At 41.0% G+C, this 60,948-nt stretch overlaps 2 protein-coding genes and 1 pseudogene across 4 annotated transcripts; 2 read left to right on the top strand and 1 right to left on the bottom strand.

The window, feature by feature from the left end:
- Positions 1–12,962: 12,962 nt before the first annotated feature.
- Positions 12,963–26,325, top strand: LOC137825490 (BTB/POZ domain-containing protein At1g21780). The gene is made up of 4 exons (XM_068631159.2): positions 12,963–13,231; positions 13,362–13,510; positions 25,171–25,286; positions 25,547–26,325. Exons 1-4 carry the CDS (start codon positions 13,119–13,121, stop codon positions 26,144–26,146), a joined length of 978 nt encoding a protein of 325 aa, XP_068487260.1. The 5' UTR covers positions 12,963–13,118; the 3' UTR covers positions 26,147–26,325.
- Positions 21,896–22,944, bottom strand: LOC150025593 (uncharacterized; annotated as a pseudogene).
- Positions 26,326–31,313: 4,988 nt separating the features above from the next.
- LOC150025592 (uncharacterized) lies at positions 31,314–43,744 on the top strand. 3 transcript variants are annotated; one of them, XR_016515225.1, is made up of 3 exons: positions 31,314–31,626; positions 40,265–40,689; positions 41,341–43,744. XR_016515225.1 is itself a non-coding variant. In XM_090294648.1 (3 exons), the coding sequence occupies exons 2-3, from the start codon at positions 39,985–39,987 to the stop codon at positions 41,347–41,349; spliced, it is 714 nt and encodes a 237-aa protein (XP_090150774.1). In that variant the 5' UTR covers positions 31,315–31,626; positions 32,502–39,984; the 3' UTR covers positions 41,350–43,744. The 3 variants fall into 3 exon arrangements, 2 of the variants coding, with proteins under 2 accessions (XP_090150773.1, XP_090150774.1); XM_090294648.1 differs by having other exon boundaries at positions 31,315–31,626; positions 32,502–40,689; XM_090294647.1 differs by having other exon boundaries at positions 32,502–43,744.
- The last annotated feature ends 17,204 nt before the right edge of the window (positions 43,745–60,948 follow it).

Below are 60,948 nucleotides of genomic sequence, written 5' to 3'. Positions count from 1 at the left end.
AATATGAGAAAAACTAGAGAAAAAATATTTTAACTTTTCTTTTCTTTATTTGGGTGACCTCATTAAAAAACCCCCGGGAGGGAAAAAGAGTGTCTCCTTTACAAACTTCAACTGGAATAACATCAACTGAAATAAAACTTTAAATTTGCCGCATTCCAGCTACGTGGGATGGGGCTTCCTTCTAAAGTCTCTAGCTTATACGAACCGTTCCCTTTGACTTTGGTTATTCTGAACGGTCCGGTCCGCTTGGGAGACAACTTGTTTTCTAATTCGTAGGAGTGGGCCTTCCTTATGATCAGATCACCCATCTGGAATTGTCGCAGCTTCACTTTGGAGCTGTACTGACGCTCCACTCTTCTCTTCACGGCCTCGACCTTAATTTTTGCTTCTTCCCTAGCCTCGTCTATCAGGTCCAGGTTCACCCTCCTTTCTTCGTTGGATTCTTCCGCCACGAAACCCAGGAAACGAGGCGAGCTTTCGTGGATCTCTACTGGGATCATGGTGTCCGATCCATACACTAAGCTGAAGGGTGTCTCCATGGTGGAGGATTGAGGCGTGGTATGGTAAGCCCATACAATCCTTGGCACCTCTTCTGCCCATGCCCCTTTAGCCTTCTCTAATTTGCGCTTCAATCCTCTCAACAAAACTCTGTTTGCTGATTCGACCTGCCCTTTCGTCTGGGGGTGTTCGACAGACGCGAACACCTGCTTGATTCCTACTTCTGTACACAACTTTCCCAACTGTTGGCTCACGAACTAGGTGCCATTGTCTGAAATGAGACGCCTTGGCACCCCAAAACGACATATAATGTTTTTCCAAACAAAGTGTTGTACCTTGTGGGCGGTGATCTGTGCCACTGGCTCTGCCTCTATCCACTTGGTGAAATATTCGATGGCAACGATCAGATATTTCATCTGTCTTATTGCAAATGGAAACGAGCCTAGGATATCAATTCCCCAGGTGTGGAAAGGCCATGGGCTATATATGGATCTTAACTCCTCTGGCGGCGCCTTGTGCCAATCGGCATGCCTCTGGCACTGCTTGCAATGCTGGGCGTATTGTACACAATCTTCTCTTACTGTTGGCCAGAAGAAACCTGCACGTATCACCTTGGACGCCAAGGATCTTCCTCCCACGTGGTTCCCACAAATACCTTCGTGAAGTTCGGCCATTATCCTGGTGCACTCGTCGCCGCTTACGCACGTCAAGATAGGGTGCGTAAACCCATGCCTAAACAATATCCCATCCACTAAGGTGTACCTGGCGGCGTTCCTCTTAGTCTTCTTGCCCTCCTCTGGCTCTGCTGGGAGGATTCCATCCGCCAGGTATCGCCTTTAAGGGGTCATCCAAGTGTCACCTTCCTCCAAAGCGCATACTTGTACACTCCTTTCTTCACCTGGCGAGGCTACGTAAGTACTGATGCAAGGTGCCTTCACCGTCTCTTGACTCAACGAGTGATGACTCCTTGGTTTCCCTCTTGTTGTACTAACGTGAAGGACGTCTACCCTGTTGTCTGCAACGAACTTTCGCGACGTCTTGAGGGTCTCCTGTATTACGGTCCTCTGCTTTCCCCCCTTGCCTGAGCTGGCCAACTTGGCAAGCAGGTCAGCTTTGGCATTTTGTTCCCTGGGGACATGCACCAGCTCAAACGTAGCGAAGGCTCTTTTCAATACCTCGACGTACTTCAGATACGCAGCCATCTGTGGGTCCTTCGCTTGGTATCCCCCTCTTACTTGTCCTGTGACTAGTTGTGAGTCACTCTTTGCCAAGAGGCTCTGAGCACCCATTTCTTTGGCCAAAAGCATCCCGGCAATCAACGCCTCGTACTCCGCCTGGTTGTTGCTTGCCTTGAAGGCGAAGCGCAAAGCCTGTTCGATTAACACCCCCTTAGGTCCTTCCAGGATTATTCCAGCGCCGCTTCCTTGCTGGTCGGAAGATCCATCCACTGAGAGCCTCCACTGTGCCCCTGCTTCCACCTCTTGAGGGTCTCCTCCTGGTGAATGTTCTGCTACAAAGTCAGCATAGACCTGGCCTTTTATGCATCCCCGGGGCTCGTACTGGATGTCAAATTCTGACAATTCCACTGCCCAACGTACCATCCTCCCGGCCACGTCTGGCTTCTGGAGTACCTTCTGGATGGGAAGGTCCGTCATTACCACCACCATGAAACTGTGGAAATAGTGGCGAAGCCTTCGTGCTGAGAATACTACTGTCAGTGCTACCTCCTCTAGTGACTGGTATCTTGACTCTGGGCCTTGCATTGCCTTGCTTACGAAGTATATTGGTCTCTGTACTTGGTCTTGTTCCTGGACCAGTATAGAGCTAATAGCCCATTCTATTACTACAAAATATAGGCGGAGGGGGACGCCTATTTGTGGCTTGCAAAGCACAGGTGGCGTCGCCAGGTACTCCTTCAGTTTGAGGAACGCTGCTTCGCACTCGTTCGTCCACGCAAAACGACTATTCCTCTTGAGGCATTGGAAATAGTGGTGCCCCTTTTCCCCACCAGCTGATACGAATCTTGACAATGCTGCCATTCGCCTTGTTAGTTGTTGAACCTCCTTCACTGAAGTTGGGATCCTCATGGCGATGATGGCTGCACACTTGTCAGGATTCTCTTCTATTCCCCTTTCCGTGAGCATGAAACCCAGGAACTTTCCTGCCTCTACACCAAAGACGCACTTCTTTGGGTTCAACTTTAGGTGATACTTCGATATGGTAGCGAACAACTCTTCCAGATCAGCTGCGTGTCGGCCCCTCTCATCCGAGGTCACCACCATGTCGTCGACGTAGGCCTGCACATTCCTTCCTAGCATCGGTGCAAGGATTTTGTCCATCAATCTCTGGTAGGTGGCGCCTGCATTTTTCAAACCAAATGGCATTACCTTATAACAGTAGCTACATGTATCTGTCATAAACGTCGTTTTGCTTTCGTCCCTGGGATGCATTTTGATCTGATTATAACCTGAGAATGCATCCAAGAAACTCAGCATCTTGCAGCCCGAGGCACTGTCTACTAAGGTGTCAATGTTGGGGAGTGGGTATGAATCCTTTGGGCATGCCTTGTTCAGATCTGTGAAGTCTACGCACATCCTCCACTTCCCATTTGCCTTCTTGACGAGGACTACGTTGGCCAGCCACTCCGGGTATTGTATCTCCCTGATGTGCCCGGCGTTCAGCAGCTTCTGAGTCTCTTCCTTTATGACGAGGCATCGCTCCTCATTGAACTTCCTTCTTCTCTGCCGCACGGGGCGAGCCTTTGTGTCCATGGTAAGGCGATGGGATAAAAAATCCGGGTCGATACCCGGCATGTCTGCCGCGGTCCATGCAAATGCGTCTAAGTGCCGCGAGATCACCGTTGTTACCTTCCTTCATTCTTCCTAGCTCAAGTGGCGTCCTAATTTGAACGCCTTGCCTCCTATCTGACTTTCCACCGCGTGTTCCTCTGGCTGGGGCTGATCACGTTGCAGGCCTACCAGGCAAGACTCGTTTATGGGGTCCTCTTCCATGGGCGTCGCTTCCTCTGACTCTCCTTCCATAGGCAAGGCGCCGCAGCGTCTTCCCTTTGTGCATACGTCATCCACAGGCATCGCCTCTGTAGGTAAAGCGTCGTCGGGCGTGGACTCTACGGGCATCGCCTCTTCTATGGGTCCTAGCTCTGTTGCCGGGTCTGAAACGAGAGGTCGTTCAATTACCATTACCACGCCTCTCTTTGTTTTCAAACTATTCTCATAGCATTTTCGGGCTTCTTCATGGTCTGACTTGATGACTATCATCTTGCCGCTAAGGTTTGGCAACTTCATCTTCATGTGGCGAGTGGAAGGTACTGCCCTCAATCTATTTAGGGCGGGTCTGCCCAACAAAATGTTATAGGCCGAGTTGGCGTTAACCATTAGGTACCCGATACTTTCGGTACGTGACGCCGTTCCATCAGTGAACGTCGTTCTCAGCTCCAAGTACCCACGTACCTCCACTGAGTTATCTGCAAACCCGTACAAGCATCCGGTGTAGGGTCTCAAGAGGTCCGGGGACAACTGTAGCTTGTTGAAGGTTGCCCAGAACATGACATCTGCGGAACTGCCCTGGTCAACGAGAACCCTATGTACCTTTCTTCCTGCTGTAACTATTGAAATGACCACGGGGTCATTGTCGTGCGGGACGACATCCCGTAGGTCAGCCCTCGTGAATACAAGGTCTGATTCCCAAGAGTCGTTTGGAAATTCTTCTACCATTGAATTTACTGACCTTACATACTTTTTTCGTTGAGAGGCAGTGGGCCCTCCACCAAAAAATCCACCAGAAATGGTGTGAACCTCTCCATGGACTGGCATCTCGTGTGCCTGACCCTCCTCTTGTACTTGCGTGGCTGCCGTTGTAGGGGATCCTACGAGGTAATCCTTCAGGAAGCCACTCTTCACAAGTTCATCCAACTGATAGCCCAACGCCAAACAGTTGTTAATATGATGTCCAAATGCTTCGTGGAATTCGCACCATGATTCCTTGTGGGGCCCCAGAATTTTGTCAGACTTCGCTGGTGGCCTCAACCTGTCTGCTATGTTGGGCACAACAATGAGGTCTTTGAGCTCCACCACAAAGTTGTGCCTCAACGGTCTACTCCCCTCTCTCCTTCCTTCTGCTCGGGCCCTTGACGGGGCCCTCCTCGCCTCGTAGGTGCGCTTTCTGTCTGGGTTCCTTCTTTCTGTGGCAGCTTCGTGGATCCTAGCGGGTTGTGTGCGTATCTGTGCCCTTGGTCGTGCAGGTGCAGTAGGTATGCACTTTTCGTATGCCTCGCCCTCTGAGGCAATGTGCTCCAACGCTCGTCGCCTCACTTCAGCAAAGGTCTTTGGAAGCCTGCAGTTTAGCGACTTACCGAAAGACCCGGGTCACACTCCCTTCCTGAATGCGTATACAATCATGGGTTCATCGGTAGTACCCACCTTCACCACTTGTGCTCCAAAGCGGCTTATGTATTCCTTCAGGGTCTCACCTTGGAATTGTTTCACGTCGAAAAGATCGTACAAAACTGGGGCTGGGGCTTTGTTGGCCAAATACTGTTCTCTGAACAGCCACGAGAGCTGGGCGAAAGACGTGATGTGGCCCTCTGGAAGGCTGATGAACCAATCCATAGCCATTCCCGTCAGCGTGCTCATGAAAAGCTTGCACCTTGCGGCGTCAGAACCGCCTACCAGCAACATCTGCGTGTGGAACGCTGTGAGGTGTGCCTCAGGATCCTCCACCCCTGTGAAGGTCACCTTGGGCCCTGTAAACGTACTGGGTATCGTCGTCTCCAAGATTGCCTGCAAGAATGGTGTTGTGAATTCCCTAGGTGGGGATGCGGCTTCAGGTTCATCTCCGTCGCGCCACCCACGACGCAACTCCTCGTTGGTACGGTGGAGTTCATCGTTTCTTGCTTGAGAGGCTGCAAGATCTGCTCGCATGCGATCCTGCTCTACCTTCGAGGCTGCCATTGCATCCTGCAGCCCTTGCATCATGCCCATAAGTTGTTGCATGGTCATTTTTTCACTCCTAGCGCGTGCTGGTCTCGTGGTCATGGTTTTCTGGAAATTTTCTTAACTTGTCTAAGTATTAAGAACTGGAACTGAGAATCCTGTGTGGTGGGACTGATGTTTTAGATCGATCCCACGGTGGGAGCCAAATGTTCCGGCCGGTTGACCGGGACCATCTTTGTGCGTGGCTTGTCTTTGCGAGCTAGGGCACCTTCGTTTGCTCCGTCAAAGACAATTGAAAAGAGAAGTGAACAAAGGGGCGCCCTCGCGGCCGTTTGCACTCCGACGATCAAGTCAGCTAGCGAGAAACATAAAAAAAAAACTGCACTGAATGACTGAAACTGTGTAACTAGAACTGTGTTGCCCTAATTGCCTTATGCTCACAGTGAGTGTGCCGCGAAGACAACTAGGGTTTTTCTCTGTGTATCACTGTGTGTATTAGGTTAAAACTCGATCCCTTTTTCAAATGCCCCAAGGTCCCCTTTTATACACCTCTAATCTTTAAAGCGCGTTAAAGCGCATTGAAGGCGTATCCAAACATTCCTTGGAACATTCGAATCTTAACTGAATTAACGTGTACCTTGACAAACTTTCCCTGAAACTTTTAATGAGCACGTGGGTATTGCCACGTGCCCTTTTGACCTGATCGTTTATTCTGTGCAGAGGGTCCTACAGCGCCACCACCCAACTTAGGGTTTTTCAATCGTGTGAGCCCTCTTTTCTGCGAAGTGCATTTGTCACGTGGGTTGACTTTTTGGGTGCCAACTCATGCGCCCCAATCACTAGTCACTCGTCCTGGGAGTGTATCTACCTTTTTCTCGTATCATGCACGTGGTTCTCCCCTGGTCATGGCCCTCTCATGGGTCGTATATGTCCTAGGGCCTCCCAGCAGTGGCGTGGATACTTCACGAGTTAGGTTTACCCCCTACTGGTACTAGAATTTATGGCCTTGAAGCCACCTTTCTCTTCTCCTTGCTACTGTTCTGAACTGTCGAGGCCCGAAGCCTCCTTGCGATGTCTTAGCTTGGCAATGCTTTAACCTGGCGGTACCCTTGCTTGGCGATGCCTCTCTTGGGCGACGCCTTACTTAGGCGATGCCTCAGCGAGGCGATGACTCGAGCGGTCAACCTGCTGACCTTCTTCCATGGGTCCCCGGAGGGGTTCCACCATGCGTTGACTTTGACCCTTTGGTCAACGCCCGGGGACGGGACGGTACTATATATAATATGTTTTATTTTATTGAAAATATATTTAATATTTTTTAATATAAATATATTAAATATTTTTTAGTATTGTCTATATGAGATAAAATTAAAAAATAAAAAAATCAAATAGTTTTAATTATTTTTTATTATATATTGAGAGCATAAATGTAAGTTTATAGGAGTTTGTGTGACTTTTTCTTTTTTTCATTGATATTTCTTTTCAACAATGCAAGACACACAAAATCACTCATCTTTCTCTTTTTGCACCTCTCCTCCCTCGTGCTTTTGTTGAAACAAATACGGGGTGCACCCTCACATCTGTTTACGTGAATAGTGCACCCTCTAATCCAAACACACTTTTAAAGATCTTTCTCGCTACATCACCCTATAGCCAATGCACTCTTTAACATAATAACTAACTAGTACTTATAAATTAAATCTTTCACTACGAACAAATGAATTGTGAATGTCCTTATTTGAGGCCATTTAAGCTTTTGAACCAAAATAGAAATCTTAAGATGATCATGGGGAGTAACCATAAGACCCACATGCTTCACATGTTCACGTGTGAAAAGCATGTATGTACAAATGACATTTGATCCACTTTGTACGACACTAAGTCCATGGGAGAATTCAATTTGAATGTCCTTCCCTTTTCCTCTTCAACCGACTAAGAACTCCTATAAATAGGTACCTTTACCTTTTGTGAATTCATTTGTTAATGACTAGAGTTATAATGATAAATTGACATCTCACAGTTCTTAAGTCACCTTAGGAACTCATTCTTATTTTTGGCTACCAAAGCTTTTCTGAGTAAAGGTAGTAAACATGGTTTGTTATGCACAAAATAAAGTACTCATCAAACCCTTGTTGAAAAAGACTTATTATGAACTATGAAAGGATAGAAAACCCAACACTAGTTATACCCGTGCTTTTTGGTTTTAATAGTTATATACTTAATATTAAGGTTTAAACTGGTAAATTTGACTCCAAGGTTCATAAAGGAATATTTTTGGGATACTTTAATGGATCCAAGATTTATAGAGTTTACAATTCTTATACTTTGATTGTGGATGAAACCATAAATGTTAAATTTGGTGATTTTGCTCAGAGTGATAGGAAACTAGCAAGATCTTGAAGATGAATTTGCATATTTGAAGATCAAGACTTCAGACAAAGGTTGAGCATATGAAGCCAACACATTAGACAAAACCAGATCATTTAATGCAATGGATTATACCCTAAAGTAGACTTAAGTGAAAATGCATATGTTTTAGATCACACTCACCAAACCCAACATAAGGACTAAAAGTTCATATTGTCTCACCCCCAATGAACATATCCTTGGTGAGAAGAATAAAGGGGTATAAACCAACTATTCTTTTAGAAATGAAGCATCATTCACATTTGAATCCCAAGTGGAACCAAAGAACGTCAAAGAAGCTTTAGCAGATGAACATTAGATCCTTACCTAGGAAAAAAAGTTCAACTAGTTCACCAGAAACGACATCTTTACCTTAGTTCCTCCTTTTCCATATCAAAGTGTGATTGGGACATGATGAATCTTCCAAAACAAGTTAGATGAAGATGGTAATGTGGTAAGAAACAAAGCTAGATTGGTAGCACAAAGCTACTATCAATTAAGGTATCAACAAGAAGGTAGTTTGTCTTTAAGTAATAAGGCCTTTATTAGTCTTTGTTGCTTTTAAAAATATAGAGCCTTTTCATATAGATGTTAAAAGTTCTTTCTTAAATGGTTTTATTAAAGAAATCTTTGTAAAATAACCCCATGATTTTAAAGATCCATCAAAATTGAACTACATGTTTAAATTGAAAACTTTGTATGGTTTTAAACAAACTCGGAGAGGTTGGTATGACAAACTAAACAAACTTTCTTCTCAAAAATAGTTTTGTAAAAGGAAAGGTTGATAAAATCTTATTTCAAATAACGTAATAAGGACTTTCTTATTGTACAAAAAATTACATTGATTTTATCATTTTCAGTGCTATTAATGAAAACATGTGCAAACACTATTCTATGTTGATGTTGGGTGAGTTTGAAATGAGCATGATGGGGGAACTCAAATTCTTCATAGGGTTAAAAATTAAATAGCGGAAAATAACATTACTATCTCCTAGAAATACATTAAAGAAAAGAACAATCTAGGCGAACCTCTATTTTTTCTTTAAATCAAGGTATTGATCATAAATTTTACAAAGAAAGCTTCAAGAACAACTTTTAGCTCAATTTAGGCTCTCTCTCAGTAAGTAAAATTATTTTGTAAAGAATGATTTTGATTTTGTGCTTATTGATTTTGAAATGAGAGAGTTATATAATACAATTTGTCGGTTTTAATGGATTAAAACTACATTTTCATCTCTTAATTTCAGTTACTACTGAAATTAATTGATTAACTTTTATTTTAACAAATTAATATCCTAATCAAGACAAATAACCTAAAATAATTTTAGGTCTTCATGAATCTTCAAAATCTTAATGGAAATGGTTGTATTAATCAAATTTACGAACCATAACTCCAACAAAAGCTTGATAAGATTTTCTTCATTAGAAAATTTGTGAATACGATATTATTTTTGTTGTCACTAATATTATATTGTGTGAGGAGTTTGTATCAACTATGCATGGATAATTTGAGACATCATGATGGAAGAACTATCATACTTCTTAAGACTCCAAGTAAAGCAGCTAAAGCATGGGACATTTATAAATAAATTCAAATATTGTCTTGATTTATTGAAAAATTGGAGATGGAAAAACTATAAGGTTTTTTCTAAATCAATGTTGACAAATTGTTGTTTGGATAGTGATGAGAAAAGGGACAACATTTGATTTTACAAAGTACAAATTGATTGAATTGCTACTCAACTTGATTGTTAGTAGACTTAGCATCATGTTCAATGTTTATATGTGTTCTAGATATCAGTCCAGCCTAAATGGATCTCATTACATAATAACCAAAATAATCCTAAAGTATCTAAAAGGAACTATTAACAAGTTAATGGTATCCAAGTGATGCCCCCTTTAACTTTAATTAATTTTTCATTTTTTATAGGGTGCAAGTTAGACAAAAAAAAAGCACAAGGACAACCTTTCACATGTTAAGAAATAACAACCTTTCACATGTTAAGAAATAGTTTGATATCTTGGCATAAAAAGAAACAATCTTGTCTAACCTTATCCATAACAGAAGCTAAGAATATTGCTATTAAAAGTTATTTTACACAAATACTTTGACTCAACCAACAACTACTTAACTATGGATTGAAACTTGACAAAATACCTTTAAAATAAGATAATACTAGTGCCATAAAATTAATACTATAAAACAAAACACATTAAAATAAGACATAATATATTTATAATTGTGTTTGTTGATAAAATACAATAAACTAATATATATTCACTAAATCTCGGATAAGTTCAATAAATAAAAAAATGAGCTTGTTATTCTAGATATTGCATATGCCTAATTCTTCAACATATTAATTCATAATTTCGTAACTGTTTTAATCCAATTATATGTTTTTGGCAAACTCTTGGTATTAGATCATATTTGTAAGTATGATTAAGTGATATAGAAAAGGTTATCCTTGATTTGCGTTTAAATTCAATTTGGTATGTTCAATTGTTATCTTTGCAGTTTTTAATCTATTAAAATACAATTTAAGTCCACTAAAAACACTAAAGAAGACTTTATGAACATTTTTTTTTTCTATAAATCAAAATATAGAGCTATAATAGTTTTATAATAATTTGGTATGTTTATTATAATAATTACATAATATATAAAATAGTATTAAAAAATAATTTCATGATGATAAAAACTAAAATGAAACCTAAATTTATCGATTCATAACATTGGAAATACTAATAAAAATTAAAATAAAACATGTTATACTTAAAATTAAAATTTCAATGATATTTATCAATATTTATTAAGTTTATGAGAAATAAGAAATATTTAAATTAATTATATTTAAATTTTTTTTAATTAAAAATATTATTATATTATTATAATAAGTTTTCAAGTAAATAAAATTTACTTTTTCATGGTCAAAAGTAATCTTTTCATATTTTAAGTTAATTTTTTTAAAAGGTAGTAAAAAATTGTATTACAAAATATTTTGATTGCATCCATTTATGTTTATTTTATGTCTATTTTCCATTTTTTTTAAGGCAATTTTTTGATTTTTTTAATCAATTATCTAACTATTTCACGGGTTCACCATTAGCATGTTTTGGAAGCAGCACCATCTATTCCAGGCTGCTTCATTCTTGTTGTGTTTGTATTTTAAAAATGTCATTTTGAAAAAAAAATTAAAATATATAAAATTTATGGTGTAGTTTATATTCACATTGAATTTTTTTTTAAAAATTAGAAATTAATTTTTGGATTATGTAATCCCATTTTTTTTTTAATTTGAGATTAATTCTTGATTGCATAGTTTTTAATTTTTTTTTAATATGGATTAACTTCCACGTTATATAATCCATAAGCAAATTATATAATCCATAAGTTAATCTTAATCTAAATATATTATAAATTACATAATTTGAAAGCTGTTTCTAGATTTGAATTGAATGTAATTTAAAAAATATATAGGATTTGAAGGAGTGGATGTGTAAGAATGTGTGAAAGTGTGAAGAAAGTGAGGGTGTTTGGATTTGGGTATGGTAGGATGGATGTGTGAGGAAAGTTTATGCGAGTTTGTGAGTGATATTATGGTTATGAGGAAATTTTAATTTTTTTTAAAGATGTGAAATGTTACTTTACAGATTAACCCTTGCTTATTAAAAAAATTAATAATAAAATGAGTTGTTTTTGTTTAAAAATGAAAAACTTTCACACATTTCATAGATTTAAAAATGATAATTAAAAAAATATATGTTAAATGTAAATATGTATAATATAAAAACTATAATTAGAAAAAAAATATGTATTCAACAAATTAAATAAAAACAGAACTTCAAGTAATAAAATTGAAAAATAAATCAAATCTTATATAAATAAAAAGATATTATTTTTTAATATTAAAAACCCTCTAGAAATGAAAAATAAAAAATACCACAACAACAAAAATATAACGTAATTAACAATAAAAAAAAATTTCATAAAAAATTATAACTCATAAACATAAAAACTATATATAGAAATATATTAATATAAATATAACAAAAATAAAAAATAAAAACAGAATTTCAAATAATTTCTTTAAATATTAAACATATACTATAAAATTAAAAAATAAATCACATCTTATATAAATAAAAAATTACTATTTTTTAATATTAAAAAATCTCACAATAAAACAATCTAAAAAATACAATAGTAACAAAAATATAACTTAATTAACCATAGAAAAGGATTTCATAAAAAATTATAATAAAATATAAGGATAAAAACGTATTAGTAGTATAATCCGATATAGTTCAATAATTAATTATTATTATTTTGTTTTATTAAATATTTGTGTTAGTTAAATATATTTAATAACTAATATTTATAATAAAGTGTAGTTTTTATTAATAAATTATGTAAAAATACGTGAAAATATATTAATTATATTTTCAGTTTCTAATGAATAATTTATGTTAGAATAAAATTATTTTAAGTGATGGATTGTTTTTAGGGATTTTTTTTTGTATTAAATAAATTAAATATTTAGTATAAAAAAATGAAAAATGTTTAGTATAATCTTTTGGTGATGATCATGATCCAACCCAGGTAATATTTTCAATTTTAATTAGATATAGTATATTCTTTTCTTAAAAAAAAACTAAATCCAACCACATTTAATAAAATATCTGATTAGAACTTGAAAAATAGGTATCACCTGATCTACCTAATAACTAATATATAAATGAAAGATTTTATTTAACTATATTTTTTACACTGATTTATAATATTTTATAAAATAATAAACAAACTTAAAACTTTTTTAAAATTTATTATGATTTGTTTCTTCATTTTAAATATTATATATATATATATTAAACATTGTACAATAAATTTTTTAAAATACTAATATATTCAAATGAAGCATTCTGATACATTCAAATGAGCGTAAATTTGGAAATAAGGGATGCTGACATGACTTTCCCTCTACATTCCTTTATTTTGAGGGAAAAAGATATTTACTGTTCACATGTATATTTTCTCCTTCACTTCCTTACACATCCCTTGATCCAAACCATACATATCCACTTACATTCTTCCTCTTGAACAGTACATTTATAGAAGCAAACAGGTTAGGAAAAAATAAACTAAACCCAGTGATTAGTCTTAACAATCAATCACGCGCTGTCAAACGCTACAAACCTCTCTCGGTTCTCCAGTCTTCTTCCTTCTAGGCGCTTTCCCAACACCCATAGCCTCTCAACAACATGGCCGATTCCAAGGTGGAAACCATTTCCCGATTAGCCCAATGGAGAATCGACAACTTCGGACCCTGCTCCTACAAAAAATCCGACCCTTTCAAGCTCGGAATTTGGAACTGGTACAAACATCACATCACACACCTCTATACTACTACTACTTTGATTAGTGCCTTGTGTTGTGAGTGATTGTGCCTGAATTGTTATCGTCTATGCATGTATGGTGTTTGATTATTTGTCTATTATTCCCAGGTACATTTCCATAGAACGGAATAGGTACCTCTACATACACATCTTTCCTGAGCCTTCTCGGCTTTCTAAGGAACAGCCACCTGTTGCTCGCTTCATACTACGAGTCTCCAACAACTCGGGCCCTACCCGCAAATTTTACATCTCCCCTGGTCTGTATCACACTGCTATTCCCTTGTTCCCTTTCTTCTTTTATAGCCAAGGTTCTGGATTGGGGTTTTGGTTTTCTGTTATTATATCTTAATGTTTAGACCAACATGGTGTGCGATATGGTTGTCAAATAACAAATTTATGTGGCTAGTGGTTCAATCGATTTTCAAAGTGTCTATGAAATAACATCAGTTGGGAGAAGGTAGTTTCTTAGATGAGTTTTTCATACCTGGAGGAATCATTCTCTGATATGAAAGATTACTATTTGACTGTCGGCTGAAGATACCCTTGGTACCCCAAATATCTTAATATTCAGATACTGAGTGGTTCAATATATTTCCATGTCGGTGTGTTTGGAATAACGTATGTTGGGAGAAGGCAGCTTCTTAAATGGGTTTTCGGACCGAGAGAATTAGTCACTGATACGTGGCTCTTGGCTGAAGATATTTTGGGCGCCAAACAAAATCTTCATATTGAAATAGGGAGACTTTATTAATCATGCGAAAATATTTGATCCCATGTCATGTGAGTATCCACGTGTGTTTGTATGGTTTGTGAGTGAAAGAGACGGAAGTTAGGGATGTTGAATGCAAGGAGATATAACGGAATATTTGAAGGAGATTATACTTGTAGACTAAGATTTTAGATTCTGCTTCTCGTTACTCAATTGTTATTATTGTTGGCTATTATAAAAAACCCGAGTCCTTGGTTAAGTAAGTTGAGACTCCCAAGATAAAAGATGTAATGTTAAACTCTAGGAAAGAGTTTAACATTGAGTTGAAACCATGTGCATATGAAACAACGTAATTAATAGAATAAATAGAGAAGATTTGATATCCTCAAATAAAAAAGATATGATGTAAAAAATAAATAAAAATGTTCCTAATAATACATATATGATCTAGATATTCTTTATTATAGTATTTGGTCAACTTGCTATAGATATAATCGATCATCGATGCTTTTGAAGACTTGGTGAATATGTCAACCATCTGTTCATTAGAGTTAACAAATCCAATGGTGATGTCTCCAAACTCTAGTTTTTCTCTTATGAAATGACAATCGAGCTCAATATGTTTGGTCTTGGAGACAATGTGTAATGTTGCATTGTTGGCATATACAAGGGGCATTTTTGAACTTTCTTCAAATTTAAGCTCTTTGAGGAGTTGTGCTAGCTATATGAGCTCACTGTGACTAATGTCATTGTGCTATATTCTACTTCTCCACTTGATCAGGCCACAATATTTTGTTTATGTTAGAATAGGTCGTCTTAGATAGACTATAATGTGCAATATTATAAACTGCAATGTGCTTTGTGTTGTACCTAGTTTCTAGATGACTTTTCTTATTCTTTTCCTTACAATCATTGTATCTGAAATTCCAATGTCATTATAAATATGAGAACCTAAGAGAGGGTAAACAAGCTCTCTAATTTATTCTCTATTCTTTGGCATTCATTTCAAGTTGGTACTCAACTATGGGCTCGACTACAATGATACTTTCTCTTTGGTGTCCAAAATGACTATTGTCAAACTTTTTGTTACCATGACAACCATTCATCATTGACCTCTTCATCAATTAGATATTAAGAGTGCTTTTTTTGCATGACAATCTAGAGGAAGTGGTCTACATGGAGCAAGCTCCTAGGTTTGCATAGGACAAGGTCTATTTTATGAAGGTAAAGAGAATACCCAAATCTCTGGATACTGTGATGCTGATTGGGCAGGTTCTCCTATGGATAAACACTTTACTAAAAGATATTGTGTTTTCATTGAAGGAAATATCATCTCTTGGAAAAGCAAGAAACAAAATGTATTTGTTCGATCAACTGTTGAAGTTTAGTATAATAGGGCAATGATATCTCTGACTTGTGCGCTTGTATAGGTAAAACAGTTCCTCCAAGAATTAGATTTTTATGAGGTTAAGTAAATGAAAATGTATTGTAATAACTAAGTTGCTCTCCTCATTGCTTCCAACCTAGTCTTCTATGTGAGGACTAAACACATAGATATTGATTGTCATTTTATTCGAGAAAAGTTGTCCAAAGAAATTTGCAATGAGTTTGTTGGATTCAACTATCAACGTCCAAATGTGTTAACAAAATCCTTGAGAGGACCTTGAATTGAATTCATTTTATTCTTTTCTCTTTCCTCACATTTATTGTATCTAAACTTCCAATGTCATTAAAAATATGAGAACCTAAGAGAGGGTAATCAAGCTCTCTAATTTATTCTCTATTCTTTGTATTCATTTCAAGTGTTTCTTATTTTTTCACGATATTAAATTACCTCCAACAAGAACATAGTACCTTGAAGTGGAATGTCTATCACTTGATGTGCCTACCTAGTTAGTGTTAGAATAGCCAAATTTTAGTATTTTGCTTATCTTCATTAATGAAACCTTTTTCAGGAGCCTTCTTACTATACTTTAGGATCCATACGACTACATTCTAATGGTATTGAGCACGAGAGCTTAAAAGTTGACTTCCTACACTAATTGCAAAGGTGCTGTCGTGACGAGACATAATAAAGTGATTTAGCGTACCAACTAATCTTTTGAATCTCCCAGGACCAAAATACAATTTTCCTTGGTTAGACACAAGTTTGAGACTTGGATCCATTGGTATGTTCCTAGGCTTAACATTTATAATCAAGTGACTAATCTCATTGTGTTGTATTATGCTTCTCCACTTAATCATGTCCCGACATTTTGTTTCTTACTTTTTCACGATATTAAATTATCTCCAACATGAACACAACCCTGAAGTGGCATGTCTATTACTTGATGACCCTACCTAGTTAGTGTCAGAATAACCAACAATTTGAGTATTTCCCTTATCTTCATTAATGAGACCTTTTCCAAGAGTCTTCGTAATATACTTTAGGATTTGTACGATTGCATTCCAATGGTCTTGAGAATAAAAATTTAAAAGTTGTCTTACTATGCTTATTGTTAAGGCGATGTCAAGACGAGTCATAGTGAAGTAATTTAGCTTACCAAATAATCTTTTGTATCTCCCAAGATCAAATTATTGTTTTCCTTGGCCAGATACAAGTTTCACACTTGGGTCCATTGGTGTCTCTATGCTTAGCATTTATCATCCCTGTTTCTTCTACAATGTTGAGAGCATATTTCACACACACACACACCTTGAATAAGGGTTTGGAATTAAGCTTTTGCACTTGAACGAGATATTCTATCTTATTTTTTACTCTTTCGGTGACCAAATTTTCTCCCTGAAACATACAATACGCAGAGGTAGATTTTTTTGTGAGTAATGGAACCTGCATAATTTGCATCAGTATATATCTATAGAGTCAAAGTGTCTTTTTTTTTTCTTTTCTGAGTAGTAGTTCCTTTTTTGGGCTTGATTTCAAGTACTATTTTTTTTTCAACAACTTGTGTATGTCTTTCTCTTAGATAATGCATAAATTGACTAACCACACTATCTGCGTAAGCAATGTTTGGTCTCATATGTGATAAATAAATGAGTTTTCCTAGCAATCTCTTACTATAGAAGAGCTCTTTTCACTTCCAATTTTATGATTTTGTTCAATAGGAACTTATGAGGATCTACATCCCATATAACCGGTTTCTTTGAAGAGATCAAGAACATATATTTTTTTTGAGACGAAAATCATTTTGTTTTAATAAGTAACTTTACTAGGAAATACTTAATTTTCCTTGATCTTTCATCTCAAACTGGGCTGCAAATTTTCCTTTAAAGCCAATATCTCTGTTTCATCATCTCTTGCAATAATTATATCATTTACATAGAGCAACAATAGTGTAAATTTACCTATATTGGAGTGTTTTATGAATAAAGTATGATGTCCTTTGGCTTTGCTTATATCCTTAGGAAACCATTGCTTTTGTAAATCTCCCAAACCATGCTCTTGAAGATTGTTCAAGTCCATATAAGGCTTTCTTTAAGAGTTAAATCTTATTCCTTCCATTATGAGCTTTAAATCTGGGTAGAATCTCCATATACACTTATTCTAAATCTCCATGAAGAAAATCATTCTTCATATCTAGCATATGCAAGTTCCATCCAAAATGAGTTGCTAGAGCAAGAACAAGTCAAACTACATTCATCTTTGTTAGAGGAGAAAACGCTTCCTCATAGTCAATTCCATATGTTTGAGTGTACCCCTTTGTAACCAATCTAGCTTTATACCTGTCAACAAACCCATTTGCCTTATGTTTTATTGTAAATATCCATATGTACCTTACAATCTCCCATGTTGAGTTTCTTTTTAATGCATCCATATCTTCTCTCATTGCTTGAGTCCAATGTTTGCTTCTCATGGCTTCTTGGACTAAGGTAGGAATTTTCATCACATCAATGGCAATTCGATGTCAGATTGTTAGTGCATACATAATGATAAATAGGATATTTAACACAATCTTTTTCCCTTTCTTAATGCAATGGGTAAATTCTCAATAACACTTACCTCTTCACTATTACCTTTAGGGTTCCTCATCTTCGAGTCAGACAACTCTTCTTGTTCAGGAGTCAAAGTGGGGTTGCCTTTGATATTTTTTCCAAAGAATTTGTCTTCTTCATCTTTAATATCACTTGGTCCCACTTGTAGTGACTTCATCACTTAATTCTTGAACATCCTGCAAAGACATATATGGTAATGACCAAGAGAGATACTCCGCTTCAAGTGCTTCCTTCCCTTGAAGTGAATGGATTGACAAAAAATTATTTTGTTTCAAGAAAAGTGACATCCATTGTGATAAAGACACGATGACTCTGAGGGTGATAACATTTGTATCCCTTTTTGTTTGAAGGATAACTAATAAAGATACATTTAAGAGCTCTAGGATCTAATTTACTGCGATTAGGATTATGAGAGTGAACAGAAACAACACAACCAAAGGCTCGACACGGTAAACTTGAAACTAAGGGAGAAAAGTGAACAAAACAAATAGAGACTCAATAGATTGATGCCATTTAAGACACGAGTCCATAACCTGTTGATGAGATATGTGGCAATGAACACAACATCTCTCCGTTATGTTTTTGGAACAAACATATAGAAAAAAAATGCCCTAGCTACTTTTAAGGAGATGACGATTTTTCCTTTTTGCAACTCCATTTTGTCGTGGAGTCTTAAAACATATGTTTGATGTTCAATGTCGTTGTTGAAATCAAAGAGTCTAAGTTTCTTTAAATTGTGTTAGGACATAAAATAAGGACAGTACATGGAAGGTGTATTATAGGAGGAAAGTTAAGAATAAAGGATAAGGGGGTTGGTTAGTTAGTTGGTTATGGTTGGTCTTTAAATAAAGACCAATCCGGTAAGGGAAGGGGGTATGATTTTTGTATGTCAGATTTGGTGACAGGATAAGACCTGTGTGAAAGGAATCATTGTTTCCTTTGTCAATGTTCTGGTTGTTTTGTACCGTGTTGGAATAATAAAACAGAGAGCTATTCATTCTTCTTGTGTGTTCTTGGAGTGAATCTCGGTATTTCTTTTTGGGATCCTATCAATTTACAATATATAGCACAACCTAGATCAATTCTCAAAGGACACATATATTGTATTCAATCTTTAGTATTTTTTCGTGAAAATTAAAGTTGGGGGTTTAAGGATTTAGAACCGTGAAACATAAATTCAAAATGCGAATAGTAATCAAAAGTGAAAATCAAGAAGATGAGAACAAATCAATCCACATATTCAAGAACCAAACAATCCTCTTCCATACTTATCTTAAAGATTTAGATCCAAGTTTGAACAATTAATCAACTAAATTGGTCATACGAATTAAATCAAAGTATCATTCAATTTAATCTCTATCTAATTATCAAATAAAGATCCAATCGATTCCTAATTTGATTATAAAATCAGAAACAAAATTTTTAATCACAGAGAAAAGCTGAGATTGGAGAAGAGCAAACTTGGAAATAATGTGGTTATTATAAAAGAAGGGTGTTTTGGTGGAGTACTTAAATATCTTAGTTCTCTTTGAAAATTAGTTTTTAACAAGTATTGGAGATCTTGAGGTTGAATTAGGCCTAAATTCATTTTGTATTGGACCACTTACAAATATCTAATCCCATGCTCAAGTTGTCTAGTCTCTGATGTGAGGGGATATGTTGGAGATTTTACATCGACTAGAGACTAAATTATAACTTATAAGTGTTAAGAAAAGAGAATGACTTGATTAAACCAAGAGGGAGGTGAATTGGTTTTAAAATATTTTTCTAAAAATCACACTTTCTTGAAATTCTATTTCAAAACCGTTTTAACACTTAAATTAAGAATGCAATTATTAAAGAAACAAGACTGATTCAAGAATATGTTGCAACACAAGAGGTTTCTATTATTTAATTTTCTTTTAAAATAATTTCAATAAAAAACCATAATGCAATTAACTTTGTGAATCAAGATTGATACAAGATTAATACAAGATAGTTACAAGATTGATAGCTGCACAATTAAAGAAGTTAAAGCAAGTGCAAGAAAACACAAGAAGATTTATACTGGTTCACATCCACCGATCCTACATCCAGTCTCAACTATTCAACCTTAGAATCGTTAGTTCCACTGTTAAATCAAGTTTGTATAAAGCAATCCGCTATTACAAACTCAACAAAACAACAATTCACTCTTGAGCACACTCAAGAGGATATCAACCTCTATTAATTTTTGCCCACAAAGAGGATATATGCCTATTAACTCTTGACCAATATCAAGAGGATCCCAACCTTTATCAACTCTTTATTTCCCAAAAGGATATATGGCTTATCAACTCTTGTTAACAACATCAAAACAAACACATGAAACGCTCCAGCAAGAACACAATTACAAAACACTACTAGAACAATCTAGCAAAAATAATAAGAAAGAGTTTACCCATCTTGTTCACAACAAAAGCATGTAGAAGATTCAACAACACAACCTTTGATAATCAAATCTTGAAAGCCCAAATTGAGTGAAAGAAACTCTTTGAAAAACTCAAATTATATTGTTTCAAATTATACATCAATCCTCTTAAAATCTATATAAAAACATTGAGCCAAGTGCTCTATTTATAAAGTTTTGGAATCACAAATTAAAACTGAATCCGACACTTTTAATTGATTTTTCTTTGAAAGACAGTTATAACAACTTCCATTTTAATCGATTAAAGTGTTAATCAATTAAATGACTAAAATAGGTTTTCACAACTCTAAGGATTAATCTGTTGAAAAGTAAGATAATGTGTTAAATCTTTTGGTTTGATCGGTTAAAAAGTGAGATAATATGTTAAATCACTTAACCAGGATTTTCCAACTTTTTGCTTTAATCAATCAAAAGAGAGATAATTGGTTACAATGTTCTTAAACCTTTTTCATATTTCAAAACCCAAATTAAGATGGCTGAATGCTTGACTTCTAAATACCTTTTTGTGAATGACTTAGATAACAATTACACAAAAGCTAAAACATTCTAAACACATCTACAACATCTTTATCTTCATTCTTCATCATCAAAACATCCTCTCTTTAGGGCTTGAGCCTCTTCAATTCTTCAAGACTAACAATAAGTGGATGAAAACATCGGTGTTATCGCTATCAGATAACGGAAAATATGAGGTATCTCAAAAATCTTTTATGAATTTATAACAGAAACCATAACGGGTTATGGCAGAAACATTGTGGTAAAAAAGGTACAATATATACATATAGATAATTTTAAAAAATATAATTGTAATAGGAAGATCCAATAACAATACCACCACTTAATGGTTCCTTTTTTTATTGGTTGCTTGTCTCCTTGTATAAATTATTGGTTCTCCAACATGTGAAGCTTCAGTAGCCCAATTAAGAGTGAGATCATCATAAAAAACCTACTCATTTCCCCTTCTTCATTATCATTATCATTATCATCATCTACTTGTCCCACTAACCACTCCTTGCACTCATCAATGTCATTCAATACAATAGGGTCCATTTTCCATTCCTAATTTTGTATCTTTGAGCAAATTGTTCGTTATATTTTATGTAAACCAAATCGGGAAACTTTATGTGCTCCAACCTATTCCTTTTTTTTAATGAATCTGCATTATGAATAAGTAAAATGTGAATTAATTTTTTCTACATTCTACAAAAAAAGATACTAATGAAATGAGTCTTGTCATGAACAATAATTATCACTTGCTCAAATACACTCAAATTGCGCTCACATCTCGATGAACTACATCTCAAACATAAAATCTTGATTGCTAGCTTTTGTAAGTTGGGAGTTGTGTGCCTATAATTCTTCCACCATCGAGATTTAAAAGCAAAGAAAGTAGGTCTCAAAGTAACCATTAACGCAATTTAGAAATTGTTTAAGTGTCTCACTTAGGGCTATGGTCTTCATAGTCTACTCCCACTCTGATAAAGAGGCAACTCAGTTAATTTTTTTTTTTTGCACTTCTTTACTTGGCACCAACGTCTTGAAGCAAGTATGTAATCATTTGGAAGCTCTTAAATCATATTCCATTTCCAGGTTGGAATAATAAAACTCTGGGGTCAAATAGTGACCAGTCGCATGCAAGGGGCGATGAAGTTGGCATGTTCATCTATTATCAATGATTGTAAATACATCCTTGTATTTACTTTCATTGTTATTGAATAACTTCATTATTGTTTCCTTTGCTTTCTCCATTGCTTCATATATATAGGCCATAATTGATTTTCTTTCCCCATCCAGCAGACAAAGTACTTGAACAAAATGAGTCATGACTTTGAGAGTAAATACGACATTCCAAAATGAAGGCATAAGAACAATTTTTGTAGCTTCCCTCCCCTTAGCTTCCTTAAACAACTTGTTCTTGCTCCATTCATCTGAAGTGAACATCTTTCTAAAATTTCCATTCTCTTGATGCAACCTTTGTAATGATAAATAAGAGGTAGCAAACCTTGTAACCGCATGTGTTACCAGTTCCCTCTTATTTGTAAATTGTCTCAATAAACTTGAGGTAATGGCTATAGATAAAGTCAATCAAATTAACTTCTCTTTGAATTGTCTTCTTTATCAAAGGAAGCTTTTCAATGTTTTCAAGCATCAAATCTATACAATGGGCAACACAAGGAGTCCAATAGAGATGAGGTCTTTTTTCTTCCAATAATTTATCAGCCAACACATAATTGATTCTATTATCTGTGATAACTTGAATAACATTTTCTTCTCCAATCTCCTCCACTCAAAGAGCTTTTCCTATGCCTTTACAAATTTAGAACCATCAATCGACTTGACAAACATTGTCCCTGTAGGGGAGCTCACAAAAAAAGTTAATCAAACATCATTGCTTCTGGTCAGTCCATGTTTGCTCCACTGCTATTTGTGATCTTTCAACAACTTTTCAGTGTAGTCAATCTCCTTGTTGAGAAGTAAAACTCTAATTTTATGATAAGAGCTGACAAAATAGGTCCATAAGCACCTATAACATTAATCATATTTTGAAAACTTTTCAATCTTTACAAGGTTGAATGACAAGTCTGTTTGGTACCAAAATTGAGTAATATGTTGATGAATTGATGCCTTTAAAATTTTGCCACATACTTCTTTTAAATTAGCTTTCCTTAGCTTTTCTTTATTTTTCTTCTCTATTGCAACACTTGGATTTCTACAAAACATATTCGTTGGTCCTTTTTTTCCACCACTATTTCTCCCCTTATCATTACTAGCTTGGAAATTTCAACATCATCTTCTCATTATTATCATAACTTGCATGGATTGATGGAAGAGGTGACTACTTTTTCTTTAAATAATTTCCAAAGCTCTTCTCTCACATTTTTTGGAGTCTTGGTACAAGCAACAACATTGTCCTTCTTTATCACCAAATGTTCTTTAGCTCTAGGGTTTCTCCTTTCATAACTTTCCCATAGTAATTACATACATTTGTATTTAGTTTGTTTCATCCATAAGATGACAATGTTTCCAGCCTGGGTCATTTCTATGGGATGTTCTTGAAGTCTCTTGGTCATTGGCCATTATTGTTGTTGGAAAAGAGGTATATTTTCAAAAAATAATTATAGTGGAAGTGGAAAAGAAAAAAAAAATTAGGACCAAGGTTGCCAATGGACAAAAGTATTTTTAAAGAAGGAAAACACTTGCAATCAGCGATGGTGGCAGTGGCGGCAACAAGAGTAGTGGCAACGACGACATAGGCGTCAACGGGATCGTTAGCGGCGGTGAGCATGTGCAAGTGGCAAGCAACAACTGGAGTGAACAAGAAAAGAGAGGCTGGTGAAATGTGGATAGGGTATCAGGTTAAATTATAACGTTTGAACTGGGACGGGTATGGACCAATTCCTTTTAACAAAATGAATATTTGGCCTGATAACCCAAAAGAAGAACATTAGAGTTTCTTGTGTGAACCTTCTTTTTTTTGATGGGTCTCGCGCCACTGCACAACCTCCTTCGTTTTTGAATGGCTCTCGCGCCTCACGTTGCTGCACACGTAAGGGTTTCTCTTAGCCTTTTTTGCCATCTCCGTTCAGTGCTAGCATCTTGTGATGCAAAAAGTGGCCGCCATGGGCTGCCATGACAAACCTGCATCGCCACCGTCATGTTGTGGCAACAAGTTGTAAATTTGCACCGCTTTCCGCTATGGTGCTGCCGTAACCGGTTTTCGATAACACGAGCAAACCTCCTTTTACAAACTCGTTTTGTGATGTTGTATTAGGTTTAAAGTCTACAATCTCAAAAGAAGATTGATGTAGTGCTTCAGGACTTATCAATTAGTATTAGAGTTTGTTCTCAGTGTCTCTAGAAAGGGCTACACTTGGTGGGATTGATAAAACATGTTGAGTGAAGTGTCATAGAGTGCCTTTATTGAGACCTTGATTCTCAAAGGCGGTTATTGGAAGAGAATTTGGTATTTAAGGTGTCTTAGTCTCGCATTATGTTGTATGGGATGCTGAGTAGAATCCTTTATTGGTGCGGTTTGGATGCTTGGTGGAGTAGATAAGTGATTGGGTTCTCTCGCTTGACAACTAGCTTTTACTTGGAGGGTTCTCCAATTGCGTGACTATCAATTTCATATTCCAACAAGGATTATTCTGCATTGGTAGTAGTTTCCAAATCTCCAAAAGGATTGTTTTACTTTTATCATTTGAGTTTAAATTTTAATCAATAGTCATTGGAAAAAGAAGGAATTGGCTACTTGGAGTTGTCAAGTCTGGAAAAATGGTCTAGTTACACATTAACTACCTATAATAGTTACACAATTTTTGTGTTGTATTGTGATCACATAATCTGTAGTTACTTAGTACAAACCTTTTAAATAAGGGCTTATATGACCCAAAACACAGATAATTACGATAAAGTGCCTGTAGCAAAAAAGTGATTTTGGTTATGGAAGTTTTATCCCCGTAAGCTTGATGTTTGCTTCCTAATTTTTTGTATGATGAGGGCTAAATTCTGATTATGGTATCTGAAAGTTTTATCCCCATAAGCATGGTGTTTGCAATGAGGGTAAATTCTGATTATGGTATCTGCTTTTCTACACATGCACTCGTCACGTCTGTTTACCTACAAGAAATAGAACTTAATTTGCATCACCACCTCAAAATGGCAACTGTGAAGATTAAAATTACATTTACCTTTACCAACTTCACGATTGTATATTGAAATGCTGACACAGGTTATCTCATAACTTGTATGTGCTTAATGTTCAGTTCATGAAAGGGTGCTTAGAACAAGTGACGACTTTGTCTGGCCTGTTGATACTGCATTCCTAGGACGCTTTGTTGTTGATGTTGAATTTCTTGACCTGAAGGCCTGCCCTGGCAATGTGAGTCCCTAATTTTTGTAATCATTACTATATTTATATGATATTGATGTGAATACGTAATTTTATAGTGTATCCCTAAATATAATGGTGTTTGTTTTTTCCTCTAAATATCCATTTGCTTGTAAAATATTGCTGTAAGTTACTTGCTAAGCACTAAGAAGCACATGTTCTTTTTCTGATCAGTATTGTCGGGAGGGACCCTTTGAACCTGTAATAGATTGTTGCTTTTATAACCTTTGATCAATTCTTTTGAACAACAGGGTGGAGTAACCAGATCTATATGGCCATCTGATGGAAAACTGCAAACTGTTGCAGCTCAAAGCACTCTTCGATGCCTGTCTCGCATGCTTGACGAGTCTATACATGCTGACCTCACCATCATCACTGCAGATGGTACTCTGAAGGCTCACAAGGCAGTTTTATCTGCTAGTTCTACAGTGTTCCATGGCTTGTATCTTCAGAATGGTGATGAAGAAGATACATCTACGATCCACATGGAAGATATGTCTGAAGAATCCTGCAAGTCCCTTCTAAGTTACCTGTACGGTACTATTAAACAAGAAGATTTCTGGAACCACAGGCTTCCATTGCTTGCAGCAGCCAATAAATATGAGATTGGTGATCTCAAAGATGCCTGTGAGGAAAGCCTACTAGAAGATCTTAACTCAGGAAATGTTCTGGAGAGGCTAAAGGACGCTTGGCTTTACCAGTTACAAAACTTAAAGAAAGGGTGCTTCACATTCTTATTTGATTTTGGTAAGATATATGATGTTAGAGATGAAATAAATACCTTTTTCCAACATGCTGACAGGGAGCTAATGCAGGAGATGTTTCTGGAAGTGCTTACAATTTTGAAATAGGTTGCCTTGAAACTCTTATCATCCTTGTCTTTCAAATGATGGATCCTTTTTTATAATCATGTCTAGTTTAAGCTTGTATAGTACTATATTATAATATGATGTAGATATTACGAATATGCCCTTTTGAACAACCTAGCGGTTAAAATGTCAAATGAGGTAGTACATTATTTTGTGTGTAATTGCAACTTGAGTTTGATTAGTTTTTCTATTTCTACTCTATTCACAAGTCAGACTATTTCTTCCTGCACCTTCATACCTTCTTCTCTCACCTCCATAAATTTTCGAATTTCCAAAAATGCTCCTCTATAATATTCTGGATTAGATAATCCGGAAGACATTTTTCAAATTTGTAATTAGCTTCTGGATTACATAATTCGGAAGCCTTTTTTCAGATGCATGATTACTTTCCGGATTACATAATTCAAAAATCTTATTTAGCTTACGGATTATGTAATCGAAAAGTCTTTTTTCAAATGAATTTCTGGATTACATAATCTGGAAACTACTCTATGGGGGGTAACAAAAGAAGGATAAAAATGTATTTTGATGTTGTGTATGGAGGTGGCAGAAGAAGATATGGAGGTGCAGGAAGAGATAGTCCGCAAGTTAAATCTTTTCTTTGGAGCCCATCATCACTTGTCACGCTGAAGGCAATTGCTTCCTGCACCCGATCAATTGTGACTGACACCCGACGTTTTTTTAAAAATCCTATTATGCCCTTGCCTTCTTCACTTTTGAAAATATTTAATGGTGAATGTGCTACGGATGAAAATATCCGGAATGCATGAAATGTGTTACAGATAAAAATATCCGGAAGGCAATGTGTTACGGATGAAAATATCCAGAATGCATGGAATGTGTTACGGATAAAAATATCCGGAAGACATGCAATGTGCTATGGATGAAAATATCCGGAATGCATGGAATGTGTTACGGATGAAAATATCCAGAATGCATGGAATGTGTTGAAAATATTCGGAATGCATGGAATTGTCTTCTTCAATTTTGAAAACATTGAATGGTGAGGTGCAGAGTAACTTCATTGCTGAAGAAGTGTTTTTAGTGTGGTTGTGGTCAGACATTATGCAACCCCTTTGGTAGCCTACACAGTCCAAAACCCAAAAACATTATCCCTGTGTTCCTTAAAACTATGCACTGCATTGGCACTATTGGCCAGTTCCTTATGCTTCTATATTCTTCAGATCACTCCAAACTTTATGCAACCCCTTTGTTTTCGTTCAAACTGATGCGGTCCCAGATATCATCGTCCAAAAGTCTGGACTTTGTATTATGGATGTAGGCATTCGAAACTATTGTATTTACTACGGACAAAACCATCTGCAGGTTTCCATTTGTCCCAACTTCCGGACAAAACTATTCGCAGGTCAAACAATGTATTATGGATAAAAATATCCATAGCTCAAACCATCAATTCTGGATAAATATATCCGGCATTCAAAGTTGAATTTCGGATAAATATATCCGGTAGGCACACATGAGTTCCGGATGAATATATCCGCAGGCATACATGACTTCTGAATAAATTGATCCGCAACATTTATTTTGTTTTCTCCGACGTTCGCTCCTGGGTTTCGCTGCCTCAGAGGTTCTACTCTGCGACAGTGGTGTTCCCTCGACGGTGCTGCCTGCGACGGTGGCTGTGACGGACGAAAATAAGTGTTGCGTCGTAAGGTTCACTGCGGAAATGAAGAAGAGAAAAAAGTTGGGTGCAAATCTCTCACTAACCAAATGTCAATGTTAATTAAGGGCAGTTTAGTCTTTTCTTGTTTACAATTGGGTACCAGTCACAAATGATCGGGTGCAGGAAGAATTAGCCCACGCCGAAAGGCGACCCAACCTAACTATGGCTCTAGGGACGGAATTAACACTCATGCTAATCTGGTTAGATTGCTGTCGAAGTAAAGGGGAATTCATCTATGGGATGTTAACTGCTGCTATTATCATGGAAAATGGTTTGAATGATTAACGGACAAATAGTTTGAGGAAGAGACCAAAAAATAAGGACCAGTCTCTTCTGTAAAAACTTTCTTTAACAAATTCAACTAATTAACATCGCAATTTCAACGTCAATATCTCTAATTTGAAATTGGATTTTGAAGAATTTCAACACATGGTCTTTGATTTCAAATGAAGGGTTGAAATAATTCCACGAAGAAGCACTATTAAAGGACATTATGCACCTCCTTTAATAGTGTCGCCATATAATTATTCAAACCATTCAAGGTTTATAATATATGTTTTGAATTATTATTATTATTATTTAATCATAAATCGCTATATATCATTCAACTATCTTTTCTCTCTTTCCATCAATCCACTAAACACAGTCTTGGTGCCTATTGCTCACAACACAACACACTATTTCACAAACATACACACGTCAAACTTTCTTAATCAAAAGCAAAAATGCTTGACATTTGTCTCAACATGCCATCAATGTTTCAGAACCTCTTTACAAGGTGTTGCATTTGGGTGAATGGACCTGTGATAGTAGTGTCTGGTCCTTCAGGTCTTGGAGTGGTTGCAGGTCTCAAAGACCAAGGTGTTCTATTTACAATCCTCGATAAGTGGGCAAGTGAACATGTTCAAAGAATATATCACTACCTAGTGTAGTTTCCTCGACCAAAGACTATTTAAAAATTATGTTTGAAAGAATCCACAAACTGATATTAAAATACTAAATTACTTTATAATATAGAGAACCAACCAATAATTACAAAATTATTGCATATTCTAACCACAAGTTTTCAACACTCTTAACATAATCACGTAGTTATAGACTGGAATAAAATTATATAGACTACAATGTAATTGGATCCCAAATTAATTTTAATTTTGTCTATTTCTTAATTTTTAGTCATCCTTTGATAATTTATCCTACTTTCAGAAACTATACGAAAAATAAATAATTTAGGTAATAAATAATGTGATAAAAGTCAATTGTGTTGTGAAAAAAATTGTATAGTGAAGCTAGCGTGTTTTGTTATAAATCTCAATCAACCTCATTATTTAGAACATTTATTTAACCTCATTAATAACAAAATGTAATAGTTGAGCCATGGATTTGGAGTACATGTGAGAATACTACTCTTTCTCAAGATTATTCTCTTTTGCATTCCAGAGGAAAACACTCAACCACATATTCCAAAATGCCTAAATCATTACCACCATGAAATTTCTTCACACAAAAAAAAAGTTTAAGATTCTATTCAACCCCTATTTAATAACTATTTGTTCCAAAACCATAATTTTACCATTTATAAATGCAAATTTGTGTGGGTCCAAACAACTCTTAGTACATAATTTGGGTAAAAAGATCATTAAATAATTTCTTATTAGTAGATCTTTGGGTTCCTTTCTCGGATTCCCACTTGATGAAGCAATATGATAAACTTTACTAGACAATGAAATGTATGTATGATTATGAGTTTTATTGTATGTTTTCCCTTTGTATCCAATCTCGAATTTATGATGTGGTCTCATTGATTTTCTCACTAGAAAATCCATATATTTCCCATTTATGGCATATCGGGATAAAACCTTTATCAGGGAAGCATTTTGAGATAGTTAGACCATACAGGGTGTTGTTATCTTCATCTCTTTCAGGTATTTTTCCAATACTTTCATTTTTCAGAACCATTTTCTTTTTCAATTTTTCAAAACTTGTGTTTAAAGTATTAAGTTTTTGTTTTAGATCCATGTTCTCCTTGCTCAATTTTTGTTTTCCTTAGCATTCTTGCAGGTAGCATTAATTGTCCCGTGACAAAGCAAGTCATAATTGAATTGTGACACTTGGATTGCTACATTTTTTAATTAGAAAGAGTTATATCTTGATTATTAACTATAGTTTTCAGCCTGGTGGTAAGTGTTCGATTCAACAATAGGTATCAATGTCAAAGTCACAAGTTTAATTCTCAGTGGGGAAATTGCTAAGGGGGAGATTGTTGCAGGCACATATTTATATTGATTCTTGATTGATGATTGATATTATCATTTTATTCTCAAAGTTTGAAACTATTCATGATTTTGATTCTTAGATTTGATAGAAAAGTACTTCTAAGCATATGACATAAATGATAATGTTTAACATATTTAAATGCTAATAATAGATTTGAAATATTAATTGACATATATGAAATATTTGATAATGCTAGGCAAAAACTTAATGACTCTTTATAATGAGAAGTGTACAATTCAGATACATCAACTCGTCTTCTAACATGATTGATACTCCAAAGGAATCAATGGTTGTTGCTCATCATTAAGCATTAAGTATACTATCAAAACAAATACAACTTAAATTTCAAAGAAAAAATGCATTCATAAATAACAATAACTCAAGCAATCTAACATTAGGCTTTGTTTTAGTTGTCTTGATTTATCTTTTTCCTTTTGTAATGATGAAGGGTCCAAGAACAAAATAATTTCAATTGGTTAAAATTATTTTTAATTGATTAATTTTTTTTTTTCAATTGATTAAAAAAGTTTTCAAATGGTTAATTTATTTTTTTGGAAATTTGCAGTTTTTCAATTGGTTAAAACTGTTTTCAACTTATTATAATTTTCTTTACTAGAAAGCTATAGTTTTTTAATTGATTGAAACTATTTTCAATTGGTTAAAATTTTCTTACTAGAAAGGTGCAGTTTTTCTATAAGTTGTTTTGTAAATCAATTGATTGAAAATCCTAAAATGTTTTAGATTTTTCTGTAATGTGTTTCATCTATGAAAAATTATATTTTAATATGTAAGATATACGATTTTTTCAGTATAAACACTTTCCTTTTAAGAAAAATAATTTATGAAACAAACTAAGTGTTTTAAGTAAAATCAACCGATTGTTTTAATTTTTAACCGATTGATCTCCTTGACAATACCCTATTTTTGTTTTAAAACAATTTATGTTTTAAACCTGTAAAAGGGTGAGTTTGTTTTCTGAAAAAGGTTATGAGAATCTATCTATACTATAAATAGAGGCCTCTTGGGAAGCTTTTTATATGTGTCAACACACGGTAAATCCAACAAAAATAAATCAAAATTGGATTTAACTAAAAGTGAAAGTGAAATCTGACGCACTATGAGGAACACACGTATCTTTTTTTTTTTTTAAAAATTTACTCTACCTTTTTATCTCACCCGTCCCAACTCTCTCTCAACTTTCTTATTTTTTCTTTCACCCTCTCTCATCACTCTTTTCTTTTTCGCTATTTTGAAACCCTTTCATAGCTCGTCCTCTCTCACGTTGCCCTTTCTTCTTTTACTCTCTTTTATCACAACCACCTATACTTTCATAACTTCCTTCTTTGTGAAAATGAAGGCATCGTATCTTCAACCATCGTATCCTCAACCACGCCAACGGAAGATATTGGCCTTTTTTGGTACGCTTGGAAAAGCAAAACTGAGGCATCTGTTGATTCTTCTCCCCAAATCGTGTTACATCTTTTCCATGGTTTTGTTCGTGGTAATATACTTATGATTTGAAATTGGTTTTTTTTAAGGTTAATGTTTGATTTTAATCCTTTACTAATTAGGGTTTATGAGTATTTATGGGTTTAACTTTTAATCGGCTATTTATCTGTATTTCAAAGTCTTTCTCTCAAAGATATATGCTTTTAAAGCTTAATTTTTATTTTTAATCGTTTTAGAAGTCATCAGTTAATTTTTGTGTTTAATCGTTTTCAGAGTCATTAGGGTTCTAAGTATTTGAAAATATTTTTGGTTTGGTTTTGTTGTATGTTTTTTTTTACACTGTTCTGCTTGCCTTATTTTAGTATTTGTGGTTTTAATGTTTTTATAGACTTATTGTTTATTTTTAATCGTTTTAGGAGTCATCAACTAATTTTTGTGTTTAATTGTGTTTAAAGTTAGTGGGGTTTTGAGTAATTCAAAATATTTTTGGTTTGATTTTGTTGTATTTTTTTTACACTGTTATGCTTGCCTTATGTCAATATTCGTGATTATTTTCCAAAACCGTGTTACTTTTTTTCTATGTTTTGTTTTCAAAGTCTTTAAGATTTTGAGTATTTCAAAATATTTTTGATTTGGTTTTGTTGTATGTTCTTTTTCTGACATTGTTTTGCTTGTCTTATGTTAGTATTCGTAGGTCTTTTTCCCAAATTGTGTTACATCTTTTCTATGTTTTTGTTCTTTGAACAATTTTTCCTTTTCCTTTAAGCGTTTCCTGATTCATGATGTTAACTTCTTTCATGTTTTGGTATTTAACAATTTCAAAATTCAAACTTGGTTCTTTTTCTGACATTGCTTAGGTTATGTTAGTACTAATAGCTATTTTCAAATTTGAAATCACAAAGTCATATGTTATTTTTGTTGAATAAGGTGCTTTGATGTCTCCAAATCCAAGTGAAATGCATGAAGATTCTTGCTATTGGTTGTGTGTTGTACCGACCAGTCCTCGGACCGGGGTGTTGACCGAAGTCCTGGTGGGCCCCCGAAGGCTGGGTCCACTAGGAAGCTGGGAGGACGAGTCAGAGTCTCGGGAAGCTCGCGAGTGAGGGTAGCCGAGGAGGGGGCAACATCAAGGCGCGGGGCGTGGAGGCCTCGGACCTCGACAACCCAACTCCTAAAGCTGAGCCGAAAAAGGTGGTTTCCAAGCCACATTCTAGCACTCAGTAAGGGAGAAGTCAAAGCCACAGAGGGTCCATGCATGGGGTGTGGACGAGGCGGTAGGGTGCGCCACAATCAAAGAGCCCCTGGGGAAGAGTGGTAAGGGTCACGTCCCAGGGGTGATCTGCATGCATGACACATGAATAAGGTAGGACACTCTCAGGGCGGATGGCCCAGAGATTGGGTGCATGAGTTGGCACCCAAGTGGTCATCCCGCGGGGGTTGCACTTCAGTAAGGGAGTTTTACGGACTAGATGGCCCTAAGAATGGGTGATAGTGTCGCTAAAACACACCTACGGTAAGTCTAAGTCACAGTTAGCGAAAGGGGCAAAAACACTAAAGAGTATATAAAGGGTAATAACCACCATAATAAGGTATGCAATTCTAATGTGAAAAGACACACAGTTACACAAAGCTCTTAGAGTTCTAGAGTTTTTGGTGTTTCTTTGCTCGGTGTTTGACTTGAGCGTCAAAGTGCAAACGGCCGCGAGGATGCCCTTTGTCTCTTTGTTTTCAGGTGATTTCGTCATTGGAAAGGCACGTAAGGAGGAGGGATTCTTGGACGCGCGATTGTCGTAGACGCACGAAGACGCTATAGGTCAACCGGCGAGAACATTTGGAGCCCACCGTGGGGCACGATCTAAAACGACTGTCCCAACTGCAAGAACTGAGAAAGATCCACCAAGATTCATCAAGAATTGATCAAGATGAGGAATACGAGGCAAGGATCCGCTGCGCCAATCGGGGGAGAAGGTCTTACCCTGCAAAAAGTTATGGAGATGATGTAGGGCCTTCAAGAAGCGATGGCAACATCAATAGCTGATCAAGAACGCATCCAGATTGATCTGGCTGCGTCGCGAGCGAGAAACGAAGAGCTACACCGAACCAATGAAGGGTTGTGGCGTGATTTGCGAAACCAGGCAAGGGATCGTGAAACAGAGGAACAAGAATGTGTGACTCCTCCCAAGGAGTTTCCCATGCCTTTCTCGCAGACGATTATGGATGCTGTGATACCAGCTACGTTTGTGGGACCGAAAGCCACGTTCACCAAGATGGAGGATCTAGAGCCCCATCTCACAGCTTTCCACACGCAGATGATGCTGGTTGGTGGTTCTGATGCAGTAAGGTGTAAGTTGTTCATGAGCACGCTGGTAGGGACGACGATGGATTGGTTCATCAGCCCCCCAGAATGGCCACGTGACGTCGTTCGCACAATTGTCGAAATTGATCAGGGAGCAGTACATTGCGAATCGCGCCCCCCCACCCAACTCTTACGATCTCTTAGATGTAAGACAATACCAGGGTGAGTCGCTGAATGAGTTTTTTAACCGTTTTGGGGCGCAGGTGGTGAAGCTTAACACCAAGGATGAAACAATGATGGTTCACGCGTTCAGAAAGGAGTCGCCCCAAAACCTTCGTTGAGATAAGGCGTCGAGCGGTGGCTCTCATCGCAGTTGAAGGGGAGATGAATGAGAAGTGTGCGCGTGTTGTTCCCACGCGCCCATGAGTGCCGGTGCATGCACAACCAATAAGAGTGCATGAGGCTACAACAGAGAAGAGGAGCCCCGCGAAGAAGCAACCCTACGAGCCTAGGAAGCCTCAGACCAGGGGGCGCGCAAGGGAGAATAAGCCTTTGAGGCATAATTTTGTGGTAGAATTGAAGGATTTGATAGCTGTGCCCAACATAGGAGAGAGGTTGAAGATGCCGCCCAAGACTGAAAAGAAGCTGGGACCTCACAAGGAGGCTTGGTGCGAGTTTCACCAAGCATTTGGTCATCCCATACGCAATTGCTTAGCGTTAGGACACCAGTTGGACGAGCTGGTGAAGAGTGGGTTCCTAAACGACTACCTGGCGGAGCCACAGAGGACTGAGACCTCAGCAGCATCAGGTGAGGACCAAGGGCACGAGATGCCCATACATGGATAGATCCACACCTTCTCAGGGGTTTCTTAGGTGGAGGATGCACTGCTTCTTAGCGCAAGAGGTATGCACGATCGGTGATGTCAGTAGAGGCACAAGCGGTGGATGACGTGCTCAACGTCGACCTTACTTTCACGAAGGCCGATCTTCGAGACGTCGTTCCTCATGATAACGACCCTGTGGTGTTTCTGTTGTAACCGCGGGAAGGAAGGTGCACCGAGTGCTAGTAGACCAAGGCAGCTCGGCGGATGTGATGTTTTGGTCCACCTTTAATAAGCTGCAGCTGTCTCCCGATCAGCTGAGGCCTTACACTGGATGCTTGTATGGCTTCGCGGGAGACCAGGTGGAGGTGCAGGGGCATTTGGAGCTAAGGACCACCTTTACGGATGGCTTTGCATCCCGCACGGAGAACATAAGGTACTTGGTGGTTAATGCTTCCTCCGCCTATAATATTTTGTTGGGGAGACCAACTTTGAATAGGCTAAGGGCGGTAGCATCAACACGCCATATGAAGATGAAGTTGCTGGACTTGAGTGGGAAGATGATAACCATCATGTCGGACTAGCAAGAGGCTAAGAGGTGCTATGAGAACAACCTCAAGAGCAAGAGGGGGGTGTTCATGGTTACCGAGCACCCACCTAGCAGAGACGGAGACGCCCGCGTAGGGGTCTCCTATGAAGAAAGCGCTCGAGAGAGGCGACCCGAGCCAGCAGGGGATATCGTGGAGAGACAGATCGGGGGCAGAACATTCAAGCTTGGTAAGTTGTTGAACCAAGCTGAGCAAGATCAAGTTGCTGGGGTGATAGCACGACACTTGGATGCTTTTGCATAGTCCGCCTCAGACATGCCAGGCATAGACCCAGATTACCTGTGTCACCGCCTCACCATGGACCCCAAGGCCAGACTCGTCCGCTAGAGAAGAAGGAAGTTCAACGAAGAGAGGCGGCAGGTCATCAAGGAAGAAACAAAGAAATTGCTGAGTGCCAACCACATAAGGGAGATCCAATACCCTGAATGGTTGGAAAATGTGGTCTTAGTAAAGAAGGCCAATGGGAAGTGGAGAATGTGCGTGGACTTCACCGACCTCAACAAGGCATGCCCGAAGGATTCGTACCCCTTACCAAGCATCGACGCCTTGGTGGACAACGCCTTAGGCTGCAAGATGCTTAGCTTCTTACACGCTTTCTTTGGGTATAACCAGATTAAGATGCACCCAGAGACGAGTGCAAGACAACGTTTATGACCGAGACGTCTTGTTAATACTACACGGTGATGCCCTTCAGGCTGAAGAATGCGGGCGCTACCTACCAGAGGCTGATGGATAGGGTCCTTGCACCCATGATAGGCAGGAATGTGTAGGCCTACATGGATGACATTGTGGTGACCTTGCAGGCGAGGGGTCAACATGTGTCTGATCTGGAAAAGCTATTTGCGACAATAACTAAGTACCGTTTGAAGCTAAACCCTAAGAAGTGCGTGTTCGGGGTCGAGGCAGGAAAGTTCTTGGGTTTCCTACTCATCGAGCGTGGGATAGAGGCGAACCCAGCGAAGTGTGCGGCAATCCTTGCCATGAGGAGCCCGACCTCGGTGAAGGAGGTGCAGCAGTTGACAGGGCGGATGGCCGCCCTGTCCAGGTTTGTATCAGCTGAAGGGGACAAGGGTCACCCCTACTTCCAGTGTTTAAGGAGGAATAACTGGTTCGTGTGGACTGAAGAGTGCGAGAAGGCATTCCTTAAGTTAAAGGAGTATCTAGCTACCCCTCCCGTGTTGTGCAAGTCACAGTTGGGTACGCCGATCCATTGTACTTCGCTGTGATGGAGCAGGCAATTAGTTTGGTCCTCGTCCAAGAGCAGGACCAAGTACAGAAACCAATATACTTTGTGAGCAAAGTATTGCAAGGGCCGGAGGTGAGATACCAAGCCCTAGAGAAGGTGGCCCTGGCTGTGGTGTTTAGGCTTCGTCATTACTTCCAAAGTTTCACAGTGGTGGTGATGACAAACTTGCCTATCTGAAAGGTGTTGCAGAAGCCGGACGTGGCAGGAAGGATGGTACGTTAGGCAGTGGAGCTCTCGAAGTTTGATATTCAGTATGAACCCCGAGGCCTCATCAAAGGCCAGGTGTATGCGGATTTTGTGGTAGAGCTCTCCCCGACAGATGCACAACAAGAGGAGGAGGCCAACTTCAGATGGGTGCTCTCAGTGGATGGGTCATCCAACCTACAAGGCAATAGAGCTGGCGTGATCTTGGAAGGACCGAACGGGCTATTGATTGAGTAGGCCCTAAGGTTCACTTTCAAGGCAGCAACAATCAAACGGAGTATGATGCCCTCATAGTCGGGATGCTCTTAGCCAAAGAAATGGGAGCGCATAACTTATTGGCAAAGAGCGATTCCCTTTTAGTCACAGGTCAGGTGACCGGGGAATATCAAGCCAAAGATCCACAGATGGCCGTGTACTTAGGATACGTCCAGATCTTAAAGGGCTCATTTGCAGTGTTCAAGCTAGTGCATGTCCCAAGATAGCAGAACACCCGAGTTGACTTGCTGGCCAAGCTCGCCAGTTCGGGCAATGGGGGAAGCCAGAGGACGGTCATACAGGAAACCCTCAAGGCACCGCGAATTTTTGTTACTGATAACAGGGTGGGCATTCATTAGGTCAGTACGACTAGTGGAAGGGCGAGGAGTCATTGATCATTGACTCAAGAGACGTTGGGAAGGCCTAGTGTAAGCGCTTACCCGACCTTGGAGGGGGAGCCAATGCAGATATGCATAGTTGAGGAGGGGGACATGGATGACACCCTATAGGGGCTATCTAGCTGATGGGGTGCTTCCATTGGAGCCCGCTGAAGCCAAGAAGATAAAGAGGAACTCCGCCAAATACACCCTCGTTGATGGGAAGCTGTTCAGACATGGGTTCACCCACCCGATTTTGGTGTGTGTGAGTGGAGACCAGTGTACACGAATAATGGCAGAACTCCACGAGGGGATTAGTGGTAGCCACATTGGAGGTCGGTCCTTGGCATCGAAGGCCGTTCGTGCAGGCTATTACTGGCCAACAATGAGAGAAGATTATACAAGGTACGCCCAACAGTGCAAGCAGTGTCAACAACACGTCGACTGGCACAAGGCGCCACCAGAAGAGCTAAGGTTGATTTACAGCCCATGGCCGTTTCACACATGGGGAATCGACATTCTGGGGCCCTTTCCTTTGGCGGTAAGGCAGATGAAGTACCTTGTAGTGGCCATAGAGTACTTCACGAAGTGGATAGAGGCTGAGCCAGTAGCGCAAATCACATCTCACAAGATCCAACACTTCGTGTGGAAGAATATAGTGTATCATTTTGGCTTACCGAGGTGTCTAGTTTCTGACAATGGCACATAGTTTGTGAGCCAACAATTGGGCAAGTTATGCACAGAGGTTGGAATAAAGCAGGTGTTCGCATCAGTTGAGCCCCCCTAGACAAATGAGCAGGTTGGGCCTGCCAACAGAGTCCTAATTAGAGGTCTGAAGAGAAGGCTTGAGAAGGCCAAGGGGACCTGGGCAGAGGAGGTTCCTAGAATAGTGTGGGCTTACCACACCACGCCTCAGTCTACCACCAGAGAGACACCCTTCAGTTTGGTGTACGGATCGGACGCAATGATTTCGGCAGAGATCCAGGAGAGCTCGCCACGATTTCAGAACTTCGTGGCTGAGGTGTCCATCGAAGAGAGAAAGGTGAACCTGAATCTATTGGATGAGGTCAGAGAGGAGGCAAGAATTAAAGCTGAAGCGTTAAAGAGAAGGGTGGAGTACAAGCACAACTCGAAGCTAAGGTCTCAGCAGTTCCAGATTGTCGACCTAGTAATGCGCAAGGCCCACCCATATCAGCTAGAGAACAAGCTGTCCCCCAAGTGGACTGCTCTTTCAGGGTGACGGAGGTCCTGGGAAACGGAGGCGCAATTCCTCGTACCTAGAATGCGATCGATCTCAAGTTTTATTTCAGTTGAACTCTAGCATTGTACACAATTTAAGAGGACGCTCCTTTTCCCTTTTAAGGGATTTTTAACGAGGTCACCTAATAAAATTACAATTGAAGTATGTGCTGAACCAAGTGGTGTTCAAGCTTTGAAGAATCCAAACCCTTTGAAGGATGATGAAGACTGGCTGTGCTTGCTGTTGCTGAGTTGTCCTTTAGATAGGATCTGGGGTAGATTTAATGTGTAATCCACTCTTGATTGAATCCAAAGCATAAGCACTCTCAATCTTTTTAAAAGAAAAGTGTTTTTCAAGCTAAGTGAAAAACAACCTGTTGTTTTGTCGAAACAACCGATTGTTTTATACTTAGGTGTTTTTAGAAAAGGTTGAAAACTGTTTTTATGGTTGACTTGCTCTCAAAACCAAAACAACCGATTGATTCGAGGAAACAACCGATTGTTTGTTTTGGTACCATAACAGAAAAATGGTTTGTGCTTTGATTGAGCATTAAATGATTTTCCAACTGTTTACGCTCCAGTTTTTAATGCTTTGACCAATCTTTAAATGCAATTAATAGTTTGTTAAGATTTGATAACAAACAACAACTTTGTTTTACAAATAGAAAAACAGATTTGAGTTTTTCAGAGATTTTTTTGAACAGATTTTGAAAGAGTTGAGATTGCTTAGAGATTGAGATTGATCAAAGTGTGTGAGATAGGATTTTCTCTTGTATTGATTTCAGATTTCATTATGTAACAAGTGTAATCCTTTTATTTGTTGAAAGAAACATTGTGTGTTTGCTGAGAAGTGTTGTGTGTTCTTGAGGGGATCAAGATCAACATTCTTAGTGTTGGTGTGTTGACCAAGAGAAGTGTGTGTCTTGAGGGGATCAAGGTCACTTCCTTGGTTGTGGTGTAAGTGATCTAGGTTTGATTGCTTAGTGGAATTCCTTAGTGGTTTATGAGAAGACTGGATGTAGCTCTGGGTTTAGAGTGAACCAATATAAACATCTGTGTGCATTCTCTCTATCCTTAATCTCTTTAAATTCAGTTTTAATATTTGCAAACTGGTATAAACAACCGATTGTTTCTGCGAACAACCGATTGTTTTTCTGGTGTTGTTGTTTTTGCTTTGTGTTTTGGCAAACTGAATTTCTTGTCATTTGTTTCTCGAAGTATTTTCATTCTTGGCTTAAAAGTTTGCGAAAACCCTCTTTAAACAATTCACCCCCCTCTAGTTTAAAGCCATCCATTCTAATAATTGACATCAAGAGCTTGGTTCTTGAAAGTTATTCAAGTTTATCCTAAAAACTGTTTTTCAAATGGCTGATAGACTACCTTTTGGGGAAGGTGCTTCAATCAACAGACCACCTCTGATTTTTTGTTTGAACTACCAATTTTGGAAAGTGAGAATGAAAATCTTTGTGGAATCACTTGACAAAGGAATTTGGGATGCAGTTGAAAATGGTCCTTTTGTCCCAAAGTTTGAAAAAGATGGATCTTCCATTGAAAATCCTTGGTCTCAATGGACTGATTCAGAAAGCAAGAAGGCCAAATTTGATTGCATTGCTAAAAACATAATAACCTCTGCTTTGAATTCAGATGACAAGCATGTAAGGAGTATAACCTTAAAAGCTTCCAAGCACAAAGGCAAACAAGAATCCAACGATGATAGTGATGAAGAAAACCTTAGCTTGCTATCCAGAAAATTTAGCAAATTCTTGAAGAGAAACCGCAACAAGGACAACAACAAAGATAGGTATGGAAACAAGAAATCTAATGATTTTAATTCCAATAACTATACTTGTTTTGGTTGTGGTGAGCAAGGTCACATAAAGGCAGATTGCCCAAACAAAAGCAAGGAGAAAAAGCCTAGCTACAAGGAAAAGAAGAGCAAGACAAAGAGAGCCTACACAACTTGGGATGAAAATGAAGTATCATCATTAAGATCTTCATCAAGTGAAGATGAGAAAGCAAACATCTGTTTGATTGCTGAAGATGATGATGAATCTTGCAGCTCAAGTAAAGTAAGTTCTTGTGCTTCTTTAAATGAACAGAATTATAGTGAATTGCTTGAAGCTTTTCAAGAAACTCACAATGAAGCTAATCGATTGGTGCTTTCAAATAACTGATTGAAAGAACTTAACAACTGGCTGGAAAAGAGAGAAAAATCACTTGAAGATGAGATTGAAAAATCTAAAAATGATTTCAAAAATCTAGAAACAAATATAAAAAATTCTTCTTGCAAGTGTGACACTCTCATTTGCGAAAATTGTGAAAACCTTGAGAAGAAAATGCATTATCTTGTTGATACTGTGGACAAGCTCTCGAAAGGGAAATCTAACTTTGAGAATGTCTTGGCATCTCAAAGCTGTGTTTTTGGAAAGGCTGGTTTAGGCTTTAATCCACAAAACAAACAAGACACGTTTTCAAATTTGTTTTCAAGAAAGCCAGTAAAACAACCGATTGTTAAGTCGAAACAACCGGTTGTTACATGCTTTTATTGCATGAAAAAGGGCCATTCAGTTAGATTCTGCAAAATAAGAAAGTTTTCTGTTCCCAGGGGCTTCATGAAATGGATTCCTAAAGGATGTGAGGTTCCAAATGAAAAAAGAAATCAATTGGACCCACATTTGTGAAGGGGCCAAATCTTATTGCTTGAACTCATGCTTGTGTAGGAATTCTAAAGAAGTGTGAAGGACTGAGTCATCTAATCAAGTTCTTGGAAGAAAAAGACCAACATTGAAGTTGAATCAATGTTCTGCATCTGTCTAAAGGCCCTCAACAGTTAAAAGAGGCTTCTTGATCACAAAGCACATGACTCATTGAAAGAACAACATAAAGGATAAGACCTTCCTTTTCTTTGTTCTTAATTTCTGTGTTTAAGTTCTTTTTCATGTTAAATGCCTTCTTTAAGATGTTTAATTTCATCTGCTTTGAATTCTTTCTGCTCATAGTTAAAATTCAAAATCAGTTTTAACTGCTACAGAAAAAACAACCGATTGTTTCCTCGAAACAACTGATTGTTTTGAGTCTGACAGCACTGTGAAGAAATCAATTTAATTTCTTTTTTGAATTTATATCTGTTGCAGATCAAATTAAAGAAAGAATCCTTGGTCAATGAACCTGTGTTGAAAGATGATTACGCTCAGAAGGAAGTTACAACAGTCATAAAGGAATATATTCCACAATCTTGAAAATTTAAGAGCTTTTATGACTAGTCAAAGATCACATGTGAAGACCATGTGATTTTCTGCTTTTTCTAACGTTTTTCAGTGCAGGGCATGGTCAATTCTTCTCTTTCTGAAAATCTGGTACCCACTCATGTCATTGAATGCTTTTTGATTCTATAATTGCTATAAAATCTGTTGCAGTTGATCTCTTCCACAAGAACAACCAATTGCAACATCTCTTGCAACATCTCTTGCATTTCTTGTGTGAGCTTCTCTCTGTTTCTTCTCTGCCAATCATGGACTCAACTCCTCCCACCTCAAGAAGAGTCAAATCCAGAGCAGTAAGGTCTGGAGGAAGGCTGGAAGGATGGTTTTCTGGTGATAATGATCTAATTGAGAGGTATAGGTTTGAGACTAGCACCAAAGTGATACACAACCCCAAGGTTGTTTGCTTTGATTGGCTGAAAAGCCAAAAGTTGGAAAATGTCAGAAGGCTCCTCAAAGATCAATCCCTCAGAAAGTTCTTGGAGATGAAGGGGGACATCTACCCAGATTTGATAAGAGTTTTCTACACAAATCTCAAGTTTGAGGGAAACAACCTTGTTTCTCATGTAAAAGGTGTAGACATAGAGATCACACATGATGTGTGGAATGCAGTAGCTGGTCTTAAGTACTCTGGCCTCAGAATCAACAAGGGGAACCTTGGAGTAGTGGAGGATTTCAACAAAGTCCAATACTGCAAGAATTGTTTGAAGAACCAAAATGCTCAAGTTAGGACTTGTTCGGTTGGTGGCTTAAGGCTTGATGAAAGGTTGCTAGCCCTCATTGTGACTTGGATTCTAACTCCAAGGGGGAGCAATCATTCTGTTCTTAAAGAGGAGGACCTGGTGTACATCTTCTGCATTATGAAGAAGATCAAAATAAATTGGATCCACATCATGAAAGAGCACATGCAAAAGGCAATGAGGTTAAGTGACTATCACTATCCATATACTGTTTTGGTTTCTAAATTTCTTCTCTATTTTGAAGTGAACCTGCAATCATTCTGTTCTTAAAGAGGAGGACCTGGTGTACATCTTCTGCATTATGAAGAAGATCAAAATAAATTGGATCCACATCATGAAAGAGCACATGCAAAAGGCAATGAGGTTAAGTGACTATCACTATCCATATGCTGTTTTGGTTTCTAAATTTCTTCTCTATTTTGAAGTGAACTTAGAGGATGAAACATTTGAGTTGGTCAAGTCAACTCAAGAGTTGAACAATGGATCTCTCAGTAAAATGGGATTCACTAAAGTAGGTGGCAAATGGATTAGCAAAGATGGTGATCTTGGTGCCTCATCAAGTGCTGTTGCTGATCTTGAAGAAGGTGAACATGCTGATGATATGGATTTTCAACATGAAGATCAACCTGAAGCAAATCAAGATGTTGGACCAAGTACTGGTGCTGAAAATCTAGAAGAAAGAATGCTAACCATGTCTTCTTTTGAGAGATACATGGTCAATAGGCTTGATGGCTTTGCGGAGAACCAAAGGAATCTCCATGATCTATGTGTAAGCAACTTCCAGAGCATTGATAACAGGTTCAAAAACATGGATGCATGCTTCATGACCTTAGATGAACAGATTGAGGTAGTTCAGAACCAGATCTTTGATCTTCAATACGTTGATGATGAGTAAAGAGGAAAAACAATCGGTTGATGTATCGAAACAACCAATTGTTTTTGATGTTTGTATCAGTTTCTCTTGTTTTTTGCTTCTGCTTTTTAAATATGATGTATTAAGAACAATTATCTTTTTCATATCTTCTTTTTGTCTATTTGTGAAGACAAATAGGGGGAGAATTATGCTATTTTAATTTTTTGCAAAACAGTTTGTATGGGTGAAACCTTATAGGTTTTTGCTTTTATATTGTTTGTCCTTTTTTGCTCTGATATTATGTTCTGAAGTTCTGTTTTTATCTTTGTGCTAACCAAATATCAGAAGTTCTATGCTTTGCTTAAAACTGTATCTTGCAGGAACTGCTTCAGATTCAATCAGAAATAACACAAGCATCAGGGATTTGTCTTCATCAAATAAGGGGAGATTGTTGAACCAAGTGGTGTTCAAGCTTTGAAGAATCCAAACCCTTTGATGGATGATGAAGGCTGGCTGTGCCTGCTGTTGCTGAGTTGTCCTTTAGATAGGATCTGGGGTAGATTTAATGTGTAATCCACTCTTGATTGAATCCAAAGCATAAACACTCTCAATCTTTTTAAAAGAAAAGTGTTTTTCAAGCTAAGTGAAAAACAACCTGTTGTTTTGTCGAAACAACCGATTGTTTTATACTTAGGTGTTTTTAGAAAAGGTTGAAAACTGTTTTTATGGCTGACTTGCTCTCAAAACCAAAACAACCGATTGATTCGAGGAAACAACCGATTGTTTGTTTTGGTACCATAACAAAAAAATGGTTTGTTTTGATTGAGCATTAAATGATTTTCCAACTGTTTACGCTCCAGTTTTTAATGCTTTGACCAATCTTTAAATGTAATTAATAGTTTGTTAAGATTTGATAACAAACAACAACTTTGTTTTACAAATAGAAAAACAGATTTGAGTTTTTCAGAGATTTTTTTGAACAAATTTTGAAAGAGTTGAGATTGCTTAGAGATTGAGATTGATCAAAGTGTGTGAGATAGGATTTTCTCTTGTATTGATTTCAGATTTCATTCTGTAACAAGTGTAATCCTTGTATCTGTTGAAAGAAACCTTGTGTGTTTGCTGAGAAGTGTTGTGTGTTCTTGAGGGGATCAAGATCAGCATTCTTAGTGTTGGTGTGTTGACCAAGAGAAGTGTGTGTCTTGAGCGGATCAAGGTCACTTCCCTGGTTGTGGTGTAAGTGATCTAGGTTTGATTGCTTAGTGGAATTCCTCAGTGGTTTCTGAGAAGACTGGATGTAGCTTTGGGTTTAAAGTGAACCAGTATAAACATATGTGTGCATTCTCTCTATCCTTAATCTCTATAAATTCAGTTTTAATATTTGCAAACTGGTATAAACAACCGATTGTTTCTGCGAAACAACCGATTGTTTTTCTGGTGCTGTTGTTTTTGCTTTGTGTTTTAGCAAACTGAATTTCTTATCATTTGTTTCTCGAAGTATTTTCATTCTTGGCTTAAAAGTTTGCGAAAACCCTCTTTAAACCATTCACCTCCCCTCTAGTTTAAAGCCATCCATTCTAATAGTATGAATATTCTTGAATTTTTTGTACAATGCAGTGACGAACCTGTCGTCTTGGTGTTCAGACACCTCGAGAGGGAGTGGCAGCTTCCGCTTAGGTCGCTTCCCCCTCGACCGTGGACGCCAAGTGCAAAGAGCAGGGTTCGACCAGCGACGAACCTGTCGTCTTGGTGTTTAGACACCTCGAGAGGGAGTGACAGCTTCCGCTTAGGACGCCTCCCCCTCGAGCGTGGGTGCCAAGTGCGAACAGCAGGGTTCAACCAGCGACGAACCTGTCGTCTTGGTGTTTAGACACCTCGAGAGGGAGTGACAACTTCTGCTTATGACGCCTCCCCCTCGAGCGTGGGCGCCAAGTGCGAACAACAGGGTTCGACCAGCGACGAACCCGTCGTCATGGTGTTTAGACACCTCAAGAAGGAGTGGCAACTTCCGCTTAGGACGCCTCCCCCTTGAGCATGGGCGCCAAGTTCGAACAACAGGGTTCGACCAGCGACGAACCTGTCGTTTTGGTGTTTAGACACCTCGAAAGGGAGTGGCAGCTTCCACTTTGGATGCCTTCCCCTCGAGAGTGGACGCCAAGTACGAATAACAAGGTTCGGGCAATTAAGTCCTCCTTTGCCTTTGAGCAAAGACGAGGCCAGTAACGCGCCTTGAGGCTAGAAACCTTGAGAGGGAGGGGCAGCTCCCGCGTAGGACGCCCCCTCTCAAACGCGAACGCCAAGGCTCAGCGAAAGGATTCCTAGTTAAAGTCCTCTACCGCCTTGGGGGCAAAGATGAGGCCAGTTGGTGTATCCTCCCTAACCACAAAGCATGGGTAAGGATCTGTAAAGAAGTTTCCTTTGTCTAAACAAGAGGTAAGGCAAGGCCAGTTAAAGGTTCACGCACACCCCACCTCCATCGCAGGTTGCTAAGCAGTTAAGCCAAAGGGCGAGAAAGCGTGCTACCTAGAGTTCAAAAGTTTTAAAGTTTGTCAAGGACATCATATGTTAAAGATGTTAGCATCGAAGCACTGTTGGTAAGAGCGGCAAGTTAAAGATGCAGTTATTGGCAAACGAAGATAAATAAGGCAAGTGAAGAAAAGTACAAGTTATATTAAATTACAAGTTTTTAAAGGGGCATTATTCCAAGATAAGTTACACAAGCTCATATTGGGGGCGCCTAGGCACGATCTGCCCATCCACGACGTGGTTCGACGTAGCAAAGGGGGAGACATCCATCTCAGGATGCTTGCAAGCAACCTGAGCAAGGGCGTCCTTGAACCCCGCTGCGTATGCGTCAGTTGCATCGTCGAAGAGCTCCGTCTTGACTCTCCCGAAGGCTTTAGCTTGAGTAGTCAGTTCTGCCTTGGCCCTCTCAAGGGCTTCATTTTGTGGGGTGAGCTCAGCTTCCACCTTCCCCAGCTTCACCTCCCGCTCCGTGGCTTGTTCTTGGAGTTTGACCATCCTCGCTTTGTTGGCCACGTCTTCCTCCTCGAGTCCCACCACTTGGGTACGTAGTGGCATGACCCAGGCCAACAGAGTGGTGTACTCTTGGCTCTTGTCAAAAAGTTTCTTATTGGTCTCCAGCTCAGCCTAGCGAAGGGCATTTAATTCCCGATTCAGCACGGTCTCACAGTTGGAGAAGACCTGAGCCTGTTGGGCCAGTTGCTCCTTCACCAGAGCTAGTTCTTCAGCCAAAGCCAGCTTCTCCTTTGCTTTTGACTCCGCCTCGTGAGAGAAGGCGTCAACTTGGGCAAAGAATTCGCCAAGGCTGAGGGCCAGGCTCTCCCGCACAACCTTTTCGTTGGAGCTTCCCATGGCCCCTTTTTGGTAGCCCTTGAGGATTTGTTGGAGGACCAGGGGACGCTTAAGGGCGGGGTCAGGCTCAGGGACGCTCTCACCACCCACCTCGAGCGTGAAGAGGCTTTGGGGGGATGAGGCGCTGGGGGGTGATCTCTGAGCGAGGCAGGGCGCCTAGCAGAGGAAAAGTGTGAAGTGGCCGCTACCGCCACCCTGTGCCTTTTGAAGACAAGGTCGTCTGTAGTGTCTGCGTCATCATCAGACACAATCTCCACCACCCTCTTGCTTTTCACAAGGGGGGCTGGAGTAGGAGAAGCCCCAACGGCAGCCAGAGGCACGACATCAAGGGGGTTGAGGGGGCAGGAGAAGGTGCGGCTGGTGCGATGTTTGAAGCAGAAAGGGCTGGGGCTCCTGCACCAGTGGCCGCCTCTTCACGAAGAGCTAAGACCTCAACCAACTTTGCGCGCTTCTCTTTGTTCAGTATCATGCCTACACCCAGAACAAGGAGAGATGAGAACTTGGCAAGACAAAGTTAGACAAGAAATCAACACATGCATAAGTAAGAGCAAAGCAGAGTAGAGTTAAGAGAAAGGTCACAAGCAGGTTTTTATACCGATGTAGCCAGCAAGTCTTGATGGGCTATACTCATTCTTGATGAGCTCAACGGTGTTGAAGACTGCCTTAAGGCTAGCCAGCACTTGGCATACCTCACGATTAGCAGAGGATAGCTCATCGAGAGTCTTGACCTTCTTGAGGGTTAATTTCCCCACCCAGTACAAAGGGAACCCATATAGGGATGTGCGGTCGTGCTCAGAGCAGCACATCCTGAAGAATTTCCCCTTGAAACCCTTGTAAGATTGCTGAAACAGTGTAAGGATGACCCTTCCTGTCACCCCGCTGAAGCTTACCCAGAGGTTCTTCCCAGGATTTTTGGCTTCGAAGAAAGACATCTACAGTGGGTGGATGGCCAAAATGGTTGCAAAGGATGGAGAAGGCCCTCACAAAGGCCCAACTGTTGGGATGCAGTTGGGCAGGGGCAACGTTCACTTCAGTTAACAACTCCCTCTCGAAGCTGGTAAGTTCAAGGTTTGAGTTATTGACTCCATCACTTTTGTGCTTTTTGACAGGGATGCAACTACACTCATCAGTAAATCTTGTGATGAAGTATTTGAATGTCATAACAAGGTCAATTTTGTTAAATTTATGTTTTATTGGTTCAATTATATAATGTATATATATTAATTGCTATATTTTTATGTATTTAGAATGTTGCCACTGGTGTAATGCCGAAAGAATTTTTTGTCTTGATTGATAAAGTTGTGCTTTTTAAAGTTAGTTGTACCAAAGATCAAAACTATAGGTTTGACCACTCATTTCGTGTCAAGAAACTGTGTATTGATCATAATGTTATCCAAAAATATTCTGATGCTAGTTTTAACAGTGTGGTATGTATAGATAAATATTTGTCCATCTTTTTTTTGCATTTGTCCAATTTATTGTGAAATTCATTGTGTATAGTGTTATAATGTTATCTTGTCAAGGAACTTTATTCCCAGAACAAACAGATGTGCAGTAAAAAACCAGTAAAAAACCAGTTCAAGATGATAATTCCTCAGTAGCATTTACGGAGGTATTGTTGGATTCAAATGAATAATTTATAATATTTATTGTGGTTGCTACAAATGGAGCATATAAATTTTGGTACTTAATATTTCAGGATTTGTTTACTAAATTATCAAATGAGTCCAATGATTTGCAATCTCACATTGTTGACAGAAGGAGTGATATTGTGTTAAGTGTTAAAGTTGTATCTCCAGGTCTTATAAGAGATTTTGCATCCCCTGCCCAAACACAAGATGATGTTGTTCCATTAAAGACATTGAAAAAAAATATAAAATTGAGAAGGGAGTAATATAATTTCATTATTTAAAAGTTATTGGGTTGTAAGTGATCCTGCCTGTTGACCAGAACGCTGGAACCTGCCTCGTCAAAGGATCGACGTGTGCACCGCTTCAAACCTCCGTCCTTCTTCAAGATCCACCTCAAGCACCTGCAAAAAAACAGAGCGGCGCCGCTGCGGCCGATCGCACTCCAACGCCCAAGTCAGTGACCGAACCACCAAATACTAAGAGCAAGATCACTCGAGAACTCTCAAGGAACCGTGCAATGTTCTCTCTCACAGTCAGCTCTAGAACTCGCAAGCGTAAAGAGTATAATCTGAACGTGCGTACCTCAGAAAGTTCGTTGAGAACTCTTATATACCTGGTCACTTTCTCTCTCCTGGCAGTTACAGACCTGGACACGTGGCTCGCATCCAGTCGTACACGTGCCATCATCTGGAGCCTCCTTGACTTGGGCGCTGCTTCTGACTCTCTTTTTGGCTAAGTTACTTATGCATGGTACTGCCCAGTGCATAGCTAACTTGGGAGCGCGATCTCTACTGGAATTGGCGAGTTAGGGTGCTCTCGTACACCTTCCCTGTGGTCTCGCCGGCCGCCTTCATAATCTACACCACCTTCATCTTCGGCGATGTGCTTGCTCTGGCGATCTCCAATCACTTGGTCGCCTGAGTTTATCATCTGGCGACTTCATCTTCAACTGGGCAATCGCCTGGTATGCTGGAGATCGGAGCACGCCAACTTAACAACTGGCGACTACACGAGCCCCCCGACTTCCTTCCCTTCTGCAAATCTGGCGCCTTGTCAACACGCCTACACTGTAGCTTGATGCCACGTCATCACTTCCGACTACCAGGGCGGTACACAAGCCCCCCAGTCTTAAGCGAAGACTTGTCCAGCGAAAAGACTGAAAGAGTCACGTCAACACCGATCTACGTGGCACTGACGCAGAATTCCAAGCGGTTGTACTTTCTGCTTCTCTGACGCTCCACCAAACCCCTCACCCATCGCTCGACACGTGGCTTCATCAACGGTTACCTTCAGTTACCGTTTGCGCTTCCCAAACCCATTTCGAAAACCCCTTAAACCCATTTTCACTCCACTGTTCCATCACTTTTCCTCGTATTCTCAAACGCTCTAACTTTCTTCTGCAAAAAAGCTCTCAGCGTTCTTCAACATTATGAATCACCAACATCTTTAATCGCCTTCCTGATCATAAAAAGGTACTTCCTTTCCTTCTTCTGCTGGTTTTTCCTGCATTTTAACCGATTCGCATCATCCTGTAACTGTCTGGTGCATACGTTGTGGGTTGTTTTTTCCATTTCTCCTTTCTCGTAACTTAGGGCTTCGTCAATGGTTGCAACGAACCTATGTTCGTTCGTTTTTCACCCTTCTCCCATGATCGAGTCAGCCTCTGCGAACCCTGATCATTTTTCCTTTTCTTCTTCCTTTGCAGCTTCAACAATGACTCGCTCAAAGATCACCCCAAATCCTCCACCTTCATCACGAAACCCTTCCTCACAAGCACACGACCCACCGCGAGCACGCGGCGCTTCATCTTCTCAGGCTGAGAGGCCTGCACCTTCCCGCCCCAACCCGGCCCAGGCGACTCCGCCTGTCACCGGAGGAGCCTCCGTTCCCCCACCAGACTTCAAAAACCTGTATCCCTGGGCCAACTCGACCCTCTTGAGGGAAACATCTTCTGTGAACACTGCTGGGGCAGTTTTGCGTTTGACGAAAGGGGATGAGCCCCACCAAACATTCCACAAGGAGCACGACGAGAAGATGACGGTGCTACCTTGCCCCTCCGACCTGCCAGTTTGCGCTGATGACAAGGCAAACAATGACGGACCCTTTTGTTTCGTCTACACAACCTTGTTCAAGAAGGTGAAACTCAGGTTTCCCTTCACTCGCTTTGAGAGGGAGCTTCTCACCGAGCTCAACATCGCCGTCGCCCAGCTTCATCCCAACAGCTGGGCGTTTGTGCGGGCATTCCAAGTGATGTGCGACCATCTAGGGTTGCCAGCATCTGTAGATGTATTCTTATTTCTCTTCGAAGCCAAGCACCCAGGAGACCGCCTGTGGGTAAGCTTGAATGGGATTGCTGGGAGGTCGACCCTCTCCATCTTCCAGCAATCCTATAAAGACTGGAAGGGAAAGTTCGTCCAAGTGCGCCCCAACGACAAGGACGCTTCCCTACTCGACGGTTTCCCCTTGTACTGGGTAAACAAGGGGAACAAAGAGTCCAAGAGTAGCTTCAGGAGGCCAAGAAGTCCTGACAGCATGGGTGCCTTGGACAGAGACCTTTGCTTCTTTTGGAAGAGTGTGGCGGATGCCAACATCACCTTCCTCACCACCACCCTGATCTGCTTCAAGTTTTACGAGGACCAACTTGAAATCCGCATAGGTTAGAACGTTTAAGTTCTTGTTCTAATACTGCTTCTGTTAACTATTTCTGGGCGTCTTGTGCGTTGGGCACAAGACTTTGGTTTTATTCTTCTGCATCATTTATCTGCTTTCTGTTGCACACTGCCTTATGCATTGATTTTCTCTCTGAACTAACCCATGCATTTCCGGTCTATGCAGATAATATGTTGGGCCAGGGCAAGCTTGCTGAATTAAGGGTGCTCGCCCGAACCCACGGGTTGGCAACAGGTTCACAAACCGTGCCAAACTCGGTGGTGGAGATCGCCGCCGCGCAAGGCCGATCGCCACCCAAGGGCCCAGCTCCTTCCGATGTCCAACCCGCCGCCCAACGCAAGAAACTTGTCCTCAAAAGACCCAAGAGGAAAGCTCCCCAAGTAGTCCACGAGGAGGAGGAGGACGACGAGGTCACTGAGGATGGCCTTGTTACGAAGAGGAAAAGGGTGGCACCTTCTTCACCACCTGCCCCACCCCCTTTTCCAACATCAACACCTCCATCCACGCCTGCTCCACCTCCAACATTGCCTCCTCCGCCAGCTCCTGCCTCACCAGTCCAAGCAATTCCACTGGCAACTACGCCACCTGCGGTTGAGGCCCCCGAGCCAAACTTCATGGAGGACCCCCCGAGCGCCTCCACGCCGTATGTATCAGCTGGAGGGGGTCCTCCTTCAAATGCCTCAGCCGCAGACGTTGCTCCAATCGGGGATGAGGTTGCCCGTACCTCTCCAATTCTGATCACTGAATCCCCGACGTCGCCACCGCGCCAAGAAGCACCTATTGAACAACCAACTAAAGAGGGTGGCGGCGAGAGCCAACAACAGGCCCACCCGGTGCCTCCAACAGCAAGCCTCTCTCTCGAGGTCACAAGGATGTGGGAGCCTTTCTCTGCTAAATTGAAGATGATGGCAGAAGACTTCCCCACTATTATAACTAGAGCTGTGGAGAGCTCCACCAGGAAGCTCCAGGACGACCTCTTCAACCTTCGAACTGAGAACAACACCATGAGGGTTGAGGTAGAGAAGTTGTCCTTCAATCTGACACTCGCGGAGATTGAACACTCCCGAGTAGAAGATACGATGAGCACCGAGCTCCGGTTGGCGCGCAAGGAGGCCACCGATCTTCGCCACAAGGTGCAGCTTCTGGCTCAAGAGAAGATTGAGCTGGAAAGCAAGATTGTGCCTTATCGCGTTAAGGTGGCTGACTTAGAGGCCCTAATAAAAACTGACACCTCCAAGGTGAAGAAACTGGAGCAGAGGTCCGCTGATCGGGAGATCTTCCTGGGAAAGGTGGAAAAGGCGAGGGACGACGCCATGGCTGAGCTTGCCGAAGCCAACAAAGAGAAGGGGAAGATTGCTGCTGAATTGGGCCAAGTGCAAGCGAAATCCAAGAAGGTTGCTGAAGACCTTCTTCAGGCTCAAGAAATCAACGAAAAACTCAAGAAGCAAGTTGAAGAGCTGGAGCAGCAGAACAAGGGGCTGAAAGAACAAACTGAAGAACTCAAGAAGCAGATCGAAGAACTTAATCTGAGTTCTGCCCAAATTCTGGCTGCTGGATTCGAAGCTGCACGGGAACAGTTCGCATGCTTGTTCCCCGATCTGGATCTCAGCATGGTGTCCCTTAACAATGAGGTGGTGGATGGGAAAGTGGTTCCCGCCGAAGACTGATCAATTTCCCCTCATCCACCATCTTTATGCTTTTTCTTTGTATGTAATTGTAATAAACTTTTTCCCTCTTTCTGTATATGTGCCCGAACTGGTATTTACTTAATGAAATTACCTTGGTATTTCTTCCTGTAACTTCTTTGTCTACTTTTAACTTTCCTTGCATGATTTTCTTCCAAGAGATGACTTAGTGAATTCGTAGGCACGATCTTATACTTAACTGCTTCGAACCACTTCAACTTCAAACAACAGTCACTTTAACAACTCGTAATCTTAAGGCAATTAACCTTAGCGTAAAATTACTCTTCAGGCGACGAACTTCAACTCAACTTCTGGCTTAAAACATTGCTTCCCCGATCTGCTTCATCAAAACGGGTCTTTAACTTTCTCGCCACTGTTTGGACTTTTCCTGGTCGCCAAAGACTCTTGGCGATATCAGCTTCTTTCTGGCTTCATACCTTGGCCATTGTTCTTTTATCTGGGGGTAGAGACGCCTTTCGGATCCTTCTCTACCTTCCTGAACTTCAGAACAAACGACCGGGTGGCTAGGCGCTCTCTTCGAACCTACCTTAGCCACCTTCCAAACTTCGTCCACCCTCAACGCCATACCTGAACTCGTTCGAGACGAGAAGGATTTTATCTTGCCTGAACTCGCTCATCGGCGAGAAGGTCTTTAACTCACCTGAACTCGCTCATAGGCGAGAAGGTCTTTAACTCGCCTGAACTCGCTCATAGGCGAGAAGGTCTTTTACTTGCCTCTACATTGCCCCGGGGGTTACATCTTCTCGCCCCCAGAAACACTGAGGACTTTTCACTGGTGCCTCTACATTGCCCCAGGGGTTACATCTTCTCGCCCCCAGAAACACTGAGGACTTTTCACTGGTGCCTCTACATTGCCCCAGGGGTTACATCTTCTCGCCCCCAGTAACATTGAGGACTTTTCACTCTTCCTCGCCTGCGCTCGCTCGACGGCGAGGAGGTCATTATCTTGCCTCAGAACGCGCGAGGGCGTTGAGGTCTTTTAACTGGTGCCTCTGATCGCCGAAAGACGACGAGGACTTAAAACTTTAAATGATGCCTCCGATCGCAGAAAAACGATGAGGACTTAAAACTTTAACTGATGCCTCCGATCGCCGAAAAACGATGAGGACTTAAAACCTTTTAGAAAGCATGCAATATATCTTAAACTTGCCTTGAGTCACATACAAGTGACAAGGTCTTTCTTCAAAACTTTCTGAAAACAACGGGCACGCAATCTAAAACAACTTGTACTTTGAAAACTTCTCTTTATTGGGTGGCCTCATTAAAAACCCTCCTTAGGGAAAAAAGAGTGCCCCCTTCAAACTGTTTTAACAGAGACATTGTAATATAACTTTGTGTTTGTCTTTACTTACAAAGCTTCTTAACTGTAATACAACTTCAGGTGCGTAGCGTTCCAAGTGCGAGGAATCGCCCCTCCTTCCAATGTCTCTAAGCGGTAGGCGCCGTTCCCGAGCGCCTCGGTTATTCTGAACGGTCCAGTCCACTTGGGCGACAGTTTATTCTCCATCTCGTACTGGTGGGCTTTCCTTATCACCAGGTCGCCTTCTCTGAACTGTCTCGGCATCACCTTCAAGTTATATCTTCGTTCAATCCTTCTCTTTACCGCTTCAACCTTCAATCTCGCCTCTTCCCTGACCTCATCCAGTAGATCCAGGTTCAGCCTTCTCTCTTCATTCGAGTCTTCCTCTACAAAGTTCTGGAATCTCGGCGAGCTCTCCTGGATCTCTACTGGAATCATTGCATCACACCCATAGACCAAGCTGAACGGGGTCTCATGGGTTCCTGACTGCTCGGTGGTGTGGTACGCCCAGACTATACGGGGTACCTCCTCAGCCCAGCTTCCTTTGGCTTTCTCTAGCCTTCTCTTCAAACCTCTCAGCAACACCCGATTAGCTGACTCCACCTGGCCATTTGTCTGAGGGTGCTCGACAGATGCAAACACTTGTTGAATTCCCACCCCTTCGCAAAGCTTCTTCAACAGGTGGCTTACAAACTGAGTCCCATTGTCCGACACCAGGCGCTTGGGCACTCCAAACCGGCACACAATGTTCTTCCACACGAAACCTTCGATCTTGTGTGCGGTGATCTGGGCCACTGGTTCTGCTTCGATCCACTTGGTGAAATACTCAATCGCCACCACCAAGTACTTCATCTGCCTGATCGCCAGCGGGAAGGGTCCCAGGATGTCGATTCCCCAAGTATGAAACGGCCAAGGGCTGTAGATCGACTTCAACTCTTCGGGAGGCGCCTTGTGCCAATCGGCGTGCTGTTGGCATTGTTTGCAACACTGGGCATACTTCTTGCAATCTTCTCTCATCGATGGCCAGTAGTAGCCTGCACGGAGAGTCCTCGCGGCTAGAGCTCGACCCCCGACGTGGCTTCCGCATATACCTTCGTGGAGCTCTGCCATGATTCTCGTGCACTTCTCGCCATGTACGCATTCCAGGAGTGGGTGAGTTAACCCAAACCTGTACAGATCGCCATCAATCAATGTGTACTTGCTAGAATTTTTCTTTACCTTCCTAGCCTCTGTCGGATCTAGTGGGAGAAGGCCATCTGCCAGGCACCGCTTGTACTGTGTTATCCAGGTGTCTGGCTCATGGATAGCGTGGACCTGCGTCATGTTCACCTTCTCTCCTCGACAAGCTCTAATTCTTGGCGATCTCAAAGTTTCTTGTGTCAGGGACTTATGACTTCTCGCTGCTTTCTCCGTCGACTTGCTTATCTGAAGAACCAGGTGATCTGCCACAAATGCTCTCGGCGTCTTCAGAGTTTCTTGAATCACCGTCCTCTGCCTACCCCCCTTGCCTGAACTGGCGAGCTTAGCTAGCAAGTCAGCTCGGGCATTCTGTTCTCTGGGCACATGCACTACTTCAAAGGAGGCAAAGGAACTCTTCAATTCCTGCACATACTCCAGGTAAGCCGCCATTTGTGGATCTTTAGCCTGGAACTCGCCTGTTACTTGCCCTGTGACTAGCAGCGAGTCACTTTTAGCCATTAGCACCCTCGCTCCCATCTCTTTGGCCAGCAAAATCCCGGCGATCAGCGCCTCATACTTTTCTTGATTGTTACTGGCTTTGAAGGCAAATCTCAAAGATTGTTCCATCAGCACGCCGTTGGGTCCTTCCAAAATGACTCCTGCACCGCTACCCTGCTGGTTCAACAATCCATCCACGGAGAGTACCCAACGGAAGTCGTCCCCTTCAACTCGTGTCGCCTCAGATGAGAGCTCAACCACGAAATCCGCAAAGATTTGCCCCTTGATCGGGCCTCGGGGCTCATATTTAATATCAAACTCTGACAATTCTACTGCCCACTTCACCATCCTTCCCGCAACGTCAGGCTTCTTCAAGACCTTCTGGATGGGCAGGTCAGTCATCACCAGTATGGTGAAGCTATGGAAATAGTGGCGCAACCTCCTCGCCGAAAATACCATAGCTAGCGCAGCCTTTTCCAGGGCCTGATATCTCGTCTCGGGGCCCTGCAACACCTTACTCACAAAATAAATAGGCTTCTGAGCCTGATCTTGATCCTGGGCGAGCACCGCACTCACCGCCCTCTCAGTTACAGCAAAATACAACCTGAGAGGGGTTCCCACCAGCGGTTTGCACAAAACCGGCGGGCTCGCCAGATACTCCTTCAGCTTGACGAAGGCTTCCTCGCATTCCTTCGTCCAAACAAACTTGTTATTGCGCCTCAAACACTGAAAATAGGGATGCCCTTTTTCTCCGCTAGCTGACACGAAGCGAGACAGGGCTGCCACCCGACCTGTTAGCTGTTGAACTTCCTTCACCGTAGCTGGGCTCCTCATCGCCAAGATGGCGGCACACTTATTAGGGTTGGCCTCTATGCCTCTTTCAGTCAAGAGGAAACCCAAAAACTTTCCAGCCTCCACGCCGAAAATGCATTTCTCTGGATTCAGCTTCAGTCTGAACTTGGCGATCGTCGTGAACAATTCTTCCAAGTCTGCAACGTGCTTGCTCTTTTCCGGCGAGGTCACGACCATGTCATCGACGTACGCTTGTACGTTCCTTCCCAGCATCAGTACAAGTACTCGATCCATTAGCCTCTGGTACGTGGCCCCCGCGTTCTTCAGCCCAAACAGCATCACCTTATAGCAATAGCACGATCTCTCCGTCATGAAGGCTGTCTTCTCTTCGTCCATGGGATGCATCTTGATCTGATTATACCCCGAGAAGGCATCCAGGAAGCTCAACAACTTACACCTTGCGGCACTATCTACCAGGGCGTCTATGCTTGGTAAAGGATATGAATCCTTTGGGCAAGCCTTGTTCAGGTCAGTGAAATCGACGCACATGCGCCATTTCCAGTTACTCTTCTTCACCAGCACGACATTTGCCAACCATTCAGGGTACTGGACTTCCCTGATGTGGCCTGCAGCGAGGAGTTTCTGTGTTTCGTCCCTGATCGCCTGTCTCCTCTCCTCGTTGAACTTTCTTCTTCTTTGTCGCACTGGTCTCACCAAATTGTCCATCGCCAGATGATGGCACAAGAAGTCGGGATCGATCCCGGGCATGTCCGAAGCGGACCATGCAAACGCGTCCAGATGCCGCTTAATCACCTTGGCGATCTGGTCCTGGAGCTCAACCTCCAGGGTTCTCCCCAGCTTGAAGATCTTTCCCCCGATTTCTCTCTCGAGCCACTGCTCGACGGGTTTTGGTCTGGTTTCTCTGGCGATCATCGCCCTGGCGATTCCCAGCTCTCTCGCTTCCTCAGGGCGATTCCTTGCCTCTTCCTCCTCCAGACCAGCGTTCCCCTCCCCCAGCTCGGCGTCCACCATCTCCACGTCCCTTCCGGCGGTCTCTTCTGTTACCGTCGATCTGGGCTTCACACCAGGAGGCGGGGTGGTCGTTACGTAACTCACCGATCTCTTATTTTTCAGGCTATTCTCATAGCACTTCTTTGCTTCCTTCTGATCGGATTTGATGGTGATAACCACCCCCTCCATGGACGGCAACTTCACCTTCATGTGTCGGGTCGACGGTATGGCACCTATCCTGTTGAGCGTGGGTCTTCCCAACAGGATGTTGTATGCTGAAGGAGCGTTTACAACGAGGTATTTGATTTTTTCCGTTCTTGAACCCGCCACATCTGTAAACGTTGTCCTTAATTCTATGTACCCCCTGACCTCCACCTGGTCACCAGCGAAACCATACAAACACCCTCCATAGGGCCTCAGCTGGTCAAGGGGCAGCTCCAACTGCGTGAAAGTCGGTCAGAAGTTGGTCCACCAGCACCCTGTGGACCTTTCTTCCTGCTGTTATCAGCGAAATTACTATGGGATCGTTGTCATGAGGCACAACATCCCGGAGATCTTGCTTGGTGAATGTAATGTCCACTTCCGGCGAGTGGTCTTCAAACATATCCACCGTCATCACAGACCTCGCGTACTTCTTCCTCTGTGATGCGGTGCATCCACCTCCTGAGAAACCCCCTGCAATGGTATGGATTTCTCCGTGCGTAGGCATCTCGTGCTGCTGAGCCTCAGCACCTGCTGGTTGGGAGCTCGACGCGCCCCCCGTCCTTCTGTCCAGCAAATAGTCATTCAGGAACCCGCTCTTAACCAGATCGTCGAGCTGGTATCCTAATGCTAAGCACGAGTCCACTGTATGGCCAAAGCCCTGGTGAAACTCACACCAGGCGTCTGGCTTTGGTCCCAGCACCTTGTCGCCCACCTTTTCTGGCGCCTTCAACCTAGCGGATATATTGGGAATGGCGATCAGATCCGCCAATCCCATGACAAACTTGTGCTTAGGCGGGCGATTGTATTCCCGGCGTGCTGGTTGCTGGCGTCCTTGGCCCCTGCCCTTGTTCTTCCTTGGGTCGTAAGGATGGCGAGTCCTCTGATCCCTTCTGGCCACCGCTGTCTCCAGCACCCTCTGTGGCTGGATCCTGGTCTGGGCGCGTGACCTAGTGGGGGCCACGCTTCCTCTCTTCTCGGCGACTTCGCTCTCGTCGGCGATGTGGGCCACCGCAAGTTGCCTAACCTCAGCAAACGTGGCGGGGTGTGCCCTGATGAACGCCTCGCAGAATGGTCTCGGCAGCACGCCCTTCTTAAATGCATAGACCATCATTTCTTCATCTTTGGCCGGCGATCTGACCATCTGCGCCCCAAAGCGATTCAGGTAGTCCCTGAGGGACTCTCCCTGATACTGCCTTATATCAAACAGGTCGTAAGACACCCTAGGCGGTGCCTTATTCACGATGTACTGCTCGACGAAAATCTTCGAGAACTGTTGGAAGTTGGTAATGTGACCGTTAGGCAGGCTCACAAACCATTCCAGCGCCGTTCCCTGGAGTGTGCTGACGAACATCTTGCAATACACGGCGTCTGATCCCCCTGACAGCATCATCTGCGTATGGAACGTGGTGAGATGAGCTTCAGGATCCTCCACGCCGGTGAAAACAGCCTTAACAGGAACCACACTCGCAGGAATAGGCGTGTCAGTAATCGCCTGATCGAAAGGCATAGGGAAAACACGAGGTGGCGACGACGGCGCGACCTCTTCAGCGATAGAACGCCCTTGCTGCTCCGGAAGAGCTTGACGCAGCTCCTCAGTCACTTTGCTGAGCTCATCATTCCTGGCCCGAGAGGCGGCCAGGTCCTCGTGCATTCTCGCCTGTTCTATGCGCGAGGCTTCCACAGTTGCCTGCAACGAGCGCATAATCTCTACCATCTGCGCCATGGTCATGGCGGCGGCGCTTTCAGCAGCGACGGGCGCAACTGGACTTGAACGATTGCTTCTCATTTTTCTCATGAAACTTGGCGAATCACAGAATGCAGCGAACAACACTTACTTCAGCTACGATCGATTCAGCGATCAATCGAAAAAAAACTGTGCGAAACTCCGCAAGAAAACTCAAGAACACCGCGAACCTCCAAAGAAACCTGCAACTCCACCAGAAACTACCGCTTCTCCCACGGATAACCAACGAGCGAAAGAACTCAAACTCCACCGAACAAATCACGCGTAAACAGCAGAAAACCTCACTTCACCAAACAAAAATCCAAACGAACGGTGGACAACGCGAAATCACCGAACAAATCTCAAACGAACAGCGAACGATGGTTGCACCAGCACACAACCACGCAGAAAACTACGAAAACCTCCAAGAACTCATGCTGTGGATGGGAGCAAGTTTTACACGGCCCCACGGTGGGCGCCTGATGATCCTGCCTGTTGACCAGAACGTTGGAACCTGCCTCGTCAAAGGATCGACGTGTGCACCGCTTCAAACCTCCGTCCTTCTTCAAGATCCACCTCAAGAACCTGCAAAAGAACAGAGCGGCGCCGCTGCGGCCGATCGCACTCCAACGCCCAAGTCAGTGACCGAACCACCAAATACTAAGAGCAAGATCACTCGAGAACTCTCAAGGAACCGTGCAATGTTCTCTCTCACAGTCAGCTCTAGAACTCGCAAGCGTAAAGAGTATAATCTGAACGTGCGTACCTCAGAAAGTTCGTTGAGAACTCTTATATACCTGGTCACTTTCTCTCTCCTGGCAGTTACAGACCTGGACACGTGGCTCGCATCCAGTCGTACACGTGCCATCATCTGGAGCCTCCTTGACTTGGGCGCTGCTTCTGACTCTCTTTTTGGCTAAGTTACTTATGCATGGTACTGCCCAGTGCATAGCTAACTTGGGAGCGCGATCTCTACTGGAATTGGCGAGTTAGGGTGCTCTCGTACACCTTCCCTGTGGTCTCGCCGACCGCCTTCATAATCTACACCACCTTCATCTTCGGCGATGTGCTTGCTCTGGCGATCTCCAATCACTTAGTCGCCTGAGTTTATCATCTGGCGACTTCATCTTCAATTGGGCGATCGCCTGGTATGCTGGAGATCGGAGCACGCCAACTTAACAACTGGCGACTACACGAGCCCCCCCGACTTCCTTCCCTTCTGCAAATCTGACGCCTTGTCAACACGCCTACACTGTAGCTTGATGCCACGTCATCACTTCCGACTACCAGGACGGTACAGTAAGTTTGATGAACATTTTACATGTATTCCTGACACTTTGTAGTACCTATTCAGAACAAATCACCATGTATTCGTATTTTATAATT

The sequence above is a fragment of the Phaseolus vulgaris genome, chromosome 8, assembly GCF_051622355.1.
Source record: "Phaseolus vulgaris cultivar YP4 chromosome 8, ASM5162235v1, whole genome shotgun sequence".
Taxonomy (NCBI): domain Eukaryota; kingdom Viridiplantae; phylum Streptophyta; class Magnoliopsida; order Fabales; family Fabaceae; genus Phaseolus; species Phaseolus vulgaris.
Note: the sequence above shows the minus strand (reverse complement) of the source record. Positions and strands in the feature narration are given on the sequence as shown.

Excerpts from the sequence above, each read along its gene's own strand:
- LOC137825490 (XM_068631159.2), top strand. The coding sequence starts at position 13,119 with ATGGCCGATTCCAAGGTGGAAACCATTTCCCGATTAGCCCAATGGAGA. Across the intron at positions 13,232-13,361 it reads AAGCTCGGAATTTGGAACTG|GTACATTTCCATAGAACGGA; the intron begins GTACAAACATCA and ends TATTATTCCCAG. Across the intron at positions 25,287-25,546 it reads TGAAGGCCTGCCCTGGCAAT|GGTGGAGTAACCAGATCTAT; the intron begins GTGAGTCCCTAA and ends TTTGAACAACAG.
- LOC150025592 (XM_090294647.1), top strand. The coding sequence starts at position 39,985 with ATGGCTGATAGACTACCTTTTGGGGAAGGTGCTTCAATCAACAGACCA.